At 44.9% G+C, this 72,089-nt stretch overlaps 1 protein-coding gene across 1 annotated transcript; it reads right to left on the reverse strand.

The window, feature by feature from the left end:
• Positions 1-2,203: 2,203 nt before the first annotated feature.
• On the reverse strand, positions 2,204-57,420 carry LOC129693670 (class I histocompatibility antigen, F10 alpha chain-like). Its single transcript, XM_055630454.1, has 4 exons — positions 56,978-57,420; positions 38,605-38,865; positions 12,301-12,576; positions 2,204-2,559 (listed from the first exon to the last, which is right to left on the reverse strand). Exons 1-4 carry the CDS (start codon positions 57,048-57,050, stop codon positions 2,234-2,236), a joined length of 936 nt encoding a protein of 311 aa, XP_055486429.1. The 5' UTR covers positions 57,051-57,420; the 3' UTR covers positions 2,204-2,233.
• Between the last annotated feature and the right edge of the window lie 14,669 nt (positions 57,421-72,089).

Consider the following 72,089-nt stretch of genomic DNA (forward strand, 5'->3'; position numbering starts at 1 on the left):
ATGGCGGTGCAGGCTCAAAGGGCCGAATGGCCTACTCCTGCACCTATTTTCTATGTATCTATGAATGGTGGTGCTGGCTCGAAGGGCCGAATGGCCTCCTCCTGCACCTATTTTCTATGTCTCTATGTTTCTAAAAGAGTGTTCAGGTTGGGAAACTGTAACTGCAGGTTGGGAATCAATGCAACTACTTATTGTTGGTATTAAGAGCAGATGAAGGGACAGATGGTGCTGTAGCCTAGATTGCTCATAATACATAGATAGGTTGGAAATTAAGTTCTGGAGTATGTCAACAGTCTTCAGAGTGAAACATCAGATTCCTTAGTTGTGCATTGTTCGAGGGGATCTTCAAAAGTGAGCATTTGTGTAGGTTAGTGCAGCATACCTGGAATCAAACTAGTACAGTCGCTGTTTGTCAGGCAGTTATATTTTACGTTGCAGAAACTGTAACTTGCGTCACAGAACTTACTTCCTTAGGTTTTGTTTTATTAATGCCAGATGTTTCAAGATACAGTGTAAAGGTTTGTTTTAAATGCTGTCCAAACTAATTAGATATTACTATACATTAATACAAACTCAAAAACAATAGATAGAGCAAAGAGGAGGATACAGAGTACAGAATATAGTTCTCAACATTGTAACATATCAGTCCCATAGACAATGTTCGATGTGCAATGAGGTTGAGGTGAATTAAACTAAATTAAACCTACATTATGGAAGGACCCTTCCGAAGCCTGATAACAGAAGGGTGTCCCTGAGTCTGGCATATTTTCAACTTTCTGTACCTATTGCCTGATGGGAGCAGGAAGGAGGAATGACCAGGGTGGGATAAGTCTTGTTTTCCAAGGCAACCTGGTGTAGATTGAGTCAATAGTAGGAAGTCTGGGCTGTGTGATGATCCTTAACTCTTCGTTTATTCTTGCAGTCTTGGGCAGTGCAGTTCCTAAATCAAGATATGATGCAACCCAACAACATGCATTCTCTAGCGGCATCTATAGATGTTTGCAAGAGTCATGATGAATATTCTCAGTCTCCTGAGGAAGTAGAGGTGTCGGTGTGCCTCCTTGTCTATGTGGTCAGTCCATGACAGTATATTGGATATATTCATGCCAAGGAACACAAATCTCTCAACCATTTCCACCTCGGACCATTGATTCGGATTGGGGCATTGGGGCAATAAAACATTCCTCCACTTTGATGACCTCGAAAAGATCATCCACACATTTATCTCCTCCCGCCTAGATTACTGCAACTCTTACACTGGCATCAGCCAATCTTCCCTGTCCCGCCTGCAACTGGTCCAAAACGCCACAGCGAGACTCCTGATGGGCACCCGAAAAAGGGACCACATCACCCCGATCCTGGCCTCTCTCCACTGGCTCTCTGTGCGGTTCTGTATACATTTCAAGACCCTCCTCTATGTCAACAAAGCTCTCAATGGGCTTGCCCCCTCCTACATTAAAAGTCTTCTCACCCACCACTCCACCTCCAGGTCCCTCAGATCGGCCGACTTGGGGTTGCTGAATATCCCGCGGTCTAGGCATAAGCTTAGGGGCGACCGTGCCTTTGTGGTTGCAGCTCCTAGACTGTGGAACAGCATCCCTCTTCCCATTAGAACTGCCCCCTCCATCGACTCCTATAAGTCAAGACTAAAAACCTATCTATACTACCAAGCCTTTCCTGACGTCCACTAAGCGAGGGCTATATGTATATATGTATGTAGTTTGTTTTTGTTTATACTATTCTTATAACAAATGTAAAGCACTTTGGCCAATGAGAGTTGTTTTTTAAATGGAGAGAAGGCAGGTACGGGATACTGAGTTGGATGATCAGCCATGATCATATTGAATGGTGGTGCAGGCTCGAAGGGCTGAATGGCCTACTCCTGCACCTAATTTCTATGTTTCTATGTTTCTAAATGTGCCAAATAAATAAATGTGACTTGATTTGACTTGACATGTACTCCCCCAGTGCCTTGCTGTTAATCACATCATGAGGAAAGATTCATTTTTTAAATTTAAACATACCTTTCATGGATTTCAGTTTCACCACTGAGAACCCCAAATACTCCTTCCTTGTATATTAATTATTTATTTATTTACTTTTGATAAATTTTCTGTTGACAAAATCTTCTGCTCATGTGGAGAGTGGGAGTCTGATTACGTGATTGCTTAGAGCAACACCACGAAACAAAGACAGTTTACGCATCTTGGAACATGGGATGTAGTCACATTGATTAAAATGGAAACAACAGAAGATAATGATTATCTATGAAAGAATATTTTACATTCTTACCCCAGATGATAGTCTTCCCACCGGGCAGGCTGCTGTGATCAACATGACAGGAATACTGTTTCCCATCATACGGATCATACTCAAGGACAGACTTGAGATGATATGTTCCATCGTTGTTGGGTATGACCCCAGAAGATTTGGTCTCAAAGACATGGTGGCCATTCTGCAACCAGCTGACATTGATGGCCGGTGGGTAAAATGCAAACACAGTGCAGTACAGGATTGAATGATCATCAGTGCGGGCAGCGAGTGTGACCTCAGGTGAAACTGCAAGACAGTGAGATGGTTATTTTCACCTTCAGTAAAACTTGCACAGTCACCCACCTCAAACTATTCTTCAGTCTACTACAACAACCAGGTTACTGACTACATCTGCCCCATTTTGTCTCTTTCGTCACCATCAACTAACCACGTGGTTTAAAAGGGATCGCACGCTCCCTGTTAAGATAGTACACAAGAGTTTGAAAGCTCGTACCATTAAATTCAGGAACAGCTTCTTCCCCACTTTATTTGGACTACTGAATGATTCTCATGTAAGATAAGGTGTTGTCCTGATCTTCCAACCAATCTCATTATGATCCTTGCAACTCATTTTGATCTGCACTATCTCTGTAACTGTAATGCTATGATATTGTAATTCTGCTCTCTGAATAGTTTTCTCTTTGCCCTGTTCTACTTGTGGATTGCTTGATTGCACATGTGTAGTATGATCTGATTGGATAACACAGACAAACTTTAGACTATATCTCAGTTCACGTAACAATAATATACTAATACCAACGGCAAATCTTTCAACTCGGGCACATTAATAAATAATTGACAAGTTACGAAATGAGGGCCAATTGGGGAGGGGACAAGCATAAAATTGACAATATTTCACTCCTCGTCAATAAGAGATAAAAGGGACCAGTCATTTGTTTACAAAATCTAAGTTTGCAGAGTGTGGTCATTCTCTGGCACTCTCGACCCCAGAGATTTGTGAAGACAAAATCATTGGAAGTATTTAATGTGGCAGTAGTTAAACTTTTGAAAGATTTGAGAATTTAGTTCAATGAGGAACTGACACCGAACAGGAGTTGATGCCTGAGGAACATCAGCCATGGTCATACTGAATGGTGGGCAGGTTTGAGGACCAAATGGCTTACTCGGAAACTTGATAATCAAGGAGAAAATCAGGCTTATGAATGATCGTTCCATAAACATATAACCATATAAACATATAACAATTACAGCACGGAAACAGGCCATCTCGACCCTTCTAGTCCGTGCCGAACACATAATCTCCCCGAGTCCCATATACCTGCGCTCAGACCATAACCCTCCATTCCCTTCCCATCCATATAACTATCCAATTTATTTTTAAATGATAAAAACGAACCTGCCTCCACCACCTTCACTGGAAGCTCATTCCACACAGCTACCACTCTCTTAGTAAAGAAGTTCCCCCTCATGTTACCCCTAAACTTCAGTCCCTTAATTCTCATGTCATGTCCCCTTGTTTGAATCTTCACTACTCTCAGTGGGAAAAGCTTTTCCACGTCAACTCTGTCTATCCCTCTCATCATTTTAAAAACCTCTATCAAGTCCCCCCTTAACCTTCTGCGATCCAAAGAATAAAGCCCTAACTTGTTCAACCTTTCTCTGTAACTTAGTTGCTGAAACCCAGGCAACATTCTAGTAAATCTCCTCTGTACTCTCTCTATTTTGTTAACCCTATAAGCTAGGGTTCTATCCAATTGACCACTACCCCATTGCAGACAGTGGACTTTGTTTATGGAACTATGTAGGAAGTAACTGTAGACGCTGGTTTAAACCGCAGATAGACACAACATGCTAGAGTAACTCAACGTGTCAGGCAGCATCTCTGGAGAGAAGGAATGTGTCACGTTTCATGTCAAAACCCTTCTCTAATGGGCTGCATTGCTGAGAACTATATGCTGCACTCTGTAACTTCCCTTTTGCTCTACCTACAGTACCTGAGTTTGACTTGATTATATATATGTATGTTGTTATCTCATCCAATTGGATAGCATGCAAAACAAAGCGTTACACTGTAGCTCAGTACATGGGCAGCACAGTAGCGCAGCGGGAAAGTTGCTGCCTTACAGTACCACAGACCCAAGTTCAATCTTGACAATGGGTGCTGTCTATATGGAGTTCACACATTCTACCTGTGACCATGTGAGTTATCTCTGGCTGCTCCACTTCCGTCACATTCAAAGACGCCCAGGTTTGTACATTTTTTGGCTTCATTGTCCCTAGTGTGTAGGATAGAACTAATGTTTGGGTGGTCGTTAGTCAGCACAGATTCAGTGGGCCAAAAGGCCTGTTTCCATGCTGTACCTCTAAACTAAAGGTGACAATAATAAATCTACACTTTACCCTGTGCCTATCTGTAGATTAGTGTCACTCATACTGTGGTTCCGCCCACATGCTTATTAGAGCGCTCTCTCTCTCTCTCTGTCTCCGGTAGACTGAGAAGAAAGCACCTTGTGTTTCTCTGCATAGTTACTAATAATAGACTATGGATTCTACCCACTATGTGTGAGTTTGGTCATTCTTCCAACACTATCTCTTGTGTTGTTACGTCTCTGGAACTAAGTGGTAGCTGCGCTTAACTGTTGTAGCATACCTGTTTATGTTGAACAATTCATGAAAAAAGTCTAAAAAGGATTAAAAAAACAAGTGATTCCAGAATGTTGAAAGATAATTGGGGCTGATACGTAATGGGGTGGCACTGCGGCACAGTTCCAGTGACGAGGGTTTGATCGCAATCTTGAAAGAAAAACTTAAACTGAGGCAGGCTCCTCTACTTCATCAATCCAGTTATGACACTCAAGTCAAGTCAAGTCCAATCACATTTATTTATATAGCACATATAAAAACAACTCTTGTTGGCCAAAGTGCTTCACATTTGTTATAAGAATAGTATGAACAAACAAACTACATACATCTTATATATTACTAAAAGCCTGATTTGACCGCTTTTGACCCACTGTGCTGCGATTCTCTGAGAGAACGCCGCAACATACGCCCGTCATTTATGGCCACCTCGCCTTCTGGGAGCAGAGGATTTTTCCCATCGATGAAAAATGGGAGAGATATTAATGTTTTTACAACATTCTCCATTCTCTCTGCTGCCCCCGCTGGCGGCAGGGGGAGGGACTATAAAACCCGGAAGTGTTGTACCTCACTCGGTGTCTGCCAGACCCAGGATGGCAGAGGGTCACGGCTCTCTGAGCTGCGAATCTACCCCACAGTGAGTCCCCACGATGTGCTTTTCAGCAAACGGATGTGTTTTTAGCGGCTTGCTTGCTTGCTCAGTGTTTTTTTCCCTAATTGCTTGGCATGTTTTTAAATTGCTTTCCAACGAACGGATGTGTTTTTGTCGGCTTGCTTGCTTGCTCAGTGTTTTTCCCCAATTGCTTGGCATGTTTAACATTGCTTTTCAGCGAACGGATGTGTTTTTTGTCGGCTTGCTTGCTTGCTCAGTCTTTTTTTCCCCCAATTGCTTGGCTTTTTAAAAATTACTTTTCAGCGAGGGGATGTGTTTTTGTCGGCTTGCTTGCTTGCTTGCTCAGTGTATTTTTTCACCAATTGCTTGGCATTTTATAAATTGCTTTTCAGCGAACGGATGTGTTTTTTGTCGATTTGCTTGCTTGCTCAGTGTTTTTTTTCCCCAATTCCTTCGCATTTTTTAAATTGCTTTTCAGCGACGGATGAGTTTTTTGTTGGCTTGCCTGTTTGCTCAGTTTTTTTTTCCGTGGGGGGAGGGATTATAAAACCTGGAAGTGCCGTGCCTCACTCAGTCTCTGCCAGACATAGGAAGCGAGAGGGTCACGGCTCTCTGAGCTGCGAAGCACACCTACACGGTGAGTCCCCTCGATGTACTTTTCAGCGAACGGATGTGTTTTTGTCGGCTTGCTTGCTTGCTCAGTGTTTTTTTTCCGCAATTGCTTGGCATTTTTTAAATTGTTTTTCAGCGAGCGGATGTGGTCTTTGTCGGCTTGCCTGATTGCTCAGTGTTCTTTTCCCCAATTGCTTGGCTTTTTAAAGGGCTTTCTTGCAACAGTTTTCAGATGGATAAAGTGAATAAACATTGTATTAGATCAGTACTGTGTTTAATTTCAAAATTGGCACTCATTCTGCGATTTTCGCTAGGTTGCAAGATGGCATAATTTCCGGTTAGTGGCATGTTGGCGATTAGTGCATAATTTCCGCTTCGTGGCGAGCAGCGAGAGTGTGACGTGAAGATGGCGGCAAGTGCAGGTGCTGTTAAATAATTCATGAATTTACTGCTCTGTCTATGGTGAGTGTGTTTGTTTGACGTTATTAAAAGCATGATTTTGCTTCAGCAGCAGCCTCCACAGCAGGCTTTAAAGATTTGTTTTACACACTGTATATTCAACACGTTCTGAATGTACTTGGCATTTTAGAATTGGAGTTTGTGTGTATTAATGCGTGTGTGAATGAGTCTGTGTGTGTGTGAATGTGTGTGTGAATGAGTCTGTGTGTGTGAGTGAGAATGTGTGAATGAGTCTGTGTGTGTGTGTGAATGTGTGTGTGTGTGTGTGCATGTGTGTGTGTGTGTGCATATCAAGAGTCAAGAGTCAATTTAATTGTCATTTGGACCCCTTGAGGTCCAAACGAAATGCCGTTTCTGCAGCCATACATTACAAACAAATAGACCCCAGACACAACACAATTTACATTTTACATAAACATCCATCACATTGCTGTGATGGAAGGCCAAAAAAACTTATCTCTCCACTGCACTCTCCCCCCCCGATGTCAGAGTCAAAGTCAAAGCCCCCGGCTGGCGATGGCGATTGTCCCGCGGCCATTAAAGCCACGCCGGGTGGTGCGAGGTCGCACACCGGGTCTTGGTGTTAGAGCCCCCGGCGTGCGCTCGCAGAGTCCCACGGCCATTCCAAGCCGCGCGGGGCGGTGATGTTAGGCCCCGCTCCAGGAGCTCTTCGACCCCGCAACGCCGTTGCAGGAGCCCTGAAAAGCGGTCTCCCTCCAGGGACCCGCGGGCTCCCGGTGCCGCCGTCCGCAGACCCGCAGTTGCAGCCCTCCGAATCAGCAGCAGCAGCAGCAGCAGCAGCAGCAGCTCCACCACCGCTCCACCCGCTCTGGACTCGGCCAGCTCCGCGACGGTGAGGTGAGTCAGCACCAGAGTCCCCGGCTTCTTCTGTTGGAGGCCGCTCCTCATTTGCAGCCCCAACGACAACGGAGACCCGACAAGAAAAGGTCGGGTCTCCCGTGCAGGGAGAGATTTAAAAAGTTGCCCCCTCCCTCCGACCCCCCCCACACACACACCCCAACAAAAAATAACAAAAACTACATATAAACATAGACAAAAAATAATAAAAACGCGGACGGGCTGCAGAGGCCGCTGCTGACGAGAGTCGCGCCGCCTACCGGATGTGTGTGTGTGTGAATGAGTGTCTGTGTGTGCGTGTGTGTGAATGTGTGTGTGTGTGTGTGTGTGTGTGTTTGTGTTTGTGTGAATGAGTCTGTGCGAATGAGTCTGTGTGTGTGTGTGTGAATGAGTCTGTGTGTGTGTGTGATCAACAAATAGCACAAATAACAGTCTTTCATAGTTCAGAGCTTATTTGTTATGTCCAATAGCTTGATGGCTGTCAGGAAGAAGCTTTTCTTCAATGTAGATGTTACAGTTTTCAGTTTACAAAAGTCAGTCGTGACTCCAGAAGTCGGGCATCAGTCAGTCCACAAGCCGTGAGAGTCAGTCAGTCCAAAGACCATGAGTTCATCCAAAGGCAGTGAGTGAGTCCAGAGGTCATGAGTAAGTCGCTCACTGCCCCCCCCCCCCCCTCCACTGACACCCCCCACCTCAAGACTCTGCCCTCCACCTGGCTATAGGATGCGCCCTCTCCTGCCCCCCTACTGAAGCCGCCCACATCCCCTGCTGGGTCCCCTAGCTGTACTGCCAGGCCTCAGTGACTGAGCTGCCAGCCCAAGAATCCATCCGGCCCACAATGTCCATACTAGCCCTTTGGAAACCAGTACCTTCAGTCCACAACACCCATACTAGCACAACAGGAAGTCCCTCCCCCCCCCCCCCCCCCCCCCCCCCCCCCCCCCACCACACTGGCGAGCAATATTGGAATTGGTGGAGAGGTGGAATATTGCATTGGGTGACCAGCCCTCCCGTGTGATGCTGGGACCCAATGAGTCCCACTTAGTCTAGTATATACATATAGCCCTCGCCCAGTGGACGTCAGGAAAGGCTTGGGAGTATAGATAAGATTTTAGTCTTGACTTAAAGGAGTCGATGGAGGGGGCAGTTCTGATGGGAAGGGGGTTGCTGTTCCACAGTCTAGGAGCTGCAACCGCAAAGGTGCGGTCGCCCCTAAGCATATGCCAAGACCCGGGGCAGGGCCTTACATCGCCCGACGTGGCTTTAAATGGTTGCAGACTTGCAGGCGCCCACTGGAGGCTTTGACTTTGACTTCGGGAGAGGAATGGAGAGCAGGAGAGAGACAAGACTTTGCCTTCCATCAGATTGAGGAGGAGATTCACTGTGACGGATTTTGTGTAAATTGTGTTGGTGTGTGCCTTGGTTCTTTTCTTGTATGGCTGCAGAAACCAAATTTCGTTTGAACTTCATGTGAGGTTCAAATGACAAATAAACGGTATTGTATTGTATTGTATATTCAGCAGTCCCAAGTCGGCCGATCTGACGGACCTGGAGGTGGAATGGTGGGTGAGAAGACTTTTAATGTAGGAGGGGGCAAGCCCATTGCGGGCTTTGTAGACATAGAGGAGGGTCTTGAAATGTATACGGAACCGCACAGGGAGCCAGTGGAGAGAGGCCAGGATCGGGGTGATGTGGTCCCTTTTGCAGGCGCGGGACAGGGAAGATTGGCTGATGCCAGTGTAAAGAGAGTTGCAGTAATCTAGGCGGGAGGAGATAAATGTGTGGATGATCTTTTCAAGGTCATCAAAGTGGAGGAATTGTTTTATTTTAGCTATCGGCCGAAGCTGGAAGAAGCTAGCTTTTACCACGGCATTGACTTGTTTGTCAAATTTCAATGCCGAGTCAAATATCACGCTAAGGTTTTTGACGTGAGGTTAGAGTAGTGGGGTAAGGCTTCCAAGGCTACCTACTATCATTTTGATTTAGTCCGAGGGGCCGAGAAAGATGACCTCAGACTTACTCTCATTTAGTTGGAGGAAGTTCTGGGCCACCCAGCACTTTTTATCCTTGAGGCAGCGGGTAAGTTTAAGCAGATTTGATTGGTTTTTGGCTTCAGGGGGAGATAGAGTTGTGTATCGTCTGCGTAGCAATGGAAGGAAATGCCGTGCCTTTGAATAACTTGGCCTAAGGGGAGCATATACAGGGAAAAGAGAATGGGGCCAAGGATGAAACCTTTTAGAACCCCACAGCAGAAACTAGCTGGGCCTGAACATGAGAAAATGAGAAATTGGGTATTTCCTTGGGGCAAAATCAGACTTTTCAGAGACTTAGAAGCTGCAAGACAGTCCTGGAATATGGTGGATCTCTGCAAGGTGTTCCAGAAGAGGATGTATTGTACTTATGTACAGTGTGACTTGACTGGAGAGAATGCAGAACAAACATTTCACTGCAGATAGACACAAAAAGCTGAAGTGACACAGCGGGACGGGCATTTTGCAGGTAGATAACTTAACTGTAATTTTTTTTTAAAACACAAAAACGTGCAGGTGTAACTCAGTGGCTTTGGCAGCATCTGGAAGACATGGTTACGTAATGTTTCAGCTTGGGATCCTGCTTCATACTTCTTGCATCTGTTCTTTCTGACTTAACACTTGAAATGACCAGTTCATTTATCGACAGGGAATGCAACTTGTTGAATGTGAAATTGAGTTTGAAAGGCTGCAACATGTCCAGACAGAAGCTGATTTGTTGCTCCTCAAGGTTACTTTCACCCATGTTATTATAGTGTAAGAGATACAGATGGATGGATCATGGTGGGGGTCGAACTGAGAATTAAAGTGGCAGGAATTAGGAATTTTAGAAATTCCCATGGATTGAATGCAGGTTCTCCAGAAAACAGCCACTCACTTGGTTTCATTGATGCAATGTGGAAGATTACATCATGAAAACCAAGTGCAGTAGATTTGAATGGAAGTGCAAGTGTTTCACGCTGTTTCGCTTTGAAGAACTACCTGGGTCTATGGACAGTGGGAAGGGAAGAGGTAAATGGATAGATGTTGCATGCACCAAGACAGGAAAGTAGAGGAAAGTAGTGGGGATAGTAGACAGACCAGGGAGTGAAAAGGGAATGACTAGTTCAAAATATAGAATTGGGAGCAGAGCAGGAGGGGAGGGAGAAATGGATTGACTAATTGAATCAGATTTAAACTGGGATGAAGTACTCAACATGGAGGCTGGAAGAGTGGAAAAACGTATCCCTGCCCGGTCCAATGAGAATATATAGAACATAGACCAGTACAGCACAAGAACAGGACTTTCAGCCAGGTTAAACTAAGGCAACACATTGGCACAGTGATAGAGTGGATGTCTAACAGCATTATAGATCCGGGTACGATCCTGACTAGAGTGCTGTCTGGACGGAGTTTGTACGTTCTCTCTGTCACTCTGTGGGTTTTCTCTGGGGACTCCGGTTTCCTCCCAAATACAAAAGACATGCAGGTTAATTGGCTTCTGTAAATTGTCCCTAGCTTGTAGGACGGAAATAGTGAATGGGCAATTGCTGGTCAGTGCAGACTCAGTGGCCCAAAGGTCCTGTTTCCATACTCTATCTCTAAACTAAACCAAAACTAATCTCCACAGCCTGCATGTGGTCCATATCATTGTATTCGCTGCATATCCTCAAGCCTGTCCAAAACTTTCTTAAGCACCAGTATCATGTCCCTCTCTACCACCACTCCTGGTTGCACATTCTAAGTATCAAGCACACTATGCAAAAAAACACTTGACGCGCACATCTCGTGTAAATGTTGCCCTTCGAAGCTTAACGCAGTGCTCTATAGATCTGTGTGATAGACATGCAATCCCATTAGGGGCTGTCAACTGTGGTCAAGTAAGTCCATGGTTAACTAATATGAAAGACATCAATGACACTTTCTCCCTCTCAGACAGGGATGTAATGCTGAGGTGCCGGTCAAGCCACATTTGGAGCATTGTGAGCAATTGTGGGCACCATATCTGAGGAAGGATGTGCTGGCCCTGGAGAGGGTCCAGAGGAGGTGTACAAGAATGATCCCAGGAATGAGTGGGTTAACATATGATGAGCATTTGATGGTAGTGGACATGTACTCGCTGGAGTTTAGAAGAATAAGGGTGAACCTCATTGAATCATACCAAATGGTGAAAAGATTTGGATAGAGTGGATGTGGAGAGGATGTTTCCAATGGTGGGGGAGTCTACGACTAGACGTCACAGTCTCAATATTAAAGGACAATCCTTGAGGAAGGAGTTAAAGAGGAATTAATTTTGTTTGAGGGTGGTGAGTCTGTGGAATTATTTGCCACAGAAGGCTTTGGAGTCTATCAATGGATATTTCTAAGCCATAGAAAGATTCTTGATTAGTATGCATGTCAGGGGTTATGGGGAGAAGGCAAGAGAATGGGGTTAGGAGGGAGAGATAGATCAGCCACGATTGAATGGCGAAGTAGACTTGATGGGCCGAATGTTCTAATACTGCACCCATCACTAGTGACCTTATGACTCAGTTGGCTTCCTCCATGTGCTCCAGTTTCATCCCATATACCAAAGACGTGCCAGTGATTTAGTTGGACATTGCAAATTATCCGTAGTGGAGCTGAATGAAAGGAGAATCCGAGGGAGCAGAGTACAAGGTGTGAGAGAGCTGTGGAGCAGTTTGTCGACATTTCATTGAAAATTAGCATCGACTCAATGGGCCGAATTACCTTCCACTCTGTCATGATTGGGTCAGAGATAATATTACTCATTGCCTCAGAGTGAAATATTACTCATTGCTTACCATCACAAAACAACACTTTTTCAGAACTCACCTTTTCTGGTCAGGTATGTCTTTCCAATTGCATAGTATGTATGCCATAGATCCACACAGTCATGTTCTAACAAGCTCTTGAAATAACGGTTCATTTTTTCATTCTTGTCCCATTTCTCTTTGAAGGGTTCAGCTATTGGATCATGCACCGTCCACTTTAGTTTGTCCTTGTCAAAACTAAATGCATATCTTCCGTCAAAAGCCAACTTCAATATCCCTAAATTGGGACTGTGATCGTTCACCTGACAACCAAACTGACCTTGAGTATAGTGATAATCTGAAAGAAAAACAAAATCATTATTTGATTAATTGTTATGACTGGATAATTTCTGATCTCCAGGGTCCAAGTCATTTCTATATGTCACAAGTAGCAAGGGTCACAGCACAGGTCCCTGCAGAACTCTACTTGTCACTGAACTACAGCCTGAATATTTGACCTTCCGTGCAACTGTAGAGACCATATTATTGTACGGGTGCGAGGCATGGATTCTCACTCCAGCACTGTCCAAGTCTCTCGATGGTACCTACACCCGAATGCTCAGAAAAACTCAAATTGACAGTTGGAGGCACGGCAAGGCAAGGCAAGTTTATTTGTATAGCACCTTTCAACAAGGTAATTCAAAGGGCTTTACATAAAACATTAAAACCACATCACAAACTCTATGGCGAGACTCCACCTCTGACCGAGAAGGTCACGTTGAGAAGGATGATGTGGTTCCGCCACCTTGAAATGGCAGTAAAAAAGGTTGTGCTGTGGGAACCCACCCATGGAAGACTTGACCCAGGACGGCCAATCAAGATGATGCTTGATGGAAGACGCATGTGTATAGTAGATAAGAGGAGCTTGCCAGCTGCATGGAGGACAGAGGAGTGATGTGTCCTTCACCATGCCGGTTGTAAACCAGCACCACTGCCTCACTAATGTTTTCAACAATTATTATTATTATTATTATTATCTACTACATCCCTCCGTCCTGGGATTTATCCACCTTAATGCTCATCAAGTGACCCATCATTTCCTTCTTATTTACCTTCAAAGAGCCCCTGCATGTTCGTATTCTCCACACTGATCTTACTATTCTCCAAGGAGTAAGCCATTTAGAACGGAGACGAGGAAGCACTTTTTCTCGCAGAGAGTGGTGTCTGTGGTATTATCCGCCTCAGGAAGGGCAGTGAGGGCCAGTTCTCTGGATACTTTCAAGAGAGAGCTAGATAGGGCTTGTAAAGATAGTGGAGTCAGGGGATATGCAGAGAAGGCAGGAACGGGGTACTGATTGTGGATGATCTGCCATGATCACATTGAATGGCGGTGCTGGCTCGAAGGGCCAAATGGCCTACTCCTGCACCTATTGTCTATTCTCTTGGTTAAACCGAAGGTAGACACAAAATGCTGCAGGACAAGCAGCATCTCTGGAGAGAAGGAATGTGCGACGTTTCTGGTCGAGACACTTTCTCAGATTGATGTCAAGGGAGAGACAAAGATAGAATATAGGCAGAGAAAGTAAGAGTGGAGGGAGAACTGGGAAGGGGAGGGGATGGAAAGAGAAAGCAAGGGCTATCGAATGATAGAGAGGTCAATGTTCATACTGCTGGAGGGTATACTAAATTATTCATAACTATGGACTATAAACTAAACCAAGCAAAATATGAGGTGCTGTTCCTCCAATTTGCACTGGGCCTCACTCACACAATGGAGGAAGCCCAGGACAGAAAGTTCATATTGGGAATCGGAGGGGAAGTTGAAGTGCTGAGCCACCGGGAGATCAGGTAGGTTAAGACGGACTGAGCGGACGTGTTCAGTGAAATGATCGCCGAGCCTGCGCTTGGTCTCGCCGATGCAGAGAAGATGACAACTGGAACAGTGGATTTACTAGAATGTTGCCTGGGTTTCAGCAACTAAGTTACAGAGAAAGGTTGAACAAGTTAGGGCTTTATTCTTTGGAGCGCAGAAGGTTAAGGGGGGACTTGATAGAGGTTTTTAAAATGATGAGAGGGATAGACAGAGTTGACGTGGAAAAGCTTTTCCCACTGAGAGTAGGGAAGATTCAAACAAGGGGACATGACATGAGAATTAAGGGACTGAAGTTTAGGGGTAACATGAGGGGGAACTTCTTTACTCAGAGAGTGGTAGCGGTGTGGAATGAGCTTCCAGTGAAGGTGGTGGAGGCAGGTTCGTTTTTATCATTTAAAAATAAATTGGATAGTTATATGGATGGGAAGGGAATGGAGGGTTATGGTCTGAGCGCAGGTATATGGGACTAGGGGAGATTATGTGTTCGGCACGGACTAGAGGGGTCGAGATGGCCTGTTTCCGTGCTGTAATTGTTATACGGTTATATGGTTATATAGTGGATACAGTAGATGAGGTTGGGGGAGGAGCAAGTGAACCTCTGCTTCACCTGGAAAGACTTTGGGGCCTTGGATGGAGTAGAGGGGGAAGGTGAAGGGGGAGGTAAAGGGACAGGCGTTGCATCTCCTGCAGTTGCAGGGGAAAGTACCCGGGGTGGGGGTGGTTTGGGTGTGAAGGGATGAGTTGACCAGGGAGTTTTCCTTGGGAACGGTCTCTGCACAAAGCAGAAAGTGGTGAGATGGGAAGTGGCTAGTAATGGGATCCTGCTGGAGGTGGCGATAATGATGGAGGGTTATATGCTGTACTTACTAATAATCTATCTATCTATCTATACATATGTACAACTCTCATCTTGTTATCTTCCGGTTTGGCGGTCTTTTTATTTGTGCAAAAATGGATTGCGATAGTGCAACGATATTTCACCAGTTCACTCACCGTTCTCCTGTGCTGCGAGTGCACCAAGTTTCGTTCCGATCGGTTGAATGCCGTAAATGTTAGCGAGGTTTCAAAATCTTTAAAAACGCGCATGCGCAGATCGATCTCATCTCCTGCCAGTCGGCGTCGCACAGATTAGTCTCTTCCCCATCACTCCCCGGAACGGTCTACCCCTTCCTGCGCCATCGCGTCTTTACAGGAGCTGAAGGTGGCCGGCGTAGGTTTCCAACCAGTCTTTCGGAGAGATCCGACCCAGCCCAGCCCCTCCCCAAACAGCAGCCCAGCGTCGGAGACCTGACCCAGCCCAGTCCAGCGTGGGAGACCCAGCGCGGAGTCAGAGACCCAGCCCAGTCGGAGATGTCGCCGATGTCTCCACAAGCCCTCCTGCCCACCCGCAGCCCCCCTGCCCACACGCAGCCCCCCACGCACACCCAGCCCCCCACGCACAACCCCCACCCCCCATTATCCCACACACATTAGGGGCAATTTATATTTATACAAAGCCAATTAGCCGACAAACCTGTATGTCTTTGGAGTGTGGGAGGAAACCAAGATCTCTGAGAAAACTCAAGCGGTCACGGGGAAAACTTACAAACTCCATACAGACAGCAGTCTTGTACCTTGGTCTATGGCACTGTGAGGCAGCAATATGTTTGGAGAAGTTGGAAGAATTCTGCCTGCGGCAGAAACACCACTACAGAATGCCGACCTGATCCTATATTAACGATGGTTCCAGGTTCCTTTGATGGAATTAAGAAAGGAAAGAAACCCTGGATATATGCCCCAGGTGTGAAATAAGCTCATATTTGTTACAAGGACAATTACTTTAGTTTAGGTTAGAGATAAAGCATGAAAACAGACCCTTCAGCCCACTGTGCCCTCATCGCCCAGCAATATCTGTACATCAGTACTATCCCACATACGATTACAATCTACAATTTTTACCGAAGCCAATTAACCTACAAACATGTGAGTCTTTGGATTGTTGGATGAAACTGGAACAATTAGAGAAAACCCTCACAGTCACGAGGTCAATGTACAAACTCCGTACCGACAACACCCGGAGTCAGGATCGAACCCAGGTCTCTGTAGCTGTGAGGCAGCAACTCTACCACTGTGCCACCATGCTACCCTGTGTCATTAGTATTGTGTGTTGAAATGTTTCCATCAGTGATTTTACTTCGGAGTCGCGTGAGTGACTACGTGAAGAACCCGCTCAGTGCGCAGGCGCGGCATTACGCCAGCAGTGCAACAGCGGCGGCAGCTGGAGTCAGGCTCTCCAGCTGCACTTTAAAACGGACCGTCAGGTAAGTAGACGGTGCGTTGGGATAACAGAGGAGAGTCGCATTTAGTGTTTTGCAGGATTTCACAGAACATGTCTCAACGCAGAAAACTCTCGTATAGAACTGCCCGCGCTTTAACTCCACCAGAGGAGCGTTCAATTCCAGCGGGGCAGCAACCGGCGGCAGCGTCGCTCTCAGAGCGTTTCGCTATCCCCGAGACCGAGCCTGACCCAGTCACACCAGAGTCTGCACGGCGGACTGGGAAAGCGGCCAGGAAGACCAATCGGCCGGTCGAATCCGATTCGTCGGAGGGGGACATGTCTCCCCCAAAGCGGAGGAGAGACAGCCGCCTGAGCTGCATTCAGCAGCTCCTGGAGGAGATGGTCTACCGGGAACAGCAGCGCTCCCGGAGAGACAGGACAGGTACCTCCTCCATAGTGTCGTGTCAGGCACTGCCCTTTGCTACCTCATACCAGAAGGCTAGCATTGGTGACCAGGGCAGGGCTGGTCTGGAACAGGGGCAGGCGGACAAAATCGTGAGTATGCATGGGGTGCAGGAACAGGAACAGCTGTTGGGTGTGGTGGACCGCTTCGTAGCAACCCCACGGGCTGGAGCACCGCTGGAGCCAAAAATGGCAGCCAGTATTAACCACCTATCCAATAAACCTCTACTGGAAAAGGTGCTCGCCGAGGTGCTGGAAGAACATACAGCACCAGAGAACTGTGAGGCCCTTAAGGGAAAAAGCCTCAACAGCCAAATCTGGGGAAATGTGGGGGCCCCTATTCGGGCACAAGAACTCAAGCTACAGCGGATCCTAAGGCTCCTGACGTCAGCTATCACAGCCTTTGCTCGTTCTGTGGAGACAACGGAGATGAGTACACACCAGCAGGATGTCCTGGCATTAATGTGTACCACACAATTCGAACTGAACAATCTCCGGAGGGAAAATATAAGACCTGCCCTCAATCCCAAATTTGCTGGCTTGTGCAAAGCCCCAGCTGCGGAGGCTGACTCACTGCTGTTTGGGAAAGATCTGAACAAAAAGCTGATGGACATGGAAGAGGCATCAAAAACCTTCGGCCTCATGAGGGCAGGCCACGGGACGAGCAAACCACGACCTCCGATACCCAAGCGGCAGCACCCCACGGCATCCACCAGTCGACGTCTGGAATATGGGACTGGTGAACGCTTGGGGCCGCATTATCCCCAAAGATCTTTTTTAGATAAGGGCCCGCCGCGGACCCCCTGGAAAATGCGCCTCCCCCCAACATCGCCAGCACGTCATCAGAACAAAGCACTCAGAAAACAGAAAAGACAAAACCGCCAATAACCAAGGAGGTAGGTGGGTCTGGTTCCTACCAGCATATAGAGAATAAGGGTGCCTTACTAACAGGGGGGAGATTACACTTGTTTAAAAAAGCATGGGGGATGATCACGAGTGACAAGTATATACTCAACAGCATTAGAGGATATAAAATACAGTTTATATCAGAATCAACACCGCCAGTTCAACATTGGCCCGAAAGGGTATTTTCTCCCTCCAAAAAAGAGCAACGGGAGGGACAAGCTGAACTGGTGAGACTTATAAATAAGGGGGTCATAGAAAAGACCAAACATGAACCCTTGGGATTTGTATCCAATATATTTACCAAAACCAAAAAAGATGGTGGATGTCGCATCATCATTGACTTAACAAGTTTGTTAAGTATATACATTTCAAAATGGAAACATTTGTGACTGCTAGACAACTGATTTCAAAGGATACTACATGGCAAGCATTGATCTCAAGGATGCTTACTATCTAGTACCCATACATAAGGATCATAGCAGATACCTAAAATTTATCTGGATGGGGCAGCTGTGGCAGTACAAAGCATTGCCTAATGGGCTCATGTCAGCCCCAAGATTGTTCACAAAAATATTGAAGCCAGCCATGGCAATATTAAGGAAACAAAAACATATAGTCATGGCATATTTGGATGATATCCTCATAGTAGGGAAAACTATGGAATTAGCTGTGGCAGCAGTCTCAGCTACAAAACAGCTCCTTGAAACTCTGGGATTCGTCCTACATCCAGATAAATCCAAGTTAAATCCATCCTCTATTATGGACTAGCTGGGGTTCACAATTAACTCAGTCCAAATGACTATTACCCTGCCAAGGGAAAAGATGATTGCATTAGCACAATCATGCAATTAATAGTCAACAAAAGACCAACTATTCGACAAGTAGCAACAGTAATTGGTAAAATGGTAGCAGCATTTCCGGCTACACAATTTGGACCTTTGCATTATCAAAATTTACAAAGAGCAAAGGTGCAGGCACTAAAACAACATAAAGGTCACTATGATCGGGTCATGATGTTACCCACGGAAGCAATATCAGAGCTACAGTGATGGACACAAAATGTTTGGCATAGTTTTAGTCCTATTATCATTACTAATCCTACTTTAGTTCTTCAAACAGATGCCAGTGCTCAAGGCTGGGGAGCAACTAACTCCATATCCAGCACAAGTGGTAGATGGACTAACTCAGAATCATCATTACTATCTACACTGGGCATTAACTATTTAGAAATGTTGGGCGCCTTTTATGGTTTAAAAGCATATGCATCAAATATGCAGCACTTGCATGTTCGATTACAAATAGATAATACTATATTATCCATATGGGCGGCATAAAATCTTTATCATGCGACAAATTGGTCAATATGATTTGGCAATGTTGTGTCGAAAGACATATTTGGCTTTCAGCTACCTATCTACCAGGTAAGCTAAACACAGTGGCAGACACCAGGTCACGCAAATTCAATGACAACATCGAATGGATGTTAAATCCTAAAGCATTTGCTAAAATTGTCAAGCAATATGGAACGCCAGATATCGATTTATTTGCATCAAGACTAAATCACCAGTTAACTATGTATGTCGCTTGGGAACCAGATCCAGAGGCAGCAGCGGTAGATGCCTTCACGCTGGATTGGGGAAAGTTCTTTTTCTATGCCTTTCCTCCCTTCTGCCTCATCAGTCGGGTACTTCGCAAAATCCAGATGGACTCGGCTTCTGGTATTTTGGTGGTACCCGACTGGCCTACACAGCCATGGTTCCCAGTACTACATGACATGGTGGTGGAATCACCAATGGTGTTTCCCAGTCATCCAGGACTATTGGTTCACCCAGTGTCAGGCATAAGCCACCCATGCCATCAAGACATTAAACTCCTGGGTTGCAGATTCTGAACAGACCCTACCTGGACCTGGGATTATCCAAACAAACCATCACCACCATGTCAGCATCCCTGCGAACATCTACCAAGAGGCAGTACTTAACCAGCATCAAAAAATGGGAGAAGTACTGCCAGGAAACAGGGACATCATATGAAACAGCCACAGTAACCAACGTATTGGAGTTCCTGGCCTATCTACACCATCATGAAGGGATCAGCTACAGTGCCATCAATACGGCACGCAGTGCTCTTTCCGCGTACCTCAAACCAGCAGGACATCAGGCCATGGGATCCCATCCACTGGTGGTTAAACTGATGAGGGGCATTTACAACATCAAGCCCCCTAAGCCCAGGTATACCCATATTTGGGACATCAGTGTCATCCTGGCATACCTCAGGGAATGGCCGCCAGCTAGATCCCTCAGCCTCGAGCAATCAACACTGAAGACGCTCATGCTGATGGCACTGGTATCTGCTCAGAGGGTCCAGTCACTACACAAATTGAGACTGGACAACATGAAAACAACTCCAGACCAGATAACATTCATTCTACAAGGTCTGGTGAAACAAAGCAGGCCAGGAACATCCAATTCACTAGTGGTATTCCGGGCCTACCCACCAGAGCCACGATTGTGTGTGGTGGCCCATCTACTACAGTATATAGACACAACCCACAACATCAGAGGGAGTGAACAAGCCTTATGGGTCAGCCACAAAAAACCTCATGGCCGGGTAACAAGCCAAACCATCTCAAGATGGCTAAAACAGGTATTGGAAGCTGCTGGGATAGATATTAACACCTTTAAATCTCATTCCACTAGGGCAGCCTCCACATCAACAACAGCTAGGATGGATGTACCTATTGACCCCATCCTGAATGGTCGAGGGAATCCACATTCCGAACATTCTATAATAAGCCATTGATGAAGCCTGATTTATTTGCAGCAAAGATATTAGAAGCTGCAAATATTTAATTTAAGCCCGGGGGAGCAATTTTATTTTTTGTTATTGTTAATAAACACCTTTTTGTTTTTCTTGAAAAACAGATTCATTGGTTAATTACGATAACACTTCCTTCCTCAAGAGCTTTCGGCAGTGAGTGAGTAAAACTGTTACACGGTTTAAAATTACAGAGCTTTGAAATCTTCACGTAGTCACTCACGTGACTCTGAAGTAAAATAGTAAGATTAAACGAGAACTTACCAGTTTGAAGTTTGATCTGTATTTTATGAGGAGTTTACGATGAGGGATTACGTGCCCTCCGCTCCCACCCTCATTATATGGATCAAACTGATAAATTGATGTCTCTTTTTCTTTACTATGTTACTTCAAATACTTGTGTCTATCTGTGATTCCACACCGCTGCTTGGAAGTATGCCGCGCCTGCGCACTGAGCGGGTTCTTCACGTAATCCCTCATCGTAACTCCTCATAAAATACAGACCAAACTTCAAACTGGTAAGTTCTCGTTTAATCTTACTATTATAGCAACTCTCTCTAAACCTCTGTACTTTTTCAGTTGACCAAGCAGTTCCTCCTTCCACCTTATGAGGCTAAGTTATTGGATGGCTGAACTTTTTGGGGAAACTCCTCAGTGCAAGCTTGGTTTAGTTTATTTTAGTTTAGAGATACAGTGCAGAAACAGGGCATTCGGCCCACCGAGTCCACACCAAGCAGTGATCCCCACACATTAACACTATTTTACACGCACTAGGCACGATTTACATTTATACCGAGCCAATTAACCTACAAACCTGTACGTCTTTGGAGTGTGGATGGAAACCGAAGATAATGGAGAAAACCCACACAGGTCACGGTGAGAACGTACAAACTCTGTACAGACACCACTCGTAGTCAGGATCAAACCCGCGTCTCTGACGCTGCAAGTGCTGTAAGGCAGCAACTCTACCACCGTGCCACATGATTTATTGGCTTTGCTGATAATTATGATCATTTTTTATCTTATATTGTGTTCTCTTTGCTTATTGCATATAAACAAATATAAAGCTGCAAAGGTTGGATCCTTTCGAGACCCGAGCTGACCCTTCTTTCACCACAAAAGTGCTTCCTATGGTTAGAGAAATAGATATAAGGCTCACCCCTCATGGCCATTGAAGGCTTTCTCTAAACTATGGAGACCATGAAGCTGTTCCCTGCCAAGTTTAATTTTACTAGTGGCCATGACCCGAGTGTACTCGGGGGTGGCATTGAACAGGTTAAACATAGAAACATAGAAAATAGGTGCAGGAGTAGGCAATTCGGCCCTTCGAGCCTGATCAGCCATTCAATATGATCATGGCTGATCATCCAACTCAGTATCCTGTACCTGCCTTCTCTCCATACCCCCTGATCCCTTTAGCCACAAGGACCACATCTAACTCCCTCTTAAATATAGTCAATGAACTGGCCTCAACTACCTTCTGCGGGAGAGAATTCCAGAGATTCACCACTGTGTGAAAAATGTTTTCCTCATCTCGGTCCTAAAAGATTTCCCCCTTATCCTTAAACTGTGACCCCTTGTTCTGGACTTTCCCAACATTGGGAACAATCTTCCTGCATCTAGCCTGTCCAACCGCTTAAGAATTTTGTAAGTTTCTATAAGATCCCCCCTCAATCTTCTAAATTCTAGCGAGTACAAACCGAGTCTATCCAGTCTTTCTTCATATGAAAGTCCTGACATCCCAGGAATCAGTCCGGTGAACCTTCTCTGTACTCCCTCTATGGCAAGAATGTCTTTCCTCAGATTAGGAGACCAAAACTGTACGCAATACTCCAAGTGTGGTCTCACCAAGACCCTGTACAACTGCAGTAGAACCTCCCTGCTCCTATACTCAAATCCTTTTGCTATTAATGCTAACATACCATTCGCTTTCTTCACTGCCTGCTGCACCTGCATGCCTACTTTTAATGACTGGTGTACCATGACACCCAGGTCTCGTTGCATGTCCCCCTTTCCTAATCGGCCACCATTCAGATAATAATCTACTTTCCTGTTTTTGCCACAAAAGTGGATAACCTCACATTTATCCACATTATACTGCATCTGCCATGCATTTGCCCTCTCACCCAGCCTATCCAAGTCACCTTGCAGCCTCCTAGCATCCTCCTCACAGCTAACACTGCCCCCCAGCTTAGTGTCATCCGCAAACTTGGAGATTTTGCATTCAATTCCCTCATCCAAATCATTAATATATATCGTAAATAGCTGAGGTCCCAGAATAGAGCCTTGCGGTACCCCCACTAGTCACTGCCTGCCATTGTGAAAAGGACCCGTTTACTCCTACTCTTTGCTTCCGGTCTGCCAGCCAGTTCTCTATCCACATCAATACTGAACCCCCAATGCCGTGTGCTTTAAGTTTGTATACTAATCTCTTTTGTGTGACCTTGTCGAAAGCCTTCTGGAAGTCCAGATATAACACATCCACTGGTTCTCCCTTATCCACTCTACTAGTTACATCCTCGAAAAATTCTATAAGATTCGTCAAGCATGATTTACCTTTCATAAATCCATGCTGACTTTGTCCAATGATTTCACCACTTTCCAAATGTTTAAGATGTTAAAGATATCCAGTGATGTGTGACTGCTCTACCTTTCCTTGGTATTCTTAGGTGATTCATTCCCTCTGGCATAAAAAAGCTTATGCCAACCAGTAGCAATAAGGAAGGGACAAAACTTGGATGATGTTTTAACTAACCATATAACCATATAACAATTACAGCACGGAAACAGGCCATCTCGGCCCTACAAGTCCATGCCGAACAAATTTTTTTCCCCTTAGTCCCACCTGCCTGCACTCGTACCATAACCCTCCATTCCCTTCTCATCCATATGCCTATCCAATTTATTTTTAAATTATACCAATGAACCTGCCTCCACCACTTCCACTGGGAGCTCATTCCACACCACCACCACTCTCTGCGTAAAGAAGTTCCCCCTCATATTACCCCTAAACTTCTGTCCCTTAATTCTGAAGTCATGTCCCCTTGTTTGAATCTTCCCTATTCTCAAAGGGAAAAGCTTGTCCACATCAACTCTGTCTATCCCTCTCATCATTTTAAAGACCTCTATCAGGTCCCCCCTTAACCTTCTGCGCTCCAGAGAATAAAGACCTAACTTATTCAACCTATCTCTGTAACTTAGTTGTTGAAACCCAGGCAACATTCTAGTAAATCTCCTCTGTACTCTCTCTATTTTGTTGACATCCTTCCTATAATTTGGCGACCAAAATTGTACCCCATACTCCAGATTTGGTCTCACCAATGCCTTGTACAATTTTAACATTACATCCCAGCTTCTATACTCAATGCTCTGATTTATAAAGGCTAGCATACCAAAAGCTTTCTTTACCACCCTATCTATATGAGATTCCACCTTCAAGGAACTATGCACGGTTATACCCAAATCCCTCTGTTCAACTGTATTCTTCAATTCCCTACCATTTACCATGTACGTCCTATTTTGATTTGTCCTGCCAAGGTGTAGCACCTCACATTTATCAGCATTAAACTCCATCTGCCACCTTTCAGCCCATTTTTCCAAATGGCCTAAATCACTCTGTAGACTTTGGAAATCCTCTTCATTATCCACAACACCCCCTATCTTAGTATCATCTGCATACTTACTAATCCAATTTACCACACCTTCATCCAGATCATTGATGTACATGACAAACAACAAAGGACCCAACACAGATCCCTGAGGCACCCCACTAGTCACCTGCCTCCAACCCGATAAACAGCCATCCACCATTACCCTCTGGCTTCTCCCATTCAGCCACTGTTGAATCCATCTTGCTATTCCTGCATTTATACCCAACAGTTGAACCTTCTTAACCAACCTTCCATGAGGAACCTTGTCAAAGGCCTTACTAAAGTCCATATAGACAACATCCACTGCTTTACCCTCGTCAATTTCCCTAGTAACCTCTTCAAAAAATTCAAGAAGATTAGTCAAACATGACCTTCCAGGCACAAATCCATGTTGACTGTTCCTAATCAGACCCTGTTTATCTAGATGCTTATATATATTGTCTCTAAGTATCTTTTCCATTAATTTGCCCACCACTGAAGTCAAACTAACAGGTCTATAATTGCTAGGTTTACTCTTAGAACCCTTTTTAAACAATGGAACAACATGCGCAGTACGCCAATCCTCGGGGACTATTCCCGTTTCTAATGACATTTGAAATATTTCTGTCATAGCCCCGGCTATTTCTACACTAACTTCCCTCAATGTCCTAGGGAATATCCTGTCAGGACCTGGAGACTTATCCACTTTTATATTTTTCAAAAGTGTCAGTACTTCTTTTACTTTGAACCTCATAGTATCCATAGCTACTCTACTAGTTTCCCTTACCTCACATAATTCAATATCCTTCTCCTTGGTGAATACCGAAGAAAAAAAATTGTTCAATATCTCCCCCATCTCTTTTGGCTCTGCAGATAGCTGTCCACTCTGTCTCTCCAATGGACCAATTTTATCCCTCGTTATCCTTTTGCTATTAATATAGCTGTAGAAACCCTTTGGATTGACTTTCACCTTACTTGCCAAAGCAACCTCATATCTTCTTTTAGCTTTTCTAATTTCTTTCTTAAGATTCTTTTTACATTCCTTATACTCCTCAAGCACCTCATTTACTTCATGCTGCCTATAATTATTGTAGATCTCCCTCTTTTTCCGAACAAGATGTCCAATTTCCCTTGAAAACCAGGGCTCTTTCCAATTTTTACTGTTTCCTTTCAACCGAACAGGAACATAAAGATTCTGTACTCTTAAAATTTCCCCTTTAAATGTCCTCCATTTCTCTTCTACATCTTTCCCATAAAACAAAATGTCCCAGTTCACTCCTTTTAAATCATCTCGCATCGCATCAAAGTTAGCCTTTCTCCAATCAAAAATCTCAACCCTAGGTCCAGTTCTGACCCTCTCCATAATTATCTTGAAACTAATGGTATTGTGATCACTGGACCCGAAGTGCTCCCCAACGCATACCTCCGCCACCTGTCCCATCTCATTTCCTAACAGGAGGTCCAGCACTGCCCCTCCTCTAGTAGGTACCTCTATGTATTGCTGCAAAAAACTATCCTGCACACATTTTACAAACTCCAACCCATCCAGCCCATTTACAGAATGTGTTTCCCAGTCTATGTGTGGAAAGTTGAAATCTCCCACAATCACTACCTTGTGCTTACTACTAATATCTGCTATCTCCTTACATATTTGCTCTTCCAATTCTCGTTCCCCATTTGGCGGTCTATAATACACCCCTATAAGAGTTGCTGCACCTTTCCCACTTCTCAATTCCACCCAAATAGCCTCCCTAGATGAGCCCTCCAATCTATCCTGCCAAAGCACTGCTGTAATATCTTCCCTGACTAGCAATGCAACACCTCCACCTCTTGCCCCTCCAATTCTATCACACCTGAAGCAGCGAAATCCTGGAATATTTAGTTTCCAATCACAGCCCTCCTGCAACCACGTTTCACTGATCGCCACAACATCATACTTCCAGGTGTCTATCCAGACTCTAAGCTCATCAACCTTTCTTACAATGCTCCTAGCATTAAAATATGCACATTTAAGAAAACCCCCGTCTCTTATTCTCTGTTTATTTCCTTTTTTTTCTTTCTCCTCTTGTGTCCGAGTGCTTCCCATTTCTGCTTCCTGCCTCCCATTCTGTCTACTACCTTTCGCTATTTGAGTCCCTCGCCCCAACCATTCTAGTTTAAAGTCTCCCCAGCTGCCTTTGCAAATTTCCCCGCTAGGATATTGGTCCCCCTCGGGTTCAAGTGCAACCCATCCTTGCTGTACAGGTCCCACCTTCCCCAAAAGAAGTCCCAATGATCCAGGAACTTGAATCCCTGCCCTCTGCACCAGTCTTTCAGCCACGCATTTATCCTCCACCTCGCTCCATTCCTACTCTCACTGTCGCGTGGCACAGGCAGTAATCCTGATATGGTTACCTTTTTGGTCCTTTTTTTTAACTCTCCTCCCAACTCCCTAAATCCTCCCTTCAGGACCTCTTCCCTTTTTTTTCCTATGTCATTGGTACCTATATGTACCACGACCTCAGGCTCCTCTCCCTCTGATTTAAGGATATCTTGGATGCGTTGAGTCACGTCCGAGACCTTGGCACCAGGGAGGCAGACCACCATCCTGGTCTCCCGACTGCGTCCACAGAATCGCCTATCCGACCCCCTAACAATAGAGTCCCCAATTACTATGGCCCTCTTTTTTTCCCTAGCTTTTGGAGCAACAGGGCCGGTCTCTGTGCTGGAGGCCCGTCCGCTGTCACTACCCCCGGGTAGGCTGTCACCCCCATCTGTACTCAAACAGGAGTACTTATTTGCGAGGTGTACCGACATTGGAGTACTCACTCGTTCCTGCCTCTGCCCCTTGCCCTTCCTTAACGTGACCCACATGTCTCTCTCCCGTGGTTTTGGTGTGACCACCTCTCTATAACTCCCCTCTATGACCTCCTCACTCTCCCTGATCAGAGCGAGGTCATCGAGCTGCTGCTCCAGGATCCTAATACGGTCCCTTAGGAGCCCCATCTCGCTGCACCTGGTGCAGATGTGGACGTCTGGAAGGCCATCCGACACCATGACCTCCCACATCTGACATCCAGAACAGTATACTGCTCTGACTGTCATTCTCCCGCCTTACCCTGGATCTGATACCAGTATAACACAATAGAAACTGCTGGGAGAAATCAGCAGGTATCTGACTCACAACAGCTGCTCCCTCGTGACCTTTAAACTGCACCTTTATTATATAAACAAAAAGCACTGTACCTTTAGCCCACTGTACCCTTGGCTCACTGTACCTTTACTAAAGAACTGCACCTTTAACCCACTGTACCTTAACTAAAGCACTGCCCCTTTAACCAGAAAGCACAAATGCTAACCTGAGGTTGCACCCAATCAGCTGCTTCCTCTAGTCTGCTTCCACCAATCAGCGGCTTCCACCAGAACCCTCACTATGGAGTGTGGAACGTTACGGATTTTGGTAAGCCCTGACCCTCCTCCACTGTTCACCAACGGTCCTGGGCCTCTGTGAAAACAAGCCCCGCGCCCGATTTATATACTCACCGCCCTGACCCTCCTCCACTGTTCACCAACGGTCCTGGGCCTCTGTGAAAACAAGCCCCGCGCCCGATTTATATACTCACCGCCCTGACCCTCCTCCACTGCTCACCAACGGTCCTTATTAATTCCAATAAGAAACATCACAAACATTGATAGCTGAATACTAAGTAATAATGTTGTCATTAATGGTCCCCCTCCCATTGGTATGGAACATTTTTATTTTTCAGCTTAAAATTGTGCAATATGGTGCATACTGTAGCGAGTCTTTTAACTTACACTTGAATGCAATGTATATGCTTTAAATTGTATTGGAGCATTTTTGAAAGGGGGGAGGCTGTGCAATCACTGATCACTGGCCTTGGGGGTACCCAGTGAGGGAGTGGAGCAACTGAGTGGGGAGAGGGTGTGGAAGAAGGTTGTCCCCCCTCCCAGGGTAGGAACTTTTTGAAATTTGATGTATTATAATCATGTTTTAGTGCACTGTAGAAGTATGATTTCAATGTTTTTTGTATGAGGTATTTTTAAGAGGTAACTTTTTAAGGGGTAACTTTATCCACACAAAGGGTCCACACGTGTCAATTGGCCTGCACTGCCTTGTGGCAGAGAATTCCGCAGATTCACAACTCTCTGCGTGAAGAAAGTTTGTTCTCATCTCAGTCCTATTCTTATTCTTTAACTGTGACCCATGGTTCTGAACGCCCACAACATCGGGAACATTTTTCCTGCAGTTACAGTAAGTGAAAATCTAGCAGGCAAGCAGGATGCTTTCACCAACCACCCCAATTTGAAGTCCACTATCTTCCACTGTATCTATCCAGTGCTTGGTACTTACTTCCAGCAGCCACTGGTTGTCCTCCAGGATGCACCGAGCCCCAGCCTGATCCATGCCGGTCACCTGGGTGAATTCGGCACAGAGACTCTCACGGCAGCAGCGCAACGCTTCGCCGCCTCCGACGGCCCAGGACTCTTGCACTGAGGCTGCTCCATGGCCGGAGCTGCAATGAGCAACTCGCCAGCCGGCAAACACTCGCCAGCCCCCGCTACCCGTCCGCATCTGTCCCCGCCGCTGCTTCTGCGTTCAACACCTGCGACCCATGCAGTTGATATGAGTTTTGACATTTTCGTTGATCACAGAATTTCTCACAACAGAGCGAGAGAAATTTGTGATCACCGTGAGAATTTGGTGAAATGCGTGATTCTCACGCTCAATGCATGGGAGTTGGCAGCCCTGCCTCTCTATCTCCCTCTCCCTCGTCCCCTTCTCTCTCCCCCTCTCTCTCACCCCTCCCCCTCCCCTCTCTCCCCTGTCTCACCCCTCTCCCCTTCCCCCTCTATTCTCTCTCCCCCCTCTCTCTCCCCCCACTCTCTCCCCACTCTCTCTCTCCCCCCTCGCTCTCTTCTCTCTATCTCCCTCCCACCTCACTCTCCTCCTCTCTCGTCCCTCTCTCCTCTCACTCTCCCCCTCTCTCTCGTCCCCTCTCTCCCTTCTCCTCCCCCCAACTCTCTCTCCCCTCTCTTTCCCCTAACTCTCTCTCCCCTCTTTCCCCTAACTCACTCCCCCCTCTCTCTCCCCCCCTCTCTTTCTTCTCTCTCCCCCTCTTCTCTCTCTCTCTCTCTTTCTCCCTCTCTATCTCTCCCTCTCTACACAATCTCCCCTCTCTCTCTGTCTCTCCTCTCACCTCTCTCTTCCCCCTCTCTCTCTCTCATCTCTCTCTCTCTCTCTCTCTCTCTCTCTCTCTCTCTCTCTCTCTCTTTCTCTCTCTCTCTCTCTCTCTCTCTCTCTCTCTCTCTCTCTCTCTCTCTCCCTCTCTCTCTCTCTCTTTTTTTCCCCTCTCTCCCTCTCCCCCCCCCCCCCCCCCCTCTCTCCCCCTATCTCTCTCTCCCCCCCTCTCCTCCCCCCCCCCCCCCCCCCCCCCCCCCCCCCCCCCCCCCCCCCCCCCCCCCCCCCTCTCACCCCCCCCCCCCTCCCTGTCTCATTACCCCCTCCCACTCTCCACCACCCCCTGGGAGCTTCCGACGGCCCGTGACTTGCACTGTCCAGAGTGCTCCATGGCCAGAGCTGCAGTGAGCGACTCGTCAGCGCCGCAAGCACTCGACAGTCCCGGCTCCCCGCATCTGTTCCCGCCACTGGTTCTGCTCCCATCCCTCCCGCAGCCCCGGATCTCCAACACCCGCGGACCCTGCAGTTTATCCGAGTTTTGAAATTTTCGTTGATCACAAAATTTCTCACCGCTGAGTGTGAGAAATATCTGATCAGTGTGAGGGCGTGAGAGTTTGCTTGAGGGTGTGAGTCTCACACTCAAAGCGTGAGAGTTGGCAGCCCTGGATACCCCATCTAAGCTAGTCCCATTTACCCTGCAATGGGTAGAAACTGTATCACTGAAACCTTTCCCATGCAGTGTCTTTTAAATATTGTTATTGTACCTGCCCAACTGCATTATCTGGAAGGTCATTCCATATGCTGACCACTCTCTGAGCTCAAAGATTGCTCCCCAAGTTCCAATTAAATCTTCCCCCTCTCACAATAAACCCATGTCCTCTGGTAATTTATTCCCCTTCTCCCGGTAAAAGGCTCGGTGCATACACTATCAATTCCCCTCATGATTTTAAAACACCCCTATATGATCACCCTTAGCCTCCTGTGCTCCATGGAATAAAGCCCTGGCTTGCCCAATCTCTCCCTCTTGTTCACACCCTGGAGCCCCGGCAATATGCTCATAAATCTCATAAACATAACAATGTTGCAGATAATATGGGCACCATGATTAATGCAAATAAAAAAATCTTATTTTTGAAGGCAATATGATTCGATAAACATGGTTCAATGAATCTGACGATAATCCCATCAATGTCATTCACATTAATTCACATGTAATTTGAAAATAATAATAAATATTGCAAGAAAATATAATAATAAATATTGCATGGAAAATTGATAGAAATTATGCACAGCGCATAATATTTTGAGGTATTGTACACACCTTAACCTGTCCCAGGGTTAAAGATTAAATATAATTTGTATAATGTGTAACCAAAGAGGTAACAAAAAGCAATGTTTTAAAAAATAATTAATCATGAATCAGTGGTCATAATGAATACCCAAGGCATGACAATAGACAACAGGTGCAGGAGTAGGCCATTCGGCCCTTCGAGCCAGCACCGCCATTCAATGTGATCATGGCTGATCGTCCCCAATCAGTACCCCGTTCCTGCCTTCTCCCCATATCCCCCCGACTCTGCTATTTTTAAGAGCCCTGTCTAGCTCTCTCTTCAAAGCATCCAGAGAACCTGCCTCCACTGCCCTCTGAGCAAGAGAATTCCACAGACTCACCACTCTCTGTGAGAAAAAGTGTTTCCTTGTCTCCCTTCTAAACGGCTTACTCCTTATTCTTAAACGGTGGCCCCTGGTTTTGGACTCCCCCAACATCGGGATCATGTTTCCTGCCTCAAGCTTGTCCAAACCCTTAACAACCTTATATGTTTCAATGAGATGCCCTCTCATCCTTCTAAACTCCAGAGTGCACAAGCCCAGCTGCTCCATTCCCTCAGCATATGACAGTCCCGCCATCCCAGGAAATAACCTTGTAAACCTATGCTGCACTCCCTCAATAGCAAGAATGTCCTTCCTCAAATTAGGGGACCAAAACTGCACACAATACTCCAGGTGTGGTCTCACTTGGGATCTATTTGCTCCTATTATCGACTCCTCTTGTTATAATGGCCATTCACTTTCTTCACTGCCTGCTGTTCATGCATGCTTACTTTCATAGACTAATGTACAAGGACCCCCAGATCCCGTTGTACTTCCCCTTTTCCCATCTTGACGCCATTTAGATAATAAACTGCCTTCCTGTTTTTGTTACCAAAGTGCATAACCTCACATTTATCCGCATTAAACTTCATATGCCATGCATCTGCCCACACCCCTAACCTGTCCAAGTCACCCTGCATTCTCATAGCATCCTCCTCACAGTACACATTGCCACCCAGATTTGTGTCATCTGCAACTTTGCTAATGTTACTTTAACCATATAACCATATAACAATTACAGCACGGAAACAGGCCATCTCGACCCTTCTAGTCCGTGCCGAACACATAATTTCCCCTAGTCCCATATACCTGCGCTCAGACCATAACCCTCCATACCTTTCCCATCCATATAACTATCCAATTTATTTTTAAATGATAAAAACGAACCTGCCTTCACCACCTTCACTGGAAGCTCATTCCACACAGCCACCACTCCACCACCACCACCATTTGATTTGTCCTGCCAAGATGTAGCACCTCACACTTATCAGCATTAAACTCCATCTGCCATCTTTCAGCCCACTCTTCCCTTCCCTTGAATCCCTTCATCCAAATCATTGATGTATATTGTAAATAGCTGCGGTCCCAGCACCGAGCCTTGCTGTACCCCACTAGTCACTGCCTGCCATTCTGAAAGGGACCCGTTAATCCCTACTCTTTGTTTCCTGTCTGCCAACCGCTTGCCTATCCATGTCAGCACTCTACCTCCAATACCATGTGCCCTAATTTTGCCCACTAATCTCCTATGTGGGACCATATAATAACCATTTAACAATTACAGCACGGAAACAGGCCATCTCGACCCTTCTAGTCCGTGCCGAAAACGTATTCTCCACTAGTCCCATACACCTACCTTCAGACCATAACCCTCCATACCTTTCCCGTCCATATAACTATCCAATTTATTTTTAAATTATAAAAACGAACCTGCCTTCACCACCTTCACTGGAAGCTCATTCCACACAGCGACCACTCTCTGAGTAAAGAAGTTCCCCCTCATGTTACCCCTAAATTTCTGTCCCTTAATTCTCAAGTCATGTCCCCTTGTTTGAATCTTCCCTACTCTCAATGGGAAAAGCTTATCCACGTCAACTCTGTCTATCCCTCTCATCATTTTAAAGACCTCTATCAAGTCCCCCCTCAACCTTCTGCGCTTCAAAGAATAAAGCCCTAACTTGTTCAACCTTTCTCTGTAACTTAGTTGCTGAAACCCAGGCAACATTCTAGTAAATCTCCTCTGTACTCTCTCTATTTTGTTGACATCTTTCCTATAACTAGGTGACCAAAATTGTACACCATACTCCAAAATTGGCCTCACCAATGCCTTGTACAATTTTAACATTACATCCCAACTTCTATACTCAATGCTCTGATTTATAAAGGGCAGCACACCAAAGGCTTTCTTTACCACCCTATCTACATGAGATTCCACTTTCAGGGAACTGTGCACAGTTATTCCCAGATCCCTCTGTTCAACTGCATTCTTCAATTCCCTACCATTTACCATGTACGTCCTATTTTGATTTGTCCTGCCAAGATGTAGCACCTCACACTTATCAGCATTAAACTCCATCTGCCATCTTTCAGCCCACTCTTCCAACTGGCATAAATCTCTCTGTAGACTTTGAAAATCTACTTCATTATCCACAACCCCTCCTATCTTAGTGTCATCTGCATACTTATTAATCCAATTTACCACACCATCATCCAGATCATTGATGTACATGACAAACAGCAGTGGACCCAACACAGATCCCTGTGGCACCCCACTAGTCACTGGCCTCCAACCTGACAAACAACCATCCACCATTACTCTCTGGCATCTCCCATTCAGCCACTGTTGAATCCATCTTGCTACTCCTCCATTAATCCCCAACCATTGAACCTTCTTAACCAACCTTCCGCGAGGAACCTTGTCAAAGGCCTTACTGAAGTCCATATATACAACATCCACTGCTTTACCCTCATCAATTTCCCGAGTAACCTTTTAAAAAAATTCAAGAAGATTAGTCAAACATGATCTTCTAGGCACAAATCCATGTTGACTGTTCCTAATCAGACCCTGTTTATTATATATTATCTCTAAGTATCCTTTCCATTAATTTGCCCACCACTGACGTCAAACTAACAGGTCTATAATTGCTAGGTTTACTCTTAGACCCCTTTTTAAACAATGGAACAACATGCGCAGTACGCCAATCCTCCGGCACTATCCCGTTTCTAATGACATTTGAAATATTTCTGTCATAGCCCCTGCTATTTCTACACTAACTTCCCACAATGTCCTAGGGAATATCCTGTCCGGACCTGGAGACTTATCCACTTTTATATTTCTCAAAAGTGTCAGTACTTCCTCTTCTTTGATCCTCATAGTTTCCATAGCTACTCTACTTGTTTCCCTTACCTCACATAATTCAATATCCTTCTCCTTGGTGAATACCGAAGAAAAGAAATTGTTCAATATCTCCCCCATCTCTTTTGACTCTGCACCACTCTGACTCTCTAATGGACCAATTTTATCCCTCGTTATCCTTTTGCTATTAATATAGCTGTAGAAACCCTTTCGATTTACTTTCACCTTACTTGCCAAAGCAACCTCATATCTTCTTTTAGCTTTTCCTATTTCTTTCTTGAGATTCTTTTTACATTCTTTATACTCCTCAAGCACCTCATTTACTCCATGCTGCCTATAATTATTGTAGGTCTCTCTCTTTTTCCGAACCAAGTGTCCAATTTCCCTTGAAAACCATGGCTCTTTCCAATTTTTACTATTTCCTTTCAACCGAACAGGGACATAAAGATTCTGTACTCTTAAAATTTCACCTTTAAATGTCCTCCACATCTTTCCCATAAAACAAACTGTCCCAATTCACTCCTTTTAAATCCTTTCGCATCTCATCAAAGTTAGCCTTTCTCCAATCAAAAATCTCAACCCTAGGTTCAGTTCTGACCCTATCCATAATTATATTGAAACTAACGATATTGTGATCACTGGAGCCGAACTGTTCCCCAACGCATACCTCCGCCACCTGACCCGTCTCATTTCCTAACAGGAGGTCCAGCACTGCCCCTTCTCTAGTAGGTACTTCTTTGTATTGCTGCAAAAAACTATCCTGCACACATTTTACAAACTCCAACCCATCCAGCCCATTTACAGAATGTGTTTCCCAGTCTATGTGTGGAAAATTGAAATCTCCCACAATCACTACCTTGTGCTTACTACTAATATCTGCAATCTCCTTACATATTTGCTCTTCCAATTCTCGCTCCTCATTTGGCGGTCTATAATACACCCCTATAAGTGTTTCTACCCCTTTCCCATTTCTCAGTTCCACCCAAATAGCCTCCCTAGACGAGCCCTCTAATCTATCCTGCCAAAGCACTGCTGTAATATCTTCCCTGATAAGTAATGCAACACCTCCACCTCTTGCCCCTCCAATTCTTTCACACCTGAAGCAACAAAATCCTGGAATATTTAGTTTCCAATCACAGCCCTCCTGCAACCATGTTTCACTGATCGCCACAACATCATACTTCCAGGTGTCAATCCAGGCTCTAAGTTCATCCACCTTTCTTACTATGCTCCTAGCATTAAAATATACACATTTAAGAAACGCACCATCTCTTGTTCTCTGATTATTTTCTTTTTCTGATCTCTCCCCTACATTTTGGGTCAGAGTGTTACCATTCTCTGCCCCATTACACACTGACTGCTAGCTTTCCCAATTCGAGTCCCTCCCCCCAACCATACTAGTTTAATGTCTCCCTTTGCAAATCTCCCCACCAGGATATTGGTCCCTCTCGAGTTCAAGTGCAACCTGTCTTTTCTGTACAGGTCGCACCTTCCCCAAAAGAGGTCCCAATGATCCAGAAGATATTTTCAAGGTGTACAGCCACCGGGGTACTCACCAGTCCCTGCCTCTGCCCATTGCCCTTCCTAACTGTGACCCAGTTTTCTGTCTCCCGTGGTCTTGGAGTGACCACCTCCCTGTAACTCCTTTCTATAACCTCCTCGCTCTCCCTGAGCAGACAGAGGTCATCGAGTTGCTGCTCCAGGTTCCTGACACGGTCTCTTAGGAGCCCCATCTCGACGCACCTTGCGCAGATGTGGACGTCTGGAGGGCACTCAGATTCCATGACCTCCCACATCTGACATCCGGAACAGTAAACTGCCCCGGCCCTCATTCTCCCCCTTATCCTGGATACAATAAAGCCTTACCTGGGATAAAGCCAATCAGCTGCTTCCTCTGGTCCTCTTCCACCAATCAGAGGCTTCCACCAGAATCCTTCTCTGGAAGTGAGATGGAACGTTGCAGATTTGGGTAACTCACAGCTCCAGGTACCTTATCAAATGCTTTCTGAAAGTCCAGGTACACTACATCCACTAGCTCGCCCTTGTCCATTTTCTTAGTTAACCATATAACATATAAACCATATAACAATTACAGCACGGAAACAGGCCACCTCGACCCTTCTAGTCCGTGCCGAACACATAATTTCCCCTAGTCCCATATACCTGCGCTCAGACCATAACCCTCCATTCCCTTCCCATCCATATAACTATCCAATTTATTTTTAAATGATAAAAACGAACCTGCCTCCACCACCTTCACTGGAAGCTCATTCCACACAGCTACCACTCTCTGAGTAAAGAAGTTCCCCCTCATGTTACCCCTAAACTTCAGTGCCTTAATTCTCATGTCATGTCCCCTTGTTTGAATCTTCCCTACTCTCAGTGGGAAAAGTTTTTCCACGTCAACTCTGTCTAACCCTCTCATCATTTAAAAAACCTCTATCAAGTCCCCCCTTAACCTTCTGCGCTCCAAAGAATAAAGCCCTAACTTCCCAAAGATTAATCAAGCATGATTTCCCCTTCGTAAATTCATGCTGACTCGGACCGATCCTGTTACTGCTATCTAAATGTGCGGTTATCTCATCTTTTATAATTGACTCCTCCCCACCACCGACGTCAGGCTAACGGGTCTATAATTCCCTGTTTTCTCTCGCCCGCCTTTCATAAAAAGTGGGATAACATTAGCTACCCTCCAATCCACAGGAACTGATCCCGAGTCAAAAATAATCAACAATGCATCCATGATTTCTAGAGCCACTTCCTTAAGTATCCTGGGATGCAGACCATTAGCCCCTTGGGATTTATCAGCCTTCAGTCCCATCAGTCGATCCAACACCATTTCCTGCCCAATGTGGATTTCCTTCAGTTCCTCTGTCACCCCAGATCCTCTGGCCACTACTATATCAGGAATATTCTTTGTGTCCTCCTGACACTTTTGAAAAATATAAAAGTGGATAAGTCCCCAGGTCCGGACAGGATATTCCCTAGGACATTGAGGGAAGTTAATGTAGAAATAGCAGGGGCTATGGCAGAAATATTTCAAGTGTCATTAGAAACGGGAATAGTGCCGGGGGATTGGCGTACTGCGCATGTTGTTCCATTGTTTAAAAAGGGGTCTAAGAGTAAACCTAGCAATTATAGACCTGTTAGTTTGACGTCAGTGGTGGGCAAATTAATGGAAAGAATACTTAGAGATAATATATATAAGCATCTGGATAAACAGGGTCTGATTAGGAACAGTCAACATGGATTTGTGCCTGGAAGGTCATGTTTGACTAATCTTCTTGAATTTTTTGAAGATGTTACTCGGGAAATTGATGAGGGTAAAGCAGTGGATGTTATGTATATGGACTTCAGTAAGGCCTTTGACAAGGTTCCTCATGGAAGGTTGGTTAAGAAGGTTCAATGGTTGGGTATTAATGGTGGAGTAGCAAGATGGATTCAACAGTGGCTGAATGGGAGATGCCAGAGAGTAATGGTGGATGGTTGTTTGTCAGGTTGGAGGCCAGTGACGAGTGGGGTGCCACAGGGATCTGTGTTGGGTCCACTGTTGTTTGTCATGTACATCAATGATCTGGATGATGGTGTAGTAAATTGGATTAGTAAGTATGCAGATGATACTAAGATAGGTGGGGTTGCGGGTAATGAAGTAGAGTTTCAAAGTCTACAGAGAGATTTATGCCAGTTGAAAGAGTGGCCTAAATAACTCTGTAGACTTCGGAAATCCTCTTCATTATCCACAACACAAATCTTGGTATCATCTGCATACTTACTAATCCAATTTACCACACCAATAGGAGGTATATCCTTGAATATTCAGTTCCCAGCCCTGGCCCTCGTGCAGCCATGACTCCCCACAACATCATACTTGGCAGTTTCTAACTGAGCCTCAAGCTCATCCACTTTATTCCTTATACGTCGCGCATTCATATAAAGTACTTTGACTCTGCAAAGAATCTTCACATAAAGGGCACCAACAAAGTTATAAAGAATCACACACACCAGGTGCTCCTTTGTTCTTCCACCTCCCACCATCCCCTCCCCCATCCCCTCCCCCACACTATCTATCCTCCTCCACCACCTCCCCTCCCCTCACACCACACCCCCCTCCCCTCTTATCTCCTCTCTCCCCTCCCCTCCTCCACTGACATTTTGTTTTTTATTTCACATTTCCAGCATTTGCAGTTATTAATTAGGTTGGACACAGCATGGAAACGGGCCATTAGGCCCGAAGAGTCCATGCCGACCATCGATCATCAATTCATAATTCTGAAGTCACTCAGTGGAACAGGCAGCATCTCTGGATAGAAGGTATGGGTGATGTTTCCAGTCAAGAGCCTTCCTCAGACAGGGAAGAAACTCTGTCTGAGGAAGGGTCTCGACCCAAAACTATACCTTCTATCCAGAGATGCTGCCTGTCCCGCTGAGTTACTCCAGCATTTTGTGTCTATCTTTGCTGTAAACCAGCATCTGCAGTTCATTCCTACGCATCTACAGTATGTTATCCACATTCTCACCCAAGCTCCGCACTACAACGAGAGTAATTTACAGAGCCCAATTAACGTACAAACCTGCACGTTTACAAGATATAGGACAAAACTGGAGCACCTGGAGGAAATATGTGTGGTCACAGGGAGAATGTGTAAACTTGCTCGAGATCAGGATCAAACCTGGATCTCTGCCACAGCGAGGTATTTCTTTGAGATTTGTTTTATTTACATTGATCACTATCCAAATTTATTGAAATGAATGAACTAACTTGCTGTTTCGTTCTGCCTCCGCATCCATTCATCCACTTGCCCTTTGATGATTCCATGGAAACCGGTTTCGGTGAACGTATCTGTTACCCAGTACTTCCGGTCAAATGCAGCCGCCATCCATTTCTGTCTTGGGACTGTAATGTCCATGTTGTTGTCATAATACTGTATCTCACAACCGTCCAGAACACCCACAAAACTATATTCTTCTAGATGAGTACTCCTGTGGTTCAGGGTGTAGTAATAGATCAGTGTGTGAGGCCCTAGACACAAATAAAATACAATTATTGTCTAGTAATCGAAATTTCTATGGATATGAAAGGTTTGGAGGGAAATCGGCAAAACACCAATCAGATTTACATTGCACTAAACACGACACCCTTTACCCTCTATCTATCGATTGTGAAAGGCTTCATTGCAATAACCATATAACAATTACAGCACGGAAACAGGCCATCTCGACCCTTCTAGTCCGTGTCGAACACATATTCTCCCCTAGTCCCATACACCTGCGTTCAGACCATAACCTTCCATTCCCTTCCCGTCCATATAACTATCCAATTTATTTTTAAATGACAAAAACTAACCTGCCTCCACCACCTTCACTGGAAGCTCATTCCACACAGCCACCATTCTCTGAGTAAAGAAGTTCCCCCTCATGTTACCCCTAAACTTCAGTCCCTTAATTCTCAAGTCATGTCCCCTTGTTTGATTCTTCCCTACTCAGTGGGAAAAGCTTTTCCACATCAACTCTGTCTATCCCTCTCATCATTTTAAAGACCTCTATCAAGTCCCCCCTTAACCTTCTGCGCTCCAAAGAATAAAGCCCTAACTTGTTCAACCTTTCTCTGTAACTTAGTTGCTGAAACCCAGGCAACATTCTAGTAAATCTCCTCTGTACTCTCTCTATTTTGTTGACATCCTTCCTATAATTAGGCGACCAAAATTGTACACCATACTCCAGAATTGGCCTCACCAATGCCTTGTACAATTTTAACATTACATCCCAACTTCTATACTCAATGCTCTGATTTATAAAGGCCAGTACACTGATTTATAAAGGCCAGCACACCAAAAGCTTTCTTTACCACCCTATCTACATGAGATTCCACTTTCAGGGAACTGTGCACAGTTATTCCCAGATCCCTCTGTTCACCTACATTCTTGAACTCTGCACAGTTATTCCAGATCCCTCTGTTCACCTACATTCTTCAATGTAGTCTTGTAGTCTTTTCACTGACTGGATAGCACACAAGAAACATTTTCACTGCAAAACAGTACGCGTCACATTAATATTAAATTAAATTAAGCTAAAACGTAGGTAGGTGGGTCAAGGATATTTGGGGCATCTTGGCCAGCATAGATAAGCTGGGCTGAAGGGCCTGTTTATATGTTGTATATGATTCTAAATGTCAAGCTTACTTAGATTATTTTAGTTTAGAGATACAGAGTGGAAACAGGCCCTTCGGCACAAGAGTCGGCACAAATCCAGCACATTAACACTATCCTACACACGAAGGACAATTTACATTTATTTCAAGCCTATTAACCAACAAACCTGAACGCCTTTGGAGTGTGGGAGGAAACTGGACATCTTGGAGAAAACCCACACTGGTCATGGGGAGAACGTACAAACTCCCTACAAACAGCACCCTTAGTCAGGATCGGACCCGGGGCTCTGGCACTTTAAGGCAGCAACTCTATCACTGCCCCATCGTGCCGCCCGCCCTAACCAATCAACATGTGGAAATAATATGATATTCAGATATTCCACCCACAAAGGTAAGTCATGGCAGTTATTTGGTTCACAGGCCACCATACATTACTCCGTGTGTCGTTAAAGAGTAACATTTAGGGGTAGGTATTGGAAATATCAGGAAGATAAAAAGAGATCAGGTACCAAAAGGGTTAGCATGGACTTGGTGGGTCAAAGGGCTTGTTTCTGTGCTGCACTCTCTATGCTGCACATTCAACTATTTGCATCACATCGTAACCTTCATAAGTCGTAACCTTCAGTTGATTAGTCTAACAAGGATTCATCCACTGGTGTGTCAGACGGTGTGTATATATGGTTAACTGGTCGCCCGACGCGTCACAGAGTGCATCGTGTCGTCGGTTCCGGGGATCGCCACGAGGAGGCTTCTGTCATGATCCCTCCTATTTCAGTATAGGAGCAGGGAGGTTCTACTGCAGTTGTAAAGGGGGTTAGTGAGACCACACCTGGAGTATTGCGTACAGTTTTGGTCTCCTAATCTGAGGAAAGACATTCTTGCCATAAAGGGAGTACAGAGAAGGTTCACCAGACTGATTCCTGGGATGTCAGGACTTTCATATGAAGAAAGACTGGACAGACGCGGCTTGTACTCGCTAGAATTTGGAAGATTGAGGGGGGATCTTAAAGAAACTTACAAAATTCTTAAGGGGTTGGACAGGCTAGATGCAGGAAGATTGTTCCTGGTGTTGGGGAAGTCCAGAACAAGAGGTCACAGTTTAAGGATAAGGGGGAAATCTGTTAGGACCGAGATGAGAAAAACATTTTTCACACAGAGAGTGATGAATCTCTGGAATTCTCTGCCACCGAAGGTAGTTGAGGCCAGTTCATTGGCTACATCTAAGAGGGAGTTAGATGTGGCCCTTGTGGCTAAAGGGATCAGGGGGTATGGAGAGAAGGCAGGTACAGGATGTTGAGTTGGATGATCAGCCATGATCATATTGAATGGCGGAGCAAGCTCGAAGGGCCGAATGGCCTACTCCTGAACCTATTTTCTATGTTTCTATGTTTCTAAACAAGGGTGACAGTGGAACAGGGATAGAGTTACTGCCTTAGAGTTCAAAAGACAGCCAGGTTCAATCCTGACCATGGGTGCTGTCTGCATGCAGTTTTTACATTCTACCTGTGGGTTTTACCTGGGTGCTCCAGTTTCCTCCCACACTCCAAAGCCGAGTTTGTAGTTTAATAGGCTTTGGTAAAGATTGTAAATTGTTGCTGGTCTATAAGATATTGCTACTGTACAGGTATCGCTGTTCAGCATGGTGGGTTGAAGAGCCTGTTCCCATGCTATATCTCTATGTCATCTTGAGCTGCAATATACAGTAGACTGTTGAAATCGGCTTGCACCATGGCAGTACATCAAGAGCAGACTCTAAAAATATCAATGTAACATTTAAGGTACACAAAATTGCTGGAGAAACTCAGCGGGTGCAGCAGCATCTATGGAGCGAAGGAAATAGGCGACGTTTCGGGCCGAAACCGTTCTTCAGACTGATGGGGGGTGGTGGGGGAGAAGGAAGGGAAAGGGGAGGAGGAGGAGGAGGAGCCCGAGGGTGGGGGGATGGGAGGAGACAGCTAGAGGGTTAAGGAAGGGGAGGAGACAGCAAGGGCTAGCAAAATTGGGAGAATTCAATGTTAATGCCATCCGGACGCAAGGTCCCCAGGCGGAATATGAGGTGCTGTTCCTCCAATTTCCACTGTTGCTCACTCTGGCAATGGAGGAGACCCAGGACAGAGAGGTCGGATTGGGAATGGGAGGAGGAGTTGAAGTGCTGAGCCACCGGGAGGTCAGGTTGGTTATTGCGGACTGAGCGGAGGTGTTCGGCGAAACGATCGCCCAACCTACGCTTAGTCTCCCCGATGTAAATCAGCTGACACCTAGAGCAGAGGATGCAGTAGATGAGGTTGGAGGAGATGCAGGTGAACCTTTATCGCACCTGGAATGACTGCTTGGGCCCTTGAATGGAGTCGAGGGGGGAGGTGAAGGGACAGGTGTTGTATTTCTTGCGGTTGCAACGGAAAGTACCCAGGGAGGGGGTGGTACGGGAGGGAAGGGAAGAATTGACAAGGGAGTTGCAGAGGGAGCGGTCTTTGCGGAAGGCAGACATGTGGGGAGATGGGAAGATGTGGCGAGTGGTGGGGTCACGTTGGAGGTGGCGGAAATGGCGGAGGATTATGTGTTGTATTTTCCGGCTGGTGGGGTGAAAGGTGAGGACCAGGGGGACTCTGCCCTTGTTGCAAGTGCGGGGATGGGGAGAGAGAGCAGTGTTACGGGGTATGGATGAGACCCTGTTGTGAGCTTCATCTATGGTGGCGGAGGGGAATCCCCGTTCCCTGAAGAACGAGGACATTTCTGATGCCCTGGTATGGAATGTCTCATCCTGGGAACAGATGCGGCGTAGGCGGCGGAATTGGGAGTAGGGGATGGAGTCTTTACAGGGGGCACGGTGGGAAGACGTGTAGTCCAGATAGCCATGTGAGTCAGTGGGTTTGTAATGTATGTCGGTCAGGAGTCTGTCCACTGCGATGGAGATGGTGAGGTCAAGGAATGGTAGGGAAGTGTCGGAAATGGTCCAGGTGTATTGTAGTGCCGGATAGAAGTTGGTGGTGAAGTGGATGAAGTCAGTCAGTTGTGTGTAGGTGCAGGAGGTGGCCCCAAAGCAGTCGTCAATGTAACATTTAACTTCTGTTTTGTTATGACCTCCTGGTGACTTTCTGATAGTTCACCACATCCCTCCCCACATCACCACATCCCCCTTTGTTCCCCTATCATCTCACTGGAGAGGCCCCACATTCACACTTCCTCAAATACCACAGATTTCCTGCTAGACTAGTTATTCAACTATTTACTCCCACAGTCTGCTCTGTGAACATGCAGAAATTAACATCACAAACAATCAGGATTGAACAGCTCATTATCAACCTTAGACACAAAGTGCTAAAGTAACTCAGCGAGACCTGCAGCATCTCTGGAAAAAAAGGCTGGATGACACTTCGGGTCAAGACCCTACTTCAGTCTCAAGCAGGGTTAGTCTGAAGAAGGGTCCCAACCTGACACATCAGACTGAAGAAGGTTTCCAACCTGAAGCTTCACCCAGCATCACCTATCCTTTTTCTACAGAGATGCTGTTTGACCCGTTGAGTTACTCCAGCATTTTGTGACTCTCTTTGGTACTAGCAGCATCTGCAGTTTGTTGTTTCTACATCATTATCTATCTCTTTGAGAAAGCTTTCCCATAGAATTTGCCCCCTAACAAAATAAGATCACACAAAGTTACCAATAAGGGATGCACGGTGCACAGCGGTAGAGTTGCTGCCTCCCAGTGTTTGCAGTGCCAGAGACCCAGTTTCAATCCTGACTATGGGTGCTCTCTGTACGGAGTTAGTACGTTCTCCCCGTGACCTGCGTGGATTTTCGCCGAGATCTTTAATTTACTCCCACACTCCAAAGACGTGCAGGAATGTAGGTTAATTCACTTGATGCATGTGTAAAATTGCCCCTCATGTGTATAGGGCAGTGTTGGTGTGCGGGGTAGTCGCTGGTCAGTGCAGACTCGGTGGGCCGAAGGGCCTGTTTCCGTGCTGTATAGCTAAACTAAAACAAATGAAAGAACCTATTTTACATATGTCACTTCCTTTGGTTCAGGCAGTGTTCTCTCTGGTGTAGACTGCCCGATAGTAATTTTCAGTGCTTATTCTGGTGAATAGAGATAGCAACATGAAAACCACAGAAATAATCTTAAAATAAACGGAATCATGCAGCATATGAACAGGCCCATTTGCCCAATCTTGTTTATGCTGACCGAGATGTTTATCTACAAATACATGAATTACGCCCTTACCCCTCCCTGACTTTCCTACCAAAAGTCCAAATGCTTTAAACATTGTGATTATCTCTGCCTCTATCATCTCCCCTGCAGCTCATTCCAGATAACTACTGTGGTGAGAAACATCTGCTCACATCCCCTTGACATTTCTCCCCCATCACCTTAAACCTCCAGTTCTAGTCTCCACTGTAATAGAAAGCTGAAAAAGAGAGGTGGGGCTGGGACAAAGCCTGGCAAGTGATACAGGTGATAAGACCATAAAATGCTGGAGTAACTCAGTGGGTCAGGCAGCATCTCTGGAGAGAAGGAATGGGTGCCTTTTCAGGTCGAGATTCTTCTTCAGACTACTTGAGGATAAGGGAAACAAGAGGTATAGACAATGATGTCGAGAGATAAAGAAGAATGAATGAAAGATATGCAAAAATGTAACGATAATAAGGGAAACAGGCCATTGTAAGCTATTTGTTGGGTGGAAGCAAGAAGCTGGTCCGACTTGAGAACAGATTTTGATAAGTAGATGGGTGGAGTAAGTGGCAACGGCAAGAGGTGAAAAGGTTACAAAGGGTCTGAAGAAGGGTCTCGACCAGAAACGTCCCATTCCTTCTATCCAGAGATACTGCCTGTATCTCTGGATAGAAGGAGTTACTCCAGCTTTTTGTGTCTATCTTTGGTTTAAACCGCATCTGCAGTTCCTCCTTACACAAGAGACAAATGGCGTCAGGTAAGGAGATAAGAGGAGTGAAATCTAAAGCCAGATGAAGGGCCATAGGTGGAACGAGACGGGGGGGGGGGGGGGGGGGGGGGGGGGAGGGGGGGGGGGGCGAGAAAGATTGGGGATAAAAGTGCAATGAGAGAATTGAGGAAGGTAGATGCATAAACAAAGGGGAAAGGAACTGAGTGATTGGGAGGGTGGGTGTTAGTGGGAGAAATAGGCGCACATCAGGTGGACAGGAAATAATGGGTGTTGGGGGGGGTGGGGGGGGGGACGGGGAGGAAGGGGAGGGTATTGCCTCAAGTTGAACAATTCAATGTCCATAACATTGGACTGTAAGCTATCCAAGTAGAACATGAAGTGCTGTTCCTCCAGATTGCATGTGTCCTCACTCTGGCAATGGAAGAAGCTAAAGACAGAAAGGTGGTTCTGGTACTGGGAAGGGGGTTGGGGGGGAGGGTTGAAAGGGTTAGAGCTGGGAGATCCAGCAGGTGTTGGCAGAAAGAATGCAAGTGCTTTATAAAATGGTGGTCCCGTCTATGCTGATGCAAAAGAGGCTACTTAGGGACACAGAAAGTGGTAGGTGCTTGGAACACACTCTCAGGAGAGGTGGATGCAGATACTACAGCACAATATATGTGGATATGCAGACACACACATGAACAGGCAGGAAATAGAGGGCTATAGACCACATGGTAACGTGGAATTAATTTAAATAGGCATTACGGTCAGCCTAGATCTCACGGGTGGAAAATACTGTATGAAAAAGGGTCTCGTCCAGAATCATCACCCATTCCTTCCCTCCAGAGAAGCTGCCTGTCCACCGAGTTACTCCAGCTTTATGTGTCTATCTACTGATTGAACCAGTTTCAGCAGTTCCTTCCTGTACATCCTGCCTGTGCAGCATTGTTCTGTGTTTACACATAGAGTGTAAATAAAACCTGCCATCCATTGTGCCATTTAAATCAATTATGAGTGATGTATATTTTTATTCCATGTCATCCTACAAAATACCCCACAAATATACCACTCAGTGGCAGCATTCAGTGGATAGTGGCTGAGGCAAGGCAGCTATCAACTAGTTCATAGATTACATTTGTTTTCTTTTGACATTGTCAAGTTACTGAACATTTTCCACAGGATATGTAAAAAGAAAGAGATTAGTTAAAACAAATGTAGGTCCCTTGCAGTCATAAACAGGTGAGTTGATCATGGGGAACAAGGATATGGCGGACCAATTGAACCAACTACTTTGGTTCCGTCTTCACAAAGGAAGACATAAATAATCTGCCGGAAATAGCAGGGGCCCGCGGGTCAAAGGAGTTGGAGGAATTGAGTGAAATCCAGGTTAGCCGGGAAGTGGTGTTGGTTAAATTTAATGGATTAAAGGCCGATAAATCCCCAGGGCCAAATAGGCTGCATCCCAGAGTACTTAAGGAAGTAGCTCCAGAAATAGTGGATGCATTAGTAATAATCTTTCAAAACTCTTTAGATTCTGGAATAGTTCCTGAGGATTGGCGGGTAGCAAACGTAACCCCACTTTTTAAGAAGGGAGGGAGAGAGAAAACGGGGAATTGCAGACCAGTTAGTCTAACATCGGTAGTGGGGAAACTGCTAGAGTCAGTTATTAAAGATCGGATAGCAGCACATTTGGAAAGTGGTGAAATCATTGGACAAAGTCAGCATGGATTTACGAAAGGTAAATCATGTCTGACGAATCTTATAGAATTTTTCGAGGATGTAACTAGTAGCGTGGATAGGGGAGAACCAGTGGATGTGGTGTATCTGGACTTCCAGAAGGCTTTTGACAAGGTCCCACATAAGAGATTAGTATACAAACTTAAAGTACACGGCATTGGGTGTTCAGTATTGATGTGGATAGAGAACTGGCTGGCAAACAGGAAGCAAAGAGTAGGAGTAAACGGGTCCTTTCCACAATGGCAGGCAGTGACTAGTGGGGTACCGCAAGGCTCAGTGCTGGGACCCCAGCTATTTACAATATATATTAATGATCTGGATGAGGGAATTGAAGGCAATATCTCCAAGTTTGCGGATGACACTAAGCTGGGGGGCAGTGTTAGCTGTGAGGAGCATGCTAGGAGACGGCAAGGTGACTTGGATAGGCTGGGTGAGTGGGCAAATGTTTGGCAGATGCAGTATAATGTGGATAAATGTGAGGTTATCCATTTTGGTGGCAAAAACGGGAAAGCAGACTATTATCTAAATGGTGGCCGATTGGGAAAGGGGGAGATGCAACGAGACCTGGGTGTCATGGTACATCAGTCATTGAAAGTAGGCATGCAGGTGCAGCAGGTAGTGAAGAAAGCGAATGGTATGTTAGCATTCATAGCAAAAAGAATTGAGTATAGGAGCAGGGAGGTTCTACTGCAGTTGTATAGGGTCTTAGTGAGACCACACCTGGAGTATTGCGTACAGTTTTGGTCTCCAAATCTGAGGACGGACATTATTGCCATAGAGGGAGTGCAGAGAAGGTTCACCAGACTGATTCCTGGGATGTCAGGACTGTCTTATGAAGAAAGACTGGATAGACTTGGTTTATACTCTCTAGAATTTAGGAGATTGCGAGGGGATCTTATAGAAACTTACAAAATTCTTAAGGCGTTTGACAGGCTAGATGCAGGAAGATTGCTCCCGATGTTGGGGAAGTCCAGGACAAGGGTTCACAGCTTAAGGATAAGGGGGAAATCCTTTAAAACCGAGATGAGAAGAACTTTTTTCACACAGAGAGTGGTGAGTCTCTGGAACACTCTGCCGCAGAGGGTAGTCAAGGCCAGTCCATTGGCTATATTTAAGAGGGAGTTAGATGTGGCCCTTGTGGCTAAAGGGATCAGAGGGTATGGAGAGAAGGCAGGTATGGGATACTGAGTTGGATGATCAGCCATGATCATATTGAATGGCGGTGCAGGCTCGAAGGGCCGAATGGCCTACTCCTGCACCTAATTTCTATGTCTATGTTTCCTATGGAAGTATATTTTTATGGCCCATTCTAGTGAGAATATTGATGAATGAAAAACAAGAAAACTGTTCTTTTGGACAGCACTATTATGGGGGTCACGGGGCAGTAGAGGTAGAGCTACTGCCTTACAGCGCCAGCGACCCGGGTTCGATCCTGACTACAGGTGCTGTCTGTATGGAGTTTGCACGTTCTCCCCGTGACCTGCATGGGTTTTCTCCAAGACCTTTGATTTCCTCCCACACTCCAAAGACGTACAGATTTGTAGGTTAATGGGCTTTGTGTAAATATTAGATTGTGTGTCGTGTGTGTGCGTGCGCGCCTGCGTGTGGTAGCGATAGTGCGGTAATCGCTGGCCGGTGCGGACTCGGTGGGCTGAAGGGCCTGTTTCTGCTCTGTATCTCTGAACTAAAGTATTAACGTCTGTATCAAAACACTAAGGAAAATAAAGTCATCGAACACAGAAACTTGTGTCTGTGAGAGTGGTCAAGCACTAATCCCACACTAAACTGTTCCAAATGTTGCAGGAGTCCAGAACCAGGGGTCAGTTTAAAACTGAGGGGTAGGCTATTTAGAACTGAGATGAGGAAGAACTTTTTCAACCAGATAGTTGTGAATCTGTGGTATTTTCTGCCACAGAAGGCAGTGGAGACCAATTCATGGGATGGTTTCAAGACAGTTAGATTTAGCTCTTAGGGCTATTGGAATCAAATAATATGGGGGGGAAAGCAGGAACGAGGTAATGATTTTGTATGATCAGCCGTCGGAGAGCAGTGGAGGAGGGTCAGGGCGGTGAGTACTTAAATCGGGCGCGCGGGGCTTGTTTTCACAGAGGCCCAGGACCGTCGGAGAGCAGTGGAGGAGGGTCAGGGCGGTGAGTACTTAAATCGGGCGCGGGGCTTGTTTTCACAGAGGCCCAGGACCGTCGGAGAGCAGTGGAGGAGGGTCAGGGCGGTGAGTACTTAAATCGGGCGCGGGGCTTGTTTTCACAGAGGCCCAGGACCGTCGGAGAGCAGTGGAGGAGGGTCAGGGCGGTGAGTACTTAAATCGGGCGCGGGGCTTGTTTTCACAGAGGCCCAGGACCGTTGGAGAGCAGTGGAGGAGGGTCAGGGCTTTTTTACCGAAATCCGTAACGTTCCACACTCCATAGGGAGGGTTCTGGTGGAAGCCGCTGATTGGTGGAAGCAGACTAGAGGAAGCAGCTGATTGGGTGCAACCTCAGGTTAGCATTTGTGCTTTCTGGTTAAAGGTGCAGTGCTTTAGTAAAGGTACAGTGAGCCAAAGGTACAGTGGGCTAAAGGTACAGTGCTTTTTGTTTATATAATAAAGGTGCAGTTTAAAGGTCACGAGGGAGCAGCTGTTGTGAGTCAGATACTGGCTGATTTCTCCCAGCAGTTTCTATTGTATTATACTGGTATCAGATCCAGGGTAAGGCGGGAGAATGACAGTCAGAGCAGTATACTGTTCTGGATGTCAGATGTGGGAGGTCATGGTGTCGGATGGCCCTCCAGACATCCACATCTGCACCAGGTGCAGCGAGATGGGGCTCCTAAGGGACCGTATTAGGATCCTGGAGCAGCAGCTCGATGACCTCGCTCTGATCAGGGAGAGTGAGGAGGTCATAGAGGGGAGTTATAGAGAGGTGGTCACTCCAAACCCACGGGAGAGAGACATGTGGGTCACATTAAGGAAGGGCAAGGGGCAGAGGCAGGAACGAGTGAGTACTCCAATGTCGGTACACCTCGCAAATAAGTACTCCTGTTTGAGTACGGATGGGGGTGACAGCCTACCCGGGGGTAGTGACAGCGGACGGGCCTCCAGCACAGAGACTGGCCCTGTTGCTCCAAAAGTTAGGGAAAAAAAGAGGGCAATAGTAATTGGGGACTCTATTGTTAGGGGGTCGGATAGGCGATTCTGTGGACGCAGTCGGGAGACCAGGATGGTGGTCTGCCTCCCTGGTGCCAAGGTCTCAGACGTGTCTCAACGCATCCAAGATATCCTTAAATCAGAGGGAGAGGAGCCTGAGGTCGTGGTACATATAGGTACCAATGACAAAGGAAAAAAAAGGGAAGAGGACCTGAAGGGAGGATTTAGGGAGTTGGGAGGAGAGTTAAGAAAAATGACCAAAAAGGTAAAAATCTCAGGATTACTGCCTGTGCCACGCGACAGTGAGAGTAGGAATGGAGCGAGGTGGAGGATAAATGCGTGGCTGAAAGACTGGTGCAGAGGGCAGGGATTCGAGTTCCTGGATCATTGGGACTTCTTTTGGGGAAGGTGGGACCTGTACAGAAAGGATGGGTTGCACTTGAACCCGAGGGGGACCAATATCCTAGCGGGGAAATTTGCAAAGGCAACTGGGGAGACTTTAAACTAGAATGGTTGGGGCGAGGGACTCAAATAGCGAAAGGTAGTAGACAGAATGGGAGGCAGGAAGCAGAAATGGGAAGCACTCGGACACAAGAGGAGAAAGAAAAAAAAGGAAATAAACAGAGAATATGAGACGGGGGTTTTCTTAAATGTGCATATTTTAATGCTAGGAGTATTGTAAGAAAGGTGGATGAGCTTAGAGTCTGGATAGACACCTGGAAGTATGATGTTGTGGCGATCAGTGAAACGTGGTTGCAGGACGGCTGTGATTGGAAACTAAATATTCCAGGATTTCGTTGCTTCAGGTGTGATAGAATTGGAGGGGCAAGAGGTGGAGGTGTTGCATTGCTAGTCAGGGAAGATATTACAGCAGTGCTTTGGCAGGATAGATTGGAGGGCTCATCTAGGGAGGCTATTTGGGTGGAATTGAGAAGTGGGAAAGGTGTAGCAACACTTATAGGGGTGTATTATAGACCGCCAAACGGAGAACGAGAATTGGAAGAGCAAATATGTAAGGAGATAGCAGAGATTAGTAGTAAGCACAAGGTAGTGATTGTGGGAGATTTCAACTTTCCACACATAGACTGGGAAACACATTCTGTAAATGGGCTGGATGGGTTGGAGTTTGTAAAATGTGTGCAGGATAGTTTTTTGCAGCAATACATAGAGGTACCACTACCGCTACCACTCTCTGAGTAAAGAAGTTCCCCCTCATGTTACCCCTAAACTTCTGTCCCTTAATTCTCAAATCATGTCCTCTTGTTTGAATCTTCCCTACTGTTAATGGAAAAAGCTAATCCACATCAATTCTGTCTATCCCTCTCATCATTTTAAAGACCTCTATCAAGTCCCCCCTTAACCTTCTGCGCTCCAAAAAAATAAAGACCTAACTTGTTCAACCTTTCTCTGTAACTTAGGTGCTGAAAATAAGGCAACATTCTAGTAAATCTAATATTAAATTATTGTGTCATTGATTGTTTTATATTTAATATGTGTATAAGAATGTCATTGTTCCATTGCCAGGACAGATGACAATTAAACTCTTGCTCTTGTCCAACCCATTCTTATTCTCTGTAAATTCCCATCATCTCTCTCCAGATTCTATCACTTACCTACAAATGACAGTCAACTTACATGGTAGAAACAAGGAACTACAAATGTTGGTTCACAAAGAAATAGACGCAAAGTTCTGGAGCACCTTAGTGGGTCAGGCAGCATCCCTGGAGAACGGATATGTGTCGATGGATAGATGTTTCGGGTCAAGACCACTTCTTCACTCTGTGGAAGGGTGTTAACCCTAAATGTCATCTCTCTATGATCTCCGGAGATGCTGCCTGACCAGTTGAGTTAATCCAGCACTTAGAGTTAGACACAAAATGCTGGAGTAACTCAGTGGGACAGGCAGTATCTCTGGAGAGAAGGTCTCGAACTGAAATGCCACCTATTCCCTTTCTCCAGAGTCGCTGTCTGACCCGCTGAATTACTCAAGCTTTTTGTGTCTATCTTTGGTTTAAACCAGCATCTGCAGTTGTTGGGAGGAAACTATTCTTCAACCTGGAGGTCATGGTTTTCAAGCACCTATACTTTCTTCCCCATGGTGGGAGGTATTAAAAGTGTGGCCAGGGGGATGATGTTGGCTACCTTTTTGAGGCAGGGTGTCGTGTGGATCCCTTCGATGGTGGTGAGGTCAGTATAACATCCTGATTATTCACAAATCTAAGTACATCTGAAGAGCAGGCCTAAGTTGTAGAATTGCTCTCTAAATATCCCTTCCTCTTATACTTCCTATAAGATGCACCTTAACTGTTCATTTTGCTAATTGTCATGTAATGCCATTATACTGCTCTAAGTAATATGTTACAGAATAATATTCTTACGAATCTCATTGAAGCATTTTCCTACATTGAAACTGCTATAAATATGTTATTCGTTATATCTATGCCTGTTTCCCCTTTCACCAAACTAGATTATTCCCATTAAACGTGAATGTCATTGTTTTGTTTGGCTCCGGAGATGTGTGCTGGAATGTGATCATTAAAATCTTCCAGTATATTGAACCCTGAACTACGCTACACTCAACTATGAATAATCAACAAAATAAATACAAAGTGTTGGAGTAACTCAGCAGATCAGGCAGCGTCGCTGGTGAGAATGGATAGGTAATGTGTCGAATCGGACCCTGTAGACCGATGGACTGTCTTTGGTTAAACTAAGCATTCGAGGTGTTTTTGCACAAATATTGGGATTATCAATTTACTGAATTTTTAGCATGTTATCTATTGATTTACAGGTCTGCTAAGCTGCTGCAAGAATGTCATTATTTGGTAGTCAGCACATATGACTATTGAACATTCTATACTCTTCTGGACTCTCTTGTGGAGTGGGAACAAACCTAACATAAGCAAAATGGTGCCATTCATCCTTTGTCCCCAATCTCTGATATTCTATAAGATCCTCTAGCAGACCACCATTTTTCCAAACTATCCCACAATTCCTTTTGTATCCAAGCATCTTCCTATCCGTGCCTCAAGCATCTGATTGACTGAATGCCCGCACCTTTCTTGGACAGAGAATTTGAAAGACTAATTACCCTCTGGGTGAAAAAGTTTCATCTCTTTACTGCACTGAATTCAATGATTCAATGATATTTTATTGTCACATGCACCTAGGTACAGTGAAATGCTCTGTTCCGCATACAACTCGGTAAAATCATATAGCAGACCTAACCGCGGCAATACACAAGTGTCACCATGTTTTGGTGCCATAAGAATGTCTGAACCCTTATTTCTAAACTGTAAATTTTGGTTCCAGACACACCAGTCTGGGGAGAAATAAAAAGATCATCCCTCATGACCTTTATAACATATAACCATAGGTTAACCCTAAATTTCTGTACCTTAATTCTGAAGTCATGTTCTCTTGTTTGAATCTTCCGTATTCTCCAAGGGAAAAGCTTGTCCACATCAACTCTGTCTATCCCTCTCATCATTTTAAAGACCTCTATCAAGTCCCCCCTTAACCTTCTGCGCTCCAGAGAATAAAGACCTAACTTATTCAACCTTTCTCTGTAACTTAGTTGTTGAAACCCAGGCAACATTCTAGTAAATCTCCTCTACACTCTCTCTATTTTGTTGACATCCTTCCTATAATTGGGCAGCCAAAATTGTACACCATACTTCAGATTTGGTCTCACCAATGCCTTGTACAATTTTAACATTACATCCCAGCTTCTATACTCAATGCTCTGATTTATAAAGGCTAGAATACCAAAAGCTTTCTTTACCACCCTATCTATATGAGATTCCACCTTCAAGGAACTATGCAGTTATTCCCAGATCCCACTGTTCAACTGCATTCTCCAATTCCCTACCATTTACCATGTACGTCCTATTTTGATTTGTCCTGCCAAGGTGTAGCACCTCACATTTATCAGCATTAAACATCATCTGCCATCTTTCAGCCCATTCTTCCAAATGGCCTAAATCACTCTGTAGACTTTGGAAATCCTCTTCATTATCCACAACACCCCCTATCTTGGTATCATCTGCATACTTACTAATCCAATTCACCACACCTTCATCCAGATCATTGATGTACATGACAAACAACAAAGGATCCAACACAGATCCCTGAGGCACCCTACTAGTCCACTGCCTCCAACCCGACAAACAGCCATCCACCATTACCCTCTGGCGTCTCCCATTCAGCCACTGTTGAATCCATCTTGCTACTCCTGCATTTATACCCAACAGTTGAACCTTCTTAACCAACCTTCCATTAGGAACCTTGTTAAAGGCCTTACTAAAGTCCATATAGACAACATTCACTGCTTTACCCTCATCAATTTCCCTAGTAACCTCTTCAAAAAATTCAAGAAGATTAGTCAAACATGACCTTCCAGGTACAAATCCATGTTGACTGTTCCTAATCAGACCCTGTTTATCCAGATGCTTATATATAGTATATTTTCCATTAATTTTCCCACCACTGAAGTCAAACTAACAGGTATATAATTGCTAGGTTTACTCTTAGTACCCTTTTTAAACAATGGAACAAAATGCGCAGTATGCCAATCCTCGGGGACTATTCCCATTTCTAATGACATTTGAAATATTTCTGTCATAGCCCCGGCTATTTCTACACTAACTTCCCTCAATGTCCTAGGGAATATCCTGTCAGGACCTGGAGACTTATCCACTTTTATATTTTTCAAAAGTGTCAGTACTTCTTTTACTTTGAAACTCATAGTATCCATAGCTACTCTACTAGTTTTCCTTACCTCACATAATTTAATATCCTTCTCCTTGGTGAATACCGAAGAAAAGAAATTGTTCAATATCTCCCCCATCTCTTTTGGCTCTGCAGATAGTTGTCCACTCTGTCTCTCCAATGGACCAATTTTATCCCTCGTTATCCGTTTGCTATTAATATAGCGGTAGAAACCCTTTGGATTGACTTTCACCTTACTTGCCAAAGCAACCTCATGTCTTCTTTTCGCTTTTCTAATTTCTTTCTTAAAATTCTTTTTACATTCCTTATACTCCTCAAGCACCTCATTTACTTCATGCTGCCTATAATTATTGTAGATCTCCCTCTTCTTCCAAACAAGATGTCCAATTTCCCTTGAAAACCAGGGCTCTTTCCAATTTTTACTGTTTCCTTTCAACCGAACAGGAACATAAAGATTCTGTTCTCTTAAAATTTCCCCTTTAAATGTCTTCCATTTCTCTTCTACATCCTTCCCATAAAACAAAATGTCCCAGTTCACTCCTTTTAAATCATTTCGCATCTCATCAAAGTTAGCCTTTCTCCAATCAAAAATCTCAACCTTAGGTCCAGTTCTGACCCTCTCCATAATTATATTGAAACTAATGGTATTGTGATCACTGGACCCGAAGTGCTCCCCAACGCATACCTCCGCCACCTGTCCCGTCTCATTTCCTAACAGGAGTTCCAGCACTGCCCCTCCTCTAGTAGGTACCTCTATGTATTGCTGCAAAAAACTATCCTGCACACAGTTTACAAACTTCAAACCATCCAGCCCATTTACAGAATGTGTTTCCCAGTCTATGTGTGGAAATTGGTGGTGAAGTTGATGAAGTCTGAGTTCTGCATGGGTGCAGGAAGTAGCACCAATGCAGTCGTCAATGTAGCTGAGGTAGAGTTCAGGGATCGGGCCAGTGTACGCCTGGAACAGTAGCTGTTCGACGTTCCCTACAAAGAGGCAAGCACAGCCCTTTCCCGCCTCTCCCACATATTCCCATTCTTACAATAAGAACTTGAAATCAAAGATGTTTTTGCTTCAAACCGCGTCGCTCCTGTTTGTTTTACACGAGTTAAAATGCAGTTTAAACCAATACCTGCAGTTCCTTCTCTCACAAAGGAAACGGTGCATGGTGCAAATCAAAGCAGAAATTCCAGTCTGTATTGTACCGAAACAGGGGAGATTGAACCGTTTTAACGTCTACATGAACCTCAGACTGAATGTGTATTGCGCGCTTTTTAGATAGATAGATATGCCATTTATTGTCACTATACATGTACAGTGAAACTGAAAGCTGCTCGTACTCAGTGCATACATACAATTTTACACAAAAAACAAGAAACAGAAAACAAAACAGAAGGGAGATGGGGGGGGGAATAGGTGCACAAATTCTACGGCGCTACATACATATATACATATATACAGATGGAAGTCCGTGTTGGGCGGTGTAGTCAGTGAATGTGTGGATTTGAATTCATGGTAGATATAATTCTCGGGAAGCAGCTATTCCTGAGTCTGTTTGTCCTGGATTTGATACACCTATAGCGCCTTCCAGAGGGCAGCAGGTCGAACAGTCCAAACGCAGGATGGGAGCTGTCTTTGGTGATCTTCTTTGCCCTGCTAAGGCAGCGGGAGGTGTAGATGTCCATCAGGGAGGGGAGAGGGCAACCAATGATCCTCTGCGCTGTCCTGGTTACCCTCTGAAGCCTCTCCCTGTCTGCCATGGTGCAGCTGCCATACCATGCTGTAATGCAGTATGTCAGCAGGCTCTCGATGGACGAGCGGTAGAAGGTCAGCAGCAGGTTAGAGTCTAGGTTGTGCTTCCTGAGGACCCTCAGGAAGTGCAGCCGCTGCTGAGCCTTCTTGATGACCGCTGTCGTGTTGTCCGTCCAGGAGATGTCAGCCGCGATATGGACGCCGAGAAACCGGAAGGTGTTGACCCTCTCCACACACTCGCCGTTGATGTGTAGGGGGGCTAAGTCGGTGCTGTGCCTCCTGAAGTCGACAATGAGCTCTTTTGTTTTCCTGGTGTTCAGAGCCAGATTGTTTTCTGAGCACCAGGTTGTCAACTTCAGGACTTCCTCTCTGTAGGCTGCCTCGTCTCCCTTTGAAATAAGTCCGACCACAGTAGTGTCGTCAGCAAATTTGACGATGCGGTTGTTGTTGTGGGCCGGACTACAGTCGTAGGTGTAGAGACAGTATAAGAGGGGGCTTAGCACACAGCCCTGTGGGGAACCGGTACTCAACCTGCGAGTGGAGGAGAGGTGGGGGCCAAGTCTCACAGTCTGGGGCCGGTTTGTGAGGAAATCCTTAATCCAGGCACATGTGACAGTGGGGAGGCCGAGAGTGACCAGTTTACCAATGAGGATGTCCGGGATGATTGTGTTAAAGTGTTGTGTTTTAAACTCAATAGAGATAAAGCCAAGCCAGTAACGAATAAAATGAGAATCATTAACTTACCTGCAAGAGCCCCTTGTACGTGGAAGAAACTCAGCAAGATGAACAGAATCATTTCGCGTACAACCTCTCGCATCAGCAGCAGCAACTGAGCCAAACTTCACCAACACCAAAGCAGGATAATCTCATCATACAATCAGAATAAAAATACCACGGTCGTCACCAGTTGTCGAGCGGTGTCATTGGACCGGCAGGAAACCATTGACTGCAATGGAGACACGAGGAGGTGCTGAGGTGTAACTCAGCAGTTCAGGTCGCAAGTCCGGAGAGCATAAATGGTGACGATAGACACAAAGCGCTGGAGTAACTCAACGGGTCGAGCAGCATCTTTGGAGAAAAAGGATAGGTGACTATTGTCAATCTGAAGTAGGGTCCCAATCTGAAATAGCGCCTGTCAATGTCTTCCAGAGATGTTGCCCGACCTGCTGAGTCACTACAGCGCTTTGTTTTTTCGCACTATGTAGCAAATGGAATGGAATGGAATGGCAGGGCGTAGTTGCCTGGAAATGTAATTACGTTTCAGATAACGCACCATTCTTGTGCTGCTAACTGCTCCTAATGTTCCTTTATGATTCAGGAGACCCATAAATCCAATCGCCTATCCTGACTTGAATCATTACAATGCAGAACAAAAGGAGGAAACCAAACACTGTCCACAGCTGGTAGAGCTGCTGCCTCACAGTACTAGCGACCAGCGTTAGATCATCACCTCTGGTATTATCTGTAGATTTTCTTTAAGAAAGAACTGCAGATGCTGAAAAATCGAATGTAGACACAAATGCTGGAGAAACTCAGTGGGTGAGGCAGCATCTATGGAGTGAAGGAATAGGCGACGTTTCGGGTCGGGGCCCTCCAAGAAGGGTCTTCTTCGTTCTTTCTGTGACCACTGTGTTCTTCCCGGGTACTCTGGTTTTCTCCCACATTCCTCAGATGTGTGGGTTTGTCAGTTAATTGACCTCTGTAAATTTTCCCTAGCGTGTGTGGGGATTGGACAACATTGAACTAGTGTGAAGGGGTGACTGATGGTCAGCATGATGGGCTGAAGGGCCTGTGTCCATGTTGTATCTTTCAACTCAAAATGGAATGATGTAAAGAAGTTATATTGGAAGCTAGGTTGGACATTGAAACTGTGCAGCGCATGGTGGTGAATATAGACGGCAATGGTGTCTACGAGTTTATCAAGGTCCTATCTATCAGATATGGGGAGAACTTACACAACAGCATTGGTATTTGTTTATAATTGTCACTTGGGTTATTGAGATACTAGACCATGTATGTTTCTCCAACATCGTTTGCGGGGGGGGGGGGGGGGGGGCTGTGGCATCACACTCAAATTAACCACCCCCCAGACCCACAGGTGGGGGGAGGGGGGGGGGGTGTGAAAAGGGGAGGGAGGGAGGGAGGGGAGAGGAGGAGGAGGAGGAAACATGACAGATTTGGGAGGGAAGGGAGAGCGGGTAGGAGGTGAGAGAGGGGGATGGGGAGAGAGATGTGGAGGAGGGGGGGTGGGGAGGGAGGGAGGGGGAGAGGGGGTGGGGGGAGAGAGGGGGAAGAGTGGGGAGGGAGAGTAGAGGGGGAAGGGGAGATGTGGAAGAGTGGGGGGAGGGAGGAGGAGAGGGGTAGGGGGAGTGATTGAAAGGACAGAGGTGTAGGAGGAAGGGGGCGGGTGGAGGGGGAGGAGAGAGGGAAGGGGGTGGGGTAGAGAGGGAAGGGGGGTGAGGGAGAGAGGGGAGAGGGGTGAGGAGAGGGAGAGGGGTGAGGAGAGGGAGAGGGGTGAGGAGAGGGAAAGGGGTGAGGAGAGGGAAAAATGGAAATTAAGTGCCATTCGTGTTCCTGTCTTGCAACTTTTGTCTCGAAGTGTGTTGGAAGCTGATAGGAAGGAGCAGCCGTCAACAAATCAAAAGGCAGAAAGGCAGCCGGTCGGATGGCACGAGAGTTTTATATATTAACTAGACCAAGTGCAGACCAATTGGGTCTGTTTCCCCAACAGCGTTTGCGGGGGGGGGGGGGGGGGGGGGGGCTGCGACATCACACTCAAATTAACCACCCCCCAAACTCACAGGTGGGGGGAGGGGGGGGGGTGAGAAGAGGGGAGGGGGTGAGAGGAGGAGGAAATGGGACAGATTTGCGAGGGAAAGGAGAGTGGGGTAGGGGGTGAGAGGGGGATGGGATGGGAGAGAGATGTGGGGGAGGGGGGGATGGGGAGGGGGGGGGGAGGGAGGGGGAGAGGGGGAAAGAGTGGGGAGGGAGAGTGGAGGGGGAAGGGGGAGACATGCAAGAGTGGGGAGGGAGGAGGAGAGGGGTAGGGGGAGTGATGGAAGAGGGACAGAGGGGTAGGAGGAAGGGGCCGGGTGGAGAGAGGGAGAGGGGTGAGGAGAGAGGGAAGGGTGGGAGCGGGAGAGGGGTGAGGAGAGGGAAACATAGAAAATAGGTGCAGGAGTAGGCCATTCGGCCCTTTGAGCCTGCACCACCATTCAATATGATCATGGCTGATCATCCAACTCAGTATCCTGTACCTGCCTTCTCTCCATATCCCTTTAGCCACAAGGGCTGCATCTAACCCTCTTAAATATAGCCAATGAACTGGCCTCAACTGCCTTCTGTGGCAGAGAATTCCAGAGATTCACCACTCTCTGTGTGAAAAATGTTTTTCTCATCTCTGTCCTAAAGGATTTCCCCCTTATCTTTAAACTGTGACCCCTTGTTCTGGACTTCCCCAACATCTGGATCAATCTTCCTGCATCTAGCCTGTCCAACCCCTTAAGAATTTTGTACGTTTCTATAAGATCTGCACTCAATCTTCTAAATTCTAGCGAGTACAAGCCGAGTCTATCTAGTCTTTCTTCATATGAAAGTCCTGACATCCCAGAAATTAGTCTGGTGAACCTTCTCTGTACTCCCTCTATGGCAACAATGCCTTTGAACATTGGACATTGTGACATCACACGATGGAAAGTTCACCAAGTGCTTGTGCTCCTGCAAAGGCATTTGTAAATGAATCCATTCCGATTGGACATCTGTGAACATTGGACATTGTGACATCACACGTTGGAACGTTCACCAGGGGCTGGGGCTGGTGCTGCTTCTATGGGTGAGAAGCCAGTTTATTTTTGAAATATTGGTGGAAGGAGAGAAGGATTTGATTAAAAACGTGTACTTAAACACGACGAAATGTAATGAGGAGTGGATACTTAGAAGGAAAAGTGTAATCTCTACCGAAATGGAAAAGATGTCGGCGATTCTGCGTCTGGTTTCGGAGTTGCAGGGAATCAAAGGAAGAAAGGCAGTCGACAGCCGTCCATGTAAATGGATCCATTCCGATTGGACATCTGCGAGCATTGGGCATTGTGATTGGACATCTGCGAGCATTCGGCATGGTGACATCACACGATGGAAACAAATCAAAAGGCAGAAAGGCAGGCGGACGGCAGCCAGTCGGATGGCACGAGAGTTTTATATATTAATAGATAGATAGATAGATAGTAGTGAAAAGCTTTTGTTTGCGTCATAATCAACTCAGATCAGGAATGACTGAGGGATTGTATTGAATGACAGCGCAGGCTTGTGGGCCTGTTTCAATGCAATAAACTCCATATTAACGTAGCATATAAAGAATGCAGGTGCTTGTATGTTTGATGATGAGCCCAAAATATTGCTTTGGTAATTCAAGATATTCTCAGTGTCGCAATGGTAGAGTTGCTGCCTATAGCAGCAGAAACTCAGGTCCATTCCGACTAATGGTGCTGTCTGTACGGTGTTTGTACGTTCTCCCTGAGTGTGGTGTTTTTCTCTGGGTGCTCCAGTTTCCGCCCACATCTCAAAGAAGTACAGGTTTTTAGGTTAATTCGCTTTGGTAAAATTGTAAATTGTCACTTGTCGTGTTATAGTACTAGTGTACGGGGAGTCAGCGAGGACTCAGTGGGCCGGAGGACCTGCTTCCGTGCTGCACCTCTGACGTCTAAACTCAAAATGTTAATTTCTATTAATTTTAATTTTCATCTCTTAACTAAAATCATTTCAATCAACCCAAACATGAATGTGTTGCTCCCTCATGACACCAGATTTAAGTCTGCACTTTTAAAACGGTTTTTAATTTTGCTCGGATAGTGCTGAACTAATTCACTTTTTTAACAGAAGTTGCAACTCACAGCAGTGACCAGAGTAAGCAAGAGACATCAAATACATGAACACAAGAAACGAGAAGCAGGAATAGGCCCACAAGTCACTGGCAGACCTAGTCCAAACCAACGTTTTAGTCCATATTACTCATCCACTGATTGAGGCCACATTATTCAGCTCCCTTCTCCATAAAGTTTAGTTTAGTTTATTATTGTAATGTGTATACAAATACAGTGAGATACTATGTTTTGCATGCCATACAGTCATAATACACCATACATGAGTGCAATGATAGACAAGTAAGTGCAGTGGGTCATTGGGTCAGTGCAGGTGCAGTGGGTCATTGTAGAGATCACAAGAACAATGATGTATTTGTTGGCTATGAGAAAAGTCTGTTCTGCAGCTCAATTGCGTCATGACTGATCTACTCCTGACCAGAAGAGTCTGTAACCAATAACCCACAACTTCCCAAAGAAACAAATCCATCCTTCTCAGTAACGTAATGAATCTACACTCTGCAGTTGAAGATTCCCACCATTCGTTATCATCTGGGAGAAAATAAAACAATTTTCTCCTCAGTTTGAAACCTTGGCCTCCAAGGTCAAGTTTCCTCCATGAGGGGGAATATCAAGAACAGGAGGAAATAGAAGAGTGGTAGGCTATTGAAAAAGCTACTTATCTTAACTACTAAACCAGGTTCGCTTCTTAATAAACAGACACCACACAAACGGTTTGGTAGACCAGTTCAAAACTTTACTTAACATCGGCCGATGGAAGGGAGGGAGAACTCCAGTCAAGTGACCAACACAGACACTTGACTGTCCTCAGCCACCTTCCCTTAACAACAGAATTACATTGCCTTAAATAGGGTTTTTTTACCCCTTATCACATTCCACAGACATTAGTCATGGTCAGAGGTACTGGAAAAGGTTTCCACAGAATGCATCACATCAAACCTTTTTTTTACATGGTACAAGATATACTAAAAACATTGCCATTTGCCTTATCTCCAAATAGACCACCCCTAGCTCTTTTCGCTGCTTCCTCTGTCATTTGGTCCCTCATAAACATAGGTCATTTGTTTACAAAGATGTGACTGTTTATTTCTCTCTTCCTTTATTGCCTCCTCCCCCATAAACATTGGTTATTTGGTTTATGGCATCTTACTTTCAAAGATATCTCTCTAGCTCCTTCACTTGGGAGACAATGTTATCTCACACACCCCGCAACCTGAGGAAAGCCTAATTTGACACTAAATATAAGCTGTAAGCTAGCCCAGAAACCAATTTAATATCTTCTTATATTTTTAACTAAAACTCGGCTTCATCATTCCATCCTTTTATCAAAATTTTGATAACAACTACAGTCCTTCCTGAGTACATACGAAAGACCATAAGCATCTCATCAGACAAATTAATAGTACACTAGTAACCCAATCAATTCATAGTGGACAATCGTTTCACAAGTCCCTCCAAACATTTTAAATGGCCACCAACCTTCCCCGGACGTGACACTATAATATACTACCATAGGACAGGAAAAGGATCATAAAAATTGCTCAGCCTTTATTCGGCTTCGCTTGGAATTCCCCGTGTGCTGGTGTAACTGGTTCATGCTTCTCTTGTGTGGCACTGCATTTGCAACATAACAATGCCCTGTCACAAATATACTGTTTCCTTAAAATACACCAGTGCCTTGGTTGTGGCAAAAACAGGTAGATTTAACTGGCCTTTGCAGACTTCTTACTGTCTGTAGTCAGGGTATCTTTGCTGCGCTTGTCATGTTTGACTTCAATCTTGTTTAAAAGGAGGTGTGTACCATCCTTTAAATGTGGGTTAGTCCGCAAGTTTGCCATTCTGAAGAAAGTTCAGTCCATGTGGGCTGGGCCACCCCAGAATAAAGGAGCATCAATAGCCCATCGTCCTTGTTTCCACAAACTGTTCACAGTCAATCAAATGTATCCAGCGACGATGATCTTTCATCTTTACAGCAGTTCATGTTGTTAGCAACACTTGGTTGTTCTTTTCAATACAGTTTCAATTTCTTCTTGTCCCAGCACCCCCGTCATCGTATAGCTTTTATGGCTCCCAGCAAAGCTCCTCCAACCTGGGAATGTAGATCTGGCAAGACATGGGTTAATTGCCGACCATACATAATTAGTTAATTGCCCAGGGCCTGTTGGTGGCTTCCCCCCACTCTCCAGGGGCAATAAAAAGTTGTAAATCTTGTTCACCAGCTGAGTTTCTCCAGCACTTTTGTCTACCTTTGATCCTGCATGTTCCTTCCTAACACTTACTTCGCTGTGAATTTATTCTATAATCCGATTATAGAAGAGGCTCTCCCCACCTAAATATTCAATTCTCCAAATATGTTCTCTTCCCCAATCTACTTTATCTTCTCACCTTTCATCCCTCATTGTGAGTTCCCTCAAACCTCCTTAGTCATAAGACAATTTTTTCATCTACCTTCATTTCTCGCACACAGCACATGCTACAGCAACATCTTTTTGTTTGCTTGAAAACAGTAATCTTGCTTCATTTACATTTTAAAAGACAACCTCTGTTATCATATCAAAACAATCTTTTTCAAAAGAACTCATTCAGAATCAGTAATCAATAATACATTTACTTTTCTCTGTAATTTTAACATTTCCAATCTCATTTAACACTTTAATCGGGATGAGTCTTTTTTAAACTTGGTTCAAAAGATTTATAATCAACCTTCACATTAGCACACCATAAACTTTGTATATTTGCATTTTAAAGGACAACTTCTTAACAAGTGACACACAACTTTGCTCATTGCTTCGAATTTCACACATTCCACATACAAAAAACATTGTTTTACAAGCAGTACATATACAAAAAACATTGTTTTACCAGCAGTATATAATATTTCATTTTCAAAGACATCTCTTTGTAATTTACTTTCCCTTTTTCTGGCAAGACTTCTGTTTACCAAAATCCTGGTTACCTAACCCTAATTGGACATTGATTCAGATCATGATTAGTCAGACTCCCCTTAACTTTTCAGTCTCCCTATCCTATCCTCATTTCACCATTGAATTTTCCTGCATCCCCAATTTTTTATAACATAGTTGCTTGTCAGAAAAAGGATTTACCTCCTGGGTAATTTTGTTTTGCAATCCCCATTGACTCTTTCCACCATCCCAGATGCTTGTGGGTGGTGTACACAGTGAATTGCTGTCAGATATTAAAATGTGCACATTTTTCCTTATTAACAGTGGTTGGTAGAGCTTCACTCCACCTACTAAATAAATCTAAAATTACTACGCAATATTTATAACACTGGGCCCTTGGCATTTCAATAAAATCAACCTGTATGCATTCAAACGACCATTATGGCATTGGGGCACCTCTGAGGGTATCCTAATTGGTTTGCCTGGATTATTTCATTAGCAAATTTTACATTCAGAGGCCTGCCACCACATTTCCTTTGTTATCCTATCATTCCCTCCTTACCAGCATGGGTAAGACGGGTAAAAATGTATCGTTATACACCAACTTGTCCAAGCGGGGTGTGCTGAATCAATGGCACAGCCCTCTTGTTTCCATAGTTATTATTATATACAAGAGGCGTCCCTCTGTAATGTACATACCTCCCTCATGTTTGGCAGGACCGTTCTATTTGCTAGCATCTGTTTAGCTGCTGGCACTATGCATTTGGATGTACAGGCTGCACTGTTTGGATACACTATCAGCAACCCATTGCCTTTTGCTATAGAGTCCCCAGCACCAGTGTGTGCAGTACATTTAATAATGATCAGCTGTTCTGGTAGCATCAATGCCTTAAACAAATTACGCACAGAAAGGCATTCCCGTGCTCCCACTCCTGGAGAGCTTTGTAAGGTCAAAACTTCAAGGTATAGGGATGTTACTGACGGAACTGTCCCAGGTAAAGATGCCATTGCTACTGGTAGGGCATAGGGAGGTGGACATCTCACAAGATTATCTAACTCCTCCTCATTTTCATTACCAAATAGGGTCATCGTGCCAGACATGAAGTCTCCTCCAGAGGATTTACCAGTACTGGGTTTATTTTTTACGAACCATCACCTGTTTCTCACCTCCTGCCTGTCTTTTAATTCTATTCTCTTGTTCCTCTGCCCACTGGCATTCTTGTTGCAATAATTTCCATCCTTTCCTAGTGCTATCCTAGTTTCTTAACTCTATCTAGCAAAGTTACAAAATTGTGAGATTTTAAAAAATCAAGTCTGCAATTTATCCCATCAGATACAGCATAACAATAAGTTTAATTTGACACCTAATTCACTTTCATATCTCAAGTAATAAAAAAGTATGGCCATTTTCATACTCGGAAATTAGCATCTTATTCCCTATTGATTTTCTATGGACATAACAAAAAAACTGTGATCATGGACCGTCAAAAGCCCATAACCTTCTTAAAAATTAAGAGAACTGAATGAAATTTTCAGTTATCATAGATTGAACCATTCTGACACAAATATAAAATAATCTTACTTGGATGACCTGAAATTAAAGCATATAATTAGTTAGTTACCCAATTGTAGCTAATTTCAAACTTCAATTACTAGATCTAAACATCTATCCAATTCTTAATAAATGATTAACATTTTTAAACAGCCTAAGTGTCCAAATAATATTCACAAATAATTCACAATAAAACATGATTTTTAAATCTCATTTACATCAATTTATAGGCCAAATGGAAGGAACTTAGTGTTCAATTGCTGTAAATTCAAGTCTATTTTAAATCGGCTTTCTAGTGGGTTCCTGTGAAGAAAAATACTGCGGGATATAAAAAGCCCAAAATGAGCTACTCGCTATAGAAAACTTTATTTACAGGGTTCTTAAGAAGCCCCTTTTAATGTAAACATAAAGTACATACCGGTACTTGTTTGTTGTATAAAACCCTGGGACTGCGAGAGGTCGAGGATCTAGAGAATGACCTCCAAACTACTACAACCACCATACAAGGCCATAAAAACCAATAACACCCTTTGCGACGGGGTCCCCCAGCGATTCTCCGTCAATGATTCACTAGGCTGAACATTTTCGACTGCAACAGCCCAGTAAAAATCGCGTTTTAAACCTGCCCCCTCTAAACAGCGCCAAAATCACGCACACGGCCTCGTCTTACATGCAGTATCCATCCAACTTTGAACTCTACTCTCCTCATGCTTCTCCTCTGTTCCTGATTTCCATGTTTTAATTCCTTTCTTCCATTTCTTTCCTGTCTTCCTTTCCCATATCAACACCTCTGCTTATTTAATTGTCTCAACATTCCATGTGCCCCCTACAGGCCAGGCATCATCCCCTAACCGTTTGGTCAACTTGTAACTTAACATTCTAAATTTCTTATTATACTTAGGATTCAAATAACACATATATTGGACCGGTATCCAGAGCATTCCCCATAGATAGATAGAAAGAGAGAGAGAGAGAGAAAAACAGACTTCTTAATTCCGAATCGTCCCAAATATATCAACCAGGCCGACCCACTAAATGAGACCCCAGTTTCTCAACCCCAGTTTCTCAATTTTCTCAATTTGGCTGACTTTTTAATTCCTTTAATATACGACCCAAGTGTCTCAACGAAGCAGACCCGCGAACCGAGACCCCAGTTTTTTTTCAACTTGGCAGACTTCTTAATACTGTAATATACAACGTCACTTATTTCTCAACCCGACAACTCTTCGGATGTCTCAATAAGCCAGACACACACCTCAACCCCCGTATCTCAACCCGACAAATCACGGATATCTCAACAAGGCTGATGAGCCCTTAGTAGAGAGAGAAAAAGAAAACAAAGAGAGATAGACAGAGAGAGAGAACCACTCACGTCCTTCTTAACAATATACATAAGACCTTTCTTAAAAATACATGCACAAATACATACACAATTCTGTCTTAAAAATACATACACAATCCCTTCTTAAAAAAAACATATAAAGCCCAACTGGTCTTACCTTAGTCTGTGTCTAAGAACCTCGGCAGGGAACCAATTCAACCTCTGATGAAGGATCACAGACGTTCCCGGGAGTTTCTAGGGAGTCGGTCTTACAAGGGGGCCGATAGAGCTCAGTTATCTCCCTTCCAATCCCGGCAACCTCTGCAACCGCTTGCACAGTCAGCCGTTGATGTGGTCCCAGCGAGGCCTGCATAACTACGCCAATGAAAAAGCTACTTATCTTAACTACTAAACCAGGTTCGCTTCTTAATAAACAGACACCACACAAACGGTTTGGTAGACCAGTTCAAAACTTTACTTAACATCGGCCGATGGAAGGGAGGGAGAACTCCAGTCAAGTGACCAACACAGACACTTGACTGTCCTCAGCCACCTTCCCTTAACAACAGAATTACATTGCCTTAAATAGGGTTTTTTTTTACCCCTTATCACATTCCACAGACATTAGTCATGGTCAGAGGTACTGGAAAAGGTTTCCACAGAATGCATCACATCAAACCTTTTTTTTACATGGTACAAGATATACTAAAAACATTGCCATTTGCCTTATCTCCAAATAGACCACCCCTAGCTCTTTTCACTGCTTCCTCTGTCATTTGGTCCCTCATAAACATAGGTCATTTGTTTACAAAGATGTGACTGTTTATTTCTCTCTTCCTTTATTGCCTCCTCCCCCATAAACATTAGTTATTTGGTTTATGGCATCTTACTTTCAAAGATATCTCTCTAGCTCCTTCACTTGGGAGACAATGTTATCTCACACACCCCGCAACCTGAGGAAAGCCTAATTTGACACTAAATATAAGCTGTAAGCTAGCCCAGAAACCAATTTAATATCTTCTTATATTTTTAACTAAAACTCGGCTTCATCACTATCAGCCCCATAGATAGTCACCAAACTTGTCCCACCATTCAATAAAATGATCACTGATCAGTTGGCCTCAGCTCCTTAGTTTAGTTTGATTTAGAGGTACAGCATGGAAACAGGCGCTTAGGCCTGTCCTGGCCAGTGATCCCCACAAACTAACACTGCCCTACATACACTTGGGGCTAATTAACCTGCAAACCTGTACGTCTTTGGTGTGTGGGAGGAAGCTGGAGCCCCCAGAGATAACCCACGCATGTCAAGGGGAGAACGTATAAACACCATACATACAACCCCCGTGGTCAGGATCAAACCTGGTCTCTGGCACTGTAGTAACTCTACCGCTGCACCTCCGTGCCACCTACACTGTTCTATCCTCTACACATGGGACAATTTACAGATGCCAATTAACCTACAAACCTGCAGGCCTTTGTAACTGGGAGGAAACCAAAGCACCATGGGAAAACCAATGTGGTCACAGATAGAACATACAAAGTTGGTACAGTCAGCACCCTTAGTCAGGATCAAACCTGTCACAGGTACTGCAAGGAAGTAACTCTACTGCTGTGCCACCGTGAGGCCCTTCTGTTTAAAATGTTGGTTGCAAGTTCTAACTTTATTCATGAGGTTAATCGTCAAGAACACGAGAAAAAATAACAGGAGTAGACTAAGAAGTAGTTACATTACCCCTTAACTGTCAATTGCTTGAATCTTTCAAAGATGTCTCTATCTGTTCTTAAACATATTTAATGCCTTGGTCACCACAACCTCTGGGCAGAGAATTCCAGCGATTCATTCCCTCCTGAAAGAAGTAATTTTTATGTACCTCAGTTTTAAACAGCTGGTCCCTTATTCTGTAGTTGTTTCCCATTGACTTTAGACTTTCCCACCAGTGAAACATCTCAAGTTCTATCATGAAAAGCCCCTTAAGATATTGCATGTGTGAATAAGGTCATTCATCACTTTCAACACTCCAAGGAATGCAGACCTAAAGTGTTAACCTGTCTTGATGGGACAACCTTTTCATCTCTTGACTTAGTTTGGTGAATTTCATCTGGTCTGCATCCAATGCTCCTATACCCTTTTAGTGTTAAAACTGTGTGGGGTATTCCAGTTATTGACTCACTATCATCCTGCATAATTCCAATATAACCTCTATTTCTTAAATTCCATCCCCTTTGCAGTAAAGACTGCATTTATTCCATTGGTTATTGGGCCTGCTGCTAACTTATTTTGATGCATGCACTTGAATACCAAGATCACTATTGAACCACTCATTTACAGTCTCACTCCATTTAGACAATAATCCACCATTTAAGGTTTAGCTTGAGGTTTGTTATTATGATGTGTACCAAGGTACGGTGAAAAGCACTGTTTTTACTGCTGTATATATAAATACAACCAAGGCAAACGCAAGTACAATATGCAGACTGAAGGATAAGGTACAGAGTGAAGAAAATAGCTCTCAACATTATTGTTCAACAATTCCAGAGACAAAATCCAAAGGTCATATTCTTAAAAGGAGAATTGGGACTTGGTCCTAACATATGGAATGACCATTCGAAAGCTTGATAACAGAGGAGAAGAAGCAGTTCCTGTGTCTGATGTTCTGCATCTTTAAGTTCTGCATCTTCTGCCTGATGGGAGTAGAGACAAAATGAATCACTAGTGTGAGCAATGTTTTTGACTATGTCGGCTGCCTTGCTGAAGCAGCAGGAAGTGTAAATGGAGACAATGATGGGCAGTCTGGTCTGTGTGATAGACTGTGCTACTTCCACATCTCTCTGCAATTTCTTGTGGTCTTGGGCAGAGCTATTCTGAAAACAAGCTGTGACGTAACCTGATAGGATGCTTTCTATGGTACATCTGTGGAAGTTGGTAAGAGTCATTGGACACGTACCAAATTTCCTCGGTCCTCTGTGGAAGTTGAGGCATTGGTGTGCCTTCTTGTCTGTCACTTCAATGTGGTTGGTCCATCAAGGTTTGTAGGTAATATTTACACAATAGAATTTGAAGCTCTCAACCATTTCTACTTTAGCACCATTGATACTGATTCGGACATGCTGACTTGATTTCACATGCCAAAGAGCATGACTCGAAACATCACCCATTCCTGCTACCTAGAGATGCAGCTAGCATCTGCAGTTCCTTCCTACACAATTTGGCTGCTCCACTGAGAAATCTCCTCAAGGTATGCCTCCAACGAGAGTTCTGCAGTCCAAAAATGGGTCTCGACCTGAAACGTCACCCATTCCTTTTATCTAGAGATGCTGCCCGTCCCCCTGAGTAACTCCAGCATTTTGTGTCTATCTTCAGCATGAGCTCACAGTTTCCCACATTAGCCAGGTTTTGACTAAACACTCAAGCTATCTATATAACCATATAACAATTACAGCACGGAAACAGGTCATCTCGGCCTTACAAGTCCGTGCCGAACAACTATGTTTCCCTGGTTACACAAAAAAGCTGGAGAAACTCAGCGGGTGCAGCAGCATCTATGGAGCAAAGGAAATAGGCAACGTTTCGGGCCGAAACCCTTCTTCAGACTGATCGGGGGCGGGGGTGGGCGGGGACAAGAAAGGGAAAAGGAGGAGGAGCCCGAAGGCTGGGGGATGGGAGGAGACAGCAGGGGGGCTGAGGAAGGGGAGGAGACAGCAAGGACTAACAAAAGAAACTATGTTTCCCTTATTCCCACCTGCCTGTACTCATACCATAACCCTCCATTCCCTTCTCATCCATATGCCTATCCAATTTATTTTTAAATGATACCAATGAACCTGCCTCCACCACCTCCACTGGAAGCTCATTCCACACCGCTACCACTCTCTGAGTAAAGAAGTTCCCCCTCATGTTACCCCTAAACTTCTGACCCTTAATTCTGAAGTCATGTCCACTTGTTTGAATCTTCCCTATTCTCAAAGGGAAAAGCTTGGCCACATCAACTCTGTCTATCCCTCTCATCATTTTAAAGACCTCTATCAAGTCCCCCTTAACCTTCTGCGCTACAGAGAATAAAGACCTAACTTATTCAACCTATCTCTGTAACTTAGTTGTTGAAACCCAGGCAACATTCTAGTAAATCTCCTCTGTACGCTCTCTATTTTGTTGACATCCTTCCTATAATTGGGCGACCAAAATTGTACACCATACTCCAGATTTGGTCTCACCAATGCCTTGTACAATTTTAACATTACATCCCAGCTTCTATACTCAATGCTCTGATTTATAAAGGCTAGCATACCAAAAGCTTTCTTTGCCACTCTATCTATATGAGATCCCACCTTCAAGGAACTATGCACGGTTATACCCAGATCCCTCTGTTCAACTGTATTCTTCAATTCCCTACCATTTACCATGTACGTCCTATTTTGATTTGTCCTGCCAAGGTGTAGCACCTCACATTTATCAGCATTAAACTCCATCTGCCATCTTTCAGCCCATTTTTCCAAATGGCCTAAATCACTCTGTAGACTTTGGAAATCCTCTTCATTATCCACAACACCCCCTATCTTGATATCATCTGCATACTTACTAATCCAATTCACCACACCTTCATCCAGATCATTGATGTACATGACAAACAACAAAGGACCCAACACAGATCCCCGAGGCACCCCACTAGTCACCTGCCTCCAACCCGATAAACAGCCATCCACCATTACCCTCTGGCTTCTCCCATTCAGCCACTGTTGAATCCATCTTGCTATTCCTGCATTTATACCCAACAGTTGAACCTTCTTAACCAACCTTCCATGAGGAACCTTGTCAAAGGCCTTACTAAAGTCCATATAGACAACATCCACTGCTTTACCCTCGTCAATTTCCCTAGTAACCTCTTCAAAAAATTCAAGAAGATTAGTCAAACATGACCTTCCAGGCACAAATCCATGTTGACTGTTCCTAATCAGACCCTGTTTATCCAGATGCTTATATATATTATCTCTAAGTATCTTTTCCATTAATTTGCCCACCACTGAAGTCAAACTAACAGGTCTATAATTGCTAGGTTTACTCTTAGAACCCTTTTTAAACAATGGAACAACTTGCGCAATACGCCAATCCTTGGGGACTATTCCCGTTTCTAATGACATTTGAAATATTTTTGTCATAGCCCCGGCTATTTCTACACTAACTTCCCTCAATGTCCTAGGGAATATC

The sequence above is a fragment of the Leucoraja erinacea genome, unplaced genomic scaffold, assembly GCF_028641065.1.
Source record: "Leucoraja erinacea ecotype New England unplaced genomic scaffold, Leri_hhj_1 Leri_384S, whole genome shotgun sequence".
Lineage (NCBI taxonomy): Eukaryota > Metazoa > Chordata > Chondrichthyes > Rajiformes > Rajidae > Leucoraja > Leucoraja erinaceus.

Coding starts and splice junctions, on each gene's coding strand:
- LOC129693670 (XM_055630454.1), bottom strand. CDS start 57,050: ATGCGAGAGGTTGTACGCGAAATGATTCTGTTCATCTTGCTGAGTTTC. Junction 12,577..38,604: donor GAGGCAGAACGAAACAGCAA/GTTAGTTCATTC, acceptor TTTTTCTTTCAG/ATTATCACTATACTCAAGGT. Junction 2,560..12,300: donor GACATACCTGACCAGAAAAG/GTGAGTTCTGAA, acceptor ACTGTCTTGCAG/TTTCACCTGAGGTCACACTC.